This window comes from Schistocerca cancellata, chromosome 2 (assembly GCF_023864275.1).
Source record: "Schistocerca cancellata isolate TAMUIC-IGC-003103 chromosome 2, iqSchCanc2.1, whole genome shotgun sequence".
Taxonomy (NCBI): Eukaryota; Metazoa; Arthropoda; class Insecta; order Orthoptera; family Acrididae; genus Schistocerca; species Schistocerca cancellata.
The window spans coordinates 2,082,986-2,155,074 of record NC_064627.1 but is presented as its reverse complement, the minus strand read 5'-3'; positions in this window follow the sequence as shown (position 1 = coordinate 2,155,074).

Sequence of the window (72,089 nt, the reverse complement as noted above, 5' to 3'; positions counted from 1 at the left end):
GGCCCTGAACGTTACAATTCACTATCAGTTTTTCGTCCCATTCGATAATCTAGATTCACAGCAGAACGGCCATAAGGTGCCCGAGGCAGCAATAGACCCATGGAGTCAATTCGGCTGGAGGACGATGTATTGAATCGGGACGCAATTTGCGTGGTCCATCGTCATTAGGTGGCCCTGAAAGTTACAATTCACTATCAGTTTTTCGTCCGATTCGAAAATCTTTGACTCACAGCAGAACGGCCATTAGGTACCAAGGCAGCAATAGACCCATGGAGACATGTCGGCTGGAGGACGATGTATTGAATCGGGAAGCAATTTGAGTGATCCACCGTCATTAGGTGGCCCTGAACATTACAATTCACTATCAGTTTTTCGTCCGATTCGAAAATCTTTGACTCACAGCAGAACGGCCATAAGGTGAGCGAGGCAGCAATAGACCCATGGAGACAAGTCTGCTGGAGGACGATGTATTGAATCGGGACGCAATTTGAGTGTTCCATCGTCATTAGGAGGCCCTGAAAGTTACAATTCACTATCAGTTTTTCGTCCGATTCGAAAATCTTTGACTCACAGCAGAACGGCCATAAGGTGCCCGAGGCAGCAATAGACCCATGGAGACAAGTCTGCTGGAGGACGATGTATTGAATCGGGACGCAATTTGAGTGATCCATCGTCATTAGGTGGCCTTGAACGTTACAATTCACTATCAGTTTTTCATCCCATTCTATAATCTAGACTCACAGCAGAACGGCCATAAGGTGCCCGAGACAGCAATAGTCCCATGGAGTCAAGTCGGCTAGTGGACGATGTACTGAATCGGGACGCAATTTGAGTGTTCCATCGTCATTAGGAGGCCCTGAACGTTACAATTCACTATCAGTTTTTCGTCCGATTCGAAAATCTTTGACTCACAGCAGAACGGCCATAATGTGCCCGAGGCAGCAATCGACCCATGGAAACAAGTCTGCTGGAGGACGATGTATTGAATCGGGACGCAATTTGAGTGATCCATCGTTATTAGGTGGCCCTGAATGTTACAATTCACTATCAGTTTTTCGTCCCATTCGATAATCTAGACTCACAGTAGAACGGCCATAAGGTGCCCGAGGCAGCAATAGACCCATGGAGACAAGTCGGCTGGAGGACGATGTATTGAATCGGGACGCAATTTGAGTGATCCATCGTCATTAGGTGGCCCTGAACGTTACAATTCACTACCAGTTTTTCGTCCCATTCGATAATCTAGATTCACAGCAGAACGGCCATAAGGTGCCCGAGGCAGCAATAGACCCATGGAGTCAACTCTGCTGGAGGACGATGTATTGAATCGGGACGCAATTTGCGTGGTCCATCGTCATTAGGTGGCCCTGAATGTTACAATTCACTATCAGTTTTTCGTCCGATTCGAAAGTCTTTGACTCACAGCAGAACGGCCATTAGGTGCCCGAGGCAGCAATAGACCAATGGAGACAAGTCCGCTGGAGGACGATGTATTGAATCGGGACGCAATTTGAGTGTTCCATCGTCATTAGGAGGCCCTGAACGTTCCAATTTACTATCAGTTTTTCGTCCGATTCGAAAATCTTTGACTCACAGCAGAACGGCCATAAGGTGCCCGAGGCAGCAATAGACCCATGGAGACAAGTCGGCTGGAGGACGATGTATTGAATCGGGACGCAATTTGAGTGATCCATCGTCATTAGGTTGCCCTGAAAGTTACAATTCACTATCAGTTTTTCGTCCGATTCGAAAATCTTTAACTCACAGCAGAACGGCCATAAGGTGCCCGAGGCAACAATAGACCCATGGAAACAAGTCTTCTGGAGGACGATATATTGAATCGGGACGCAATTTGAGTGATCCATCGTCATTAAGTGGCCCTGAACGTTACAATTCACTATCAGTTTTTCGTCCCATTCGATAATCTAGACTCACAGCAGAACGGCCATAAGGTGCCTGAGGCAGCAATAGACCCATGGAGTCAGGTCGGCTGGAGGACGATGTACTGAATCGGGACGCAATTTGTGTGGTCCATCGTCATTAGGTGGCCGTGAATGTTACAATTCACTATCAGTTTTTCGTCCGATTCGAAAATCTTTGACTCACAGCAGAACGGCCATAAGGTGCCCGAGGCAGCAATAGACCCATGGAGACAAGTCTGCTGGAGGACGATGTATTGAATCGGGACGCAATTTGAGTGTTCCATCGTCATTAGGAGGCCCTGAACGTTACAATTCACTATCAGTTTTTCGTCCGATTCGAAAATCTTTGAGTCACAGCAGGCCTGCCATAAGGTGCCCGAGGCAGCAATAGACCCATGGAGATAAGTCTGCTGGAGGACGATGTATTGAATCGGGACGCAATTTGAGTGATCCATCGTCATTAGGTGGCCCTGAACGTTGCAATTCACTATCAGTTTTTCATCCCATTCTATAATCTAGACTCACAGCAGAACGGCCATAAGGTGCCCGAGACAGCAATAGCCCATGGAGTCAAGTCGGCTAGTGGACGATGTACTGAATCGGGACGCAATTTGTGTGGTCCATCGTCATTAGGTGGCCCTGAATGTTACAAATCACTATCAGTTTTTCGTCCGATTCGAAAATCTATGACTCACAGCAGAACGGCCATAATGTGCCCGAGGCAGCAATCGACCCATGGAGACAACTCTGCTGGAGGACGATGTATTGAATCAGGACGCAATTTGAGTGATCCATCGTAATTAGGTGGCCTTCAACGTTACAATTCACTATCAGTTTTCCGTCCCATTCGATAATCTAGACTCACAGCAGAACGGCCATAAGGTGCCCGAGGCAGCAATAGACCCATGGAGACAAGTCGGCTGGGGACGATGTATTGAATCGGGACGCAATTTGAGTGATCCATCGTCATTAGGTGGCCCTGAACGTTACAATTCACTATCAGTTTTTCGTCCCATTCGATAATCTAGATTCACAGCAGAACGGCCATAAGGTGCCCGAGGCAGCAATAGACCCATGGAGTCAATTCGGCTGGAGGACGATGTATTGAATCGGGACGCAATTTGCGTGGTCCATCGTCATTAGGTGGCCCTGAAAGTTACAATTCACTATCAGTTTTTCGTCCGATTCGAAAATCTTTGACTCACAGCAGAACGGCCATTAGGTACCAAGGCAGCAATAGACCCATGGAGACATGTCGGCTGGAGGACGATGTATTGAATCGGGAAGCAATTTGAGTGATCCACCGTCATTAGGTGGCCCTGAACATTACAATTCACTATCAGATTTTCGTCCGATTCGAAAATCTTTGACTCACAGCAGAACGGCCATAAGGTGAGCGAGGCAGCAATAGACCCATGGAGACAAGTCTGCTGGAGGACGATGTATTGAATCGGGACGCAATTTGAGTGTTCCATCGTCATTAGGAGGCCCTGAAAGTTACAATTCACTATCAGTTTTTCGTCCGATTCGAAAATCTTTGACTCACAGCAGAACGGCCATAAGGTGCCCGAGGCAGCAATAGACGCATGGAGACAAGTCTGCTGGAGGACGATGTATTGAATCGGGACGCAATTTGAGTGTTCCATCGTCATTAGGAGGCCCTGAACGTTACAATTCACTATCAGTTTTTCGTCCGATTCGAAAATCTTTGAGTCACAGCACTACTGCCATAAGGTTCCGAGGCAGCAATAGACCCATGGAGACAAGTCTGCTAGAGGACGATGTATTGAATCGGGACGCAATTTGAGTGATCCATCGTCATTAGGTGGCCCTGAACGTTACAATTCACTATCAGTTTTTCATCCCATTCGATAATCTAGACTCACAGCAGAACGGCCATAAGGTGCCCGAGGCAGCAATAGTCCCATGGAGTCAAGTCGGCTAGTGGACGATGTACTGAATCGGGACGCAATTTGTGTGGTCCATCGTCATTAGGTGGCAATGAATGTTACAAATCACTATCAGGTTTTTCGTCCGATTCGAAAATCTTTGACTCACAGCAGAACGGCCATAAGGTGCCCGAGGCAGCAATCGACCCATGGAGACAAGTCTGCTGGAGGACGATGTATTGAATCGGGACGCAATTTGAGTGATCCATGGTCATTAGGTGGCCCTGAAAGTTACAATTCACTATCAGTTTTTCGTCCCATTCGATAATCTAGACTCACAGCAGAAAGGCCATAAGGTGCCCGAGGCAGCAATAGACCCATGCAGACAAGTCGGCTGGAGGACGATGTATTGAATCGGGACGCAATTTGAGTGATCCATCGTCATTAGGTGGCCCTGAACGTTACAATTCACTACCAGTTTTTCGTCCCATTCGATAATCTAGATTCACAGCAGAACGGCCATAAGGTGCCCAAGGCAGCAATAGACCCATGGAGTCAACTCGGCTGGAGGACGATGTATTGAATCGGGACGCAATTTGCGTGGTCCATCGTCATTAGGTGGCCCTGAATGTTACAATTCACTATCAGTTTTTCGTCCGATTCGAAAGTCTTTGACTCACAGCAGAACGGCCATTAGGTGCCCGAGGCAGCAATAGACCAATGGAGACAAGTCCGCTGGAGGACGATGTATTGAATCGGGACGCAATTTGAGTGTTCCATCGTCATTAGGAGGCCCTGAACGTTCCAATTTACTATCAGTTTTTCGTCCGATTCGAAAATCTTTGACTCACAGCAGAACGGCCATAAGGTGCCCGAGACAGCAATAGTCCCATGGAGTCAAGTCGGCTAGTGGACGATGTACTGAATCGGGACGCAATTTGAGTGTTCCATCGTCATTAGGAGGCCCTGAACGTTACAATTCACTATCAGTTTTCCGTCCGATTCGAAAATCTTTGAGTCACAGCGGGACTGCCGTAAGGTGCCCGAGGCAGCAATAGACCCATGGAGACAAGTCTGCTGGAGGACGATGTATTGAATCGGGACGCAATTTGAGTGATCCATCGTCATTAGGTGGCCCTGAACGTTACATTTCACTATCAGTTTTTCATCCCATTCGATAATCTAGACTCACAGCAGAACGGCCATAAGGTGCCCCAGGCAGCAATAGTCCCATGGAGTCAAGTCGGCTAGTGGACGATGTACTGTATCGGGACGCAATTTGTGTGCTCCATCGTCATTAGGTGGCACTGAACGTTACAATTCACTACCAGTTTTTCGTCCCATTCGATAATCTAGATTCACAGCAGAACGGCCATAAGGTGCCCGAGGCAGCAATAGACCCATGGAGTCAACTCGGCTGGAAGACGATGTATTGAATCGGGACGCAATTTGCGTGGTCCATCGTCATTAGGTGGCCCTGAATGTTACAATTCACTATCAGTTTTTCGTCCGATTCGAAAGTTTTTGACTCACAGCAGAACGGCCATTAGGTGCCCGAGGCAGCAATAGACGAATGGAGACAAGTCAGCTGGAGGACGATGTATTGAATCGGGACGCAATTTGAGTGTTCCATCGTCATTAGGAGGCCCTGAACGTTCCAATTTACTATCAGTTTTTCGTCCGATTCGAAAATCTTTGACTCACAGCAGAACGGCCATAAGGTGCCCGAGGCAGCAATAGACCCATGGATACAAGTCGGCTGGAGGACGATGTACTGAATCGGGACGCAATTTGTGTGGTCCATCGTCATTAGGTGGCCCTGAATGTTACAATTCACTATCAGTTTTTCGTCCGATTCGAAAATCTTTGACTCACAGCAGAACGGCCATAATGTGCCCGAGGCAGCAATCGACTCATGGAGACAAGTCTGCTGGAGGACGATGTATTGAATCAGGACGCAATTTGAGTGATCCATCGTCATTAGGTGGCCCTCAACGTAACAATTCACTATCAGTTTTTCGTCCCATTCGATAATCTAGACTCACAGCAGAACGGCCATTAGGTGTCCGAGGCAGCAACAGACCCATGGAGACAAGTAGGCTGGTGACGATGTATTGAATCGGGACGCAATTTGAGTGATCCATCGTCATTAGGTGGCCCTGAACGTTACAATTCACTATCAGTTTTTCGTCCCATTCGATAATCTAGATTCACAGCAGAACGGCCATAAGGTGCCCGAGGCAGCAATAGACCCATGGAGTCAACTCGGCTAGAGGACGATGTATTGAATCGGGACGCAATTTGCGTGGTCCATCGTCATTAGGTGGCCCTGAATGTTACAATTCACTATCAGTTTTTCGTCCGATTCGAAAATCTTTGACTCAGCAGAAAGGCCATTAGGTGCCCGAGGCAGCAATCGACCCATGGAGACAAGTCGGCTGGAGGACGATGTATTGAATCGGGACGCAATTTGAGTGATCCATCGTCATTAGGAGGCCCTGAACGTTACAATTCACTATCAGTTTTTCGTCCCATTCGATAATCTAGACTCACAGCAGAACGGCCATAAGGTGCCCGAGGCAGCAATAGACCCATGGAGTCGAGTCGGCTGGAGGACGATGTATTGAATCGGGACGCAATTTGAGTGATCCATCGTCATTAGGTGACCCTGTACGTTACAATTCACTATCAGTTTTTCGTCCCATTCGATAATCTAGACTCACAGCAGAACGGCCATAAGGTGCCCGAGGCAGCAATAGACCCATGGAGACAAGTCTGCTGGAGGACGATGTATTGAATCGGGACGCAATTTGAGTGTTCCATCGTCATTAGGAGGCCCTGAACGTTACAATTCACTATCAGTTTTTCGTCCGATTCGAAAATCTTTGAGTCACAGCAGGACTGCCATAAGGTGCCCGAGGCAGCAATAGACCCATGGAGACAAGTCTGCTGGAGGACGATGTATTGAGTCGGGACGCAATTTGAATGATCCATCGTCATTAGGTGGCCCTGAACGTTACAATTCACTATCAGTTTTTCATCAGATTCGATAATCTAGACTCACAGCAGAACGGCCATGACGTGCCCGAGGCAGCAATCGACCCATGGAGACAAGTCTGCTGGAGGACGATGTATTGAATCGGGACGCAATTTGAGTGATCCATCGTCATTAGGTGGCCCTGAAAGTTACAATTCACTATCAGTTTTTCGTCCCATTCGATAATCTAGACTCACAGCAGAACGGCCACAATGTGCCCGAGGCAGCAATAGACCCATGGAGACAAGTCGGCTGGAGGACGATGTATTGAATCGGGACGCAATTTGAGTGTTCCATCGTCATTAGGAGGCCCTGAACGTTCCAATTTACTATCAGTTTTTCGTCCGATTCGAAAATCTTTGACTCACAGCAGAACGGCCATAAGGTGCCCGAGGCAGCAATAGACCCATGGAGACAAGTCGGCTGGAGGACGATGTACTGAATCGGGACGCAATTTGTGTGGTCCATCGTCATTAGGTGGCCCCGAATGTTACAATTCACTATCAGTTTTTCGTCCGATTCGAAAATCTTTGACTCACAGCAGAACGGCCATAAGGTGCCCGAGGCAGCAATAGACCCATGGAGACAAGTCTGCTGGAGGACGATGTATTGAATCGGGACGCAATTTGAGTGTTCCATCGTCATTAGGAGGCCCTGAACGATACAATTCACTATCAGTTTTTCGTCCGATTCGAAAATCTTTGAGTCACAGCAGGCCTGCCATAAGGTGCCCGAGGCAGCAATAGACCCATGGAGACAAGTCTGCTGGAGGACGATGTATTGAATCGGGACGCAATTTGAGTGATCCATCGTCATTAGGTGGCCCTGAACGTTACAATTCACTATCAGTTTTTCATCCCATTCTATAATCTAGACTCACAGCAGAACGGACATAAGGTGCCCGAGACAGCAATAGTCCCATGGAGTCAAGTCGGCTAGTGGACGATGTACTGAATCGGGACGCAATTTGTGTGGTCCATCGTCATTAGGTGGCACTGAATGTTACAAATCACTATCAGTTTTTCGTCCGATTCGAAAATCTTTGACTCACAGCAGAACGGCCATAAGGTGCCCGAGGCAGCAATCGACCCATGGAGACAAGTCAGCTGGAGGACGATGTATTGAATCGGGACGCAATTTGAGTGATCCATCGTCATTAGGTGGCCCTGAAAGTTACAATTCACTATCAGTTTTTCGTCTGATTCGAAAATCTTTGAATCACAACAGAACGGCCATAAGGTGCCCGAGGCAGCAATAGATCCATGAAGTCAAGTCTTCTGCAGGACGATGTATTGAATCAGGACGCAATTTGAATGATCCATCGTCATTAGGTGGCCCTGAACGTTACAATTCACTATCAGTTTTTCGTCCCATTCGATAATCTAGACTCACAGCACAACGGCCATAAGGTGCCCGAGGCAGCAATAGACCCATGGAGACAAGTCGGCTGGGGACGATGTATTGAATCGGGACGCAATTTGAGTGATCCATCGTCATTAGGTGGCCCTGAACGTTACAATTCACTGTCAGTTTTTCGTCCCATTCGCTAATCTAGATTCACAGCAGAACGGCCATAAGGTGCCCGAGGCAGCAATAGACCCATGGAGTCAACTCGGCTGGAGGACGATGTATTGAATCGGGACGCAATTTGCGCGGTCCATCGTCATTAGGTGGCCCTGAATGTTACAATTCACTATCAGTTTTTCGTCCGATTCGAAAATCTTTGACTCACAGCAGAACGGCCATTAGGTTCCCGAGGCAGCAATCGACCCATGGAGACAAGTCTGCTGGAGGACGATGTATTGAATCGGGACGCAATTTGAGTGATCCATCGTCATTAGGAGGCCCTGAGCGTTACAATTCACTATCAGTTTTTCGTCGCATTCGATAATCTAGACTCACAGCAGAACGGCCATAAGGTGCCCGAGGCAGCAATAGACCCATGGAGTCAAGTCGGCTGGAGGACTGTGTATTGAATCGGGACGCAATTTGAGTGATCCATCGTCATTAGGAGGCCCTGAACGTTACAATTCACTATCAGTTTTTTGTCCCATTCGATAATCTAGACTCACAGCAGAACGGCCATAAGGTGCCCGAGGCAGCAATAGACCCATGGAGTCAAGTCGGCTGGAGGACGATGTATTGAATCGGGACGCAATTTGAGTGATCCATCGTCATTACGTGGCCCTGAACGTTACAATTCACCATATGTTATCCGTCCGATTCGAAAATCTTTGACTCACAGCAGAACGGCCATAAGGTGCCCGAGGCAGCAATAGACGCATGGAGACATGTCTGCTGGAGGACGATGTATTGAATCGGGACGCAATTTGAGTGTTCCATCGTCATTAGGAGGCCCTGAACGTTACAATTCACTATCAGTTTTTCGTCCGATTCGAAAATCTTTGAGTCACAGTAGTCCTGCCATAAGGTGCCCGAGGCAGCAATAGACCCATGGAGACAAATCTGCTGGAGGACGATGTATTGAATCGGGACGCAATTTGAGTGATCCATCGTCATTAGGTGGCCCTGAACGTTACAATTCACTATCAGTTTTTCATCCCATTCTATAATCTAGACTCACAGCAGAACGGCCATAAGGTGCCCGAGGCAGCAATAGTCCCATGGAGTCAAGTCGGCTAGTGGACGATGTACTGAATCGGGACGCAATTTGTGTGGTCCATCGTCATTAGGTGGCCCTGAATGTTACAAATCACTATCAGTTTTTCATCCGATTCGTAAATCTTTGACTCACAGCAGAACGGCCATAAGGTGCCCGAGGCTGCAATCGACCCATGGAGACAAGTCTGCTGGAGGACGATGTATTGAATCGGAACGCAATTTGAGAGATCCATCGTCATTAGGTGGCCCTGAAAGTTACAATTCACTATCAGTTTTTCGTCCGATTCGAAAATCTTTGACTCACAGCAGTACGGCCATTAGGTGCCCGAAGCAGCAATAGACACATGAAGTCAAGTCTGCTGGAGGACGATGTATTGAATGAGGACGCAATTTGAGTGATCCATCGTCATTAGGTGGCCCTGAACGTTACAATTCACTATCAGTTTTTCGTCCCATTCGATAATCTAGACTCACAGCAGAACGGCCATAAGGTGCCCGAGGCAGCAATAGACCCATGGAGACAAGTCGGCTGGGGACGATGTATTGAATCGGGACGCAATTTAAGTGATCCATCGTCATTAGGTGGCCCTGAACGTTGCAATTCACTATCAGTTTTTCGTCCCATTCGATAATCTAGATTCACAGCAGAACGGCCATAAGGTGCCCGAGGCAGCAATAGACCCATGGAGTCAACTCGGCTGGAGGACGATGTATTGAATCGGGACGCAATTTGCGTGGTCCATCGTCATTAGGTGGCCCTGAAAGTTACAATTCACTATCAGTTTTTCGTCCGATTCGAAAATCTTTGACTCACAGCAGAACGGCCATAAGGTGCCCGAGGCAGCAATAGACCCATGGAGACAAGTCTGCTGGAGGACGATGTATTGAATCGGGACGCAATTTGAGTGTTCCATCGTCATTAGGAGGCCCTGAACGTTACAATTCACTATCAGTTTTTCATCCCATTCGATAATCTAGACTCACAGCAGAACGGCCATAAGGTGCCCGAGGCAGCAATCGACCCATGGAGACAAGTCTGCTGGAGGACGATGTATTGAATCGGGACGCAATTTGAGTGATCCATCGTCATTAGGTGGCCCTGAAAGTTACATTTCACTATCAGTTTTTCGTCCGATTCGAAAGTCTTTGACTCACAGCAGAACGGCCATTAGGTGCCCGAGGCAGCAATAGACCCTTGGAGACAAGTCCGCTGGAGGACGATGTATTGAATCGGGACGCAATTTGAGTGTTCCATCGTCATTAGGAGGCCCTGAACGTTCCAATTTACTATCAGTTTTTCGTCCGATTCGAAAATCTTTGACTCACAGCAGAACGGCCATAAGGTGCCCGAGGCAGCAATCGACCCATGGAGACAAGTCGGCTGGAGGACGATGTACTGAATCGGGACGCAATTTGTGTGGTCCATCGTCATTAGGTGGCCCTGAATGTTACAATTCACTATCAGTTTTTAGTCCGATTCGAAAATCTTTGACTCACAGCAGAACGGCCATAAGGTGCCCGAGGCAGCAATAGACCCATGGAGACAAGTCTGCTGGAGGACGATGTATTGAATCGGGACGCAATTTGAGTGTTCCATCGTCATTAGGAGGCCCTGAACGTTACAATTCACTATCAGTTTTTCGTCCGATTCGAAAATCTTTGAGTCACAGCAGGCCTGCCATAAGGTGCCCGAGGCAGCAATAGACCCATGGAGACAAGTCTGCTGGAGGACGATGTATTGAATCGGGACGCAATTTGAGTGATCCATCGTCATTAGGTGGCCCTGAAAGTTACAATTCACTATCAGTTTTTCGTCCGATTCGAAAATCTTTGAATCACAACAGAACGGCCATAAGGTGCCCGAGGCAGCAATAGATCCATGAAGTCAAGTCTGCTGGAGGACGATGTATTGAATCAGGACGCAATTTGAATGATCCATCGTCATTAGGTGGCCCTGAACGTTACAATTCACTATCAGTTTTTCGTCCCATTCGATAATCTAGACTCACAGCAGAACGGCCATAGGGTGCCCGAGGCAGCAATAGACCCATGGAGACAAGTCGGCTGGGGACGATGTATTGAATCGGGACGCAATTTGAGTGATCCATCGTCATTAGGTGGCCCTGAACGTTACAATTCACTGTCAGTTTTTCGTCCCATTCGATAATCTAGATTCACAGCAGAACGGCCATAAGGTGCCCGAGGCAGCAATAGACCCATGGAGTCAACTCGGCTGGAGGACGATGTATTGAATCGGGACGCAATTTGCGTGGTCCATCGTCATTAGGTGGCCCTGAATGTTACAATTCACTATCAGTTTTTCGTCCGATTCGAAAATCTTTGACTCACAGCAGAACGGCCATTAGGTTCCCGAGGCAGCAATCGACCCATGGAGACAAGTCTGCTGGAGGACGATGTATTGAATCGGGACGCAATTTGAGTGATCCATCGTCATTAGGAGGCCCTGAACGTTACAATTCACTATCAGTTTTTCGTCCCATTCGATAATCTAGACTCACAGCAGAACGGCCATAAGGTGCCCGAGGCAGCAATAGACCCATGGAGTCAAGTCGGCTGGAGGACGGTGTATTGAATCGGGACGCAATTTGAGTGATCCATCGTCATTAGGAGGCCCTGAACGTTACAATTCACTATCAGTTTTTTGTCCCATTCGATAATCTAGACTCACAGCAGAACGGCCATAAGGTGCCCGAGGCAGCAATAGACCCATGGAGTCAAGTCGGCTGGAGGACGATGTATTGAATCGGGACGCAATTTGAGTGATCCATCGTCATTACGTGGCCCTGAACGTTACAATTCACTATATGTTTTTCGTCCGATTCGAAAATCTTTGACTCACAGCAGAACGGCCATAAGGTGCCCGAGGCAGCAATAGACCCATGGAGTCAAGTCGGCTAGTGGACGATGTACTGAATCGGGACGCAATTTGTGTGGTCCATCGCCATTAGGTGGCACTGAATGGTACAAATCACTATCAGTTTTTCGTCCGATTCGAAAATCTTTGACTCACAGCAGAACGGCCATAAGGTGCCCGAGGCAGCAATCGACCCATGGAGACAAGTCTGCTGGAGGACGATGTATTGAATCGGGACGCAATTTGAGTGATCCATCGTCATTAGGTGGCCCTGAAAGTTACAATTCACTATCAGTTTTTCGTCCGATTCGAAAATCTTTGAATCACAACAGAACGGCCATAAGGTGCCCGAGGCAGCAATAGATCCATGAAGTCAAGTCTGCTGGAGGACGATGTATTGAATCAGGACGCAATTTGAATGATCCATCGTCATTAGGTGGCCCTGAACGTTACAATTCACTATCAGTTTTTCGTCCCATTCGATAATCTAGACTCACAGCAGAACGGCCATAGGGTGCCCGAGGCAGCAATAGACCCATGGAGACAAGTCGGCTGGGGACGATGTATTGAATCGGGACGCAATTTGAGTGATCCATCGTCATTAGGTGGCCCTGAACGTTACAATTCACTGTCAGTTTTTCGTCCCATTCGATAATCTAGATTCACAGCAGAACGGCCATAAGGTGCCCGAGGCAGCAATAGACCCATGGAGTCAACTCGGCTGGAGGACGATGTATTGAATCGGGACGCAATTTGCGTGGTCCATCGTCATTAGGTGGCCCTGAATGTTACAATTCACTATCAGTTTTTCGTCCGATTCGAAAATCTTTGACTCACAGCAGAACGGCCATTAGGTTCCCGAGGCAGCAATCGACCCATGGAGACAAGTCTGCTGGAGGACGATGTATTGAATCGGGACGCAATTTGAGTGATCCATCGTCATTAGGAGGCCCTGAACGTTACAATTCACTATCAGTTTTTCGTCCCATTCGATAATCTAGACTCACAGCAGAACGGCCATAAGGTGCCCGAGGCAGCAATAGACCCATGGAGTCAAGTCGGCTGGAGGACGGTGTATTGAATCGGGACGCAATTTGAGTGATCCATCGTCATTAGGAGGCCCTGAACGTTACAATTCACTATCAGTTTTTTGTCCCATTCGATAATCTAGACTCACAGCAGAAAGGCCATAAGGTGCCCGAGGCAGCAATAGACCCATGGAGTCAAGTCGGCTGGAGGACGATGTATTGAATCGGGACGCAATTTGAGTGATCCATCGTCATTACGTGGCCCTGAACGTTACAATTCACTATATGTTTTTCGTCCGATTCGAAAATCTTTGACTCACAGAAGAACGGCCATAAGGTGCCCGAGGCAGCAATAGACCCATGGAGTCAAGTCGGCTGGAGGACGGTGTATTGAATCGGGACGCAATTTGAGTGATCCATCGTCATTAGGAGGCCCTGAACGTTACAATTCACTATCAGTTTTTCGTCCCATTCGATAATCTAGACTCACAGCAGAACGGCCATAAGGTGCCCGAGGCAGCAATAGACCCATGGAGTCAAGTCGGCTGGAGGACGGTGTATTGAATCGGGACGCAATTTGAGTGATCCATCGTCATTAGGAGGCCCTGAACGTTACAATTCACTATCAGTTTTTTGTCCCATTCGATAATCTAGACTCACAGCAGAACGGCCATAAGGTGCCCGAGGCAGCAATAGACGCATGGAGACATGTCTGCTGGAGGACGATGTATTGAATCGGGACGCAATTTGAGTGATCCATCGTCATTAGGTGGCCCTGAACGTTACAATTCACTATCAGTTTTTCATCCCATTCTATAATCTAGACTCACAGCAGAACGGCCATAAGGTGCCCGAGGCAGCAATAGTCCCATGGAGTCAAGTCGGCTAGTGGACGATGTACTGAATCGGGACGCAATTTGTGTGGTCCATCGTCATTAGGTGGCCTGAATGTTACAAATCACTATCAGTTTTCATCCGATTCGTAAATCTTTGACTCACAGCAGAACGGCCATAAGGTGCCCGAGGCAGCAATCGACCCATGGAGACAAGTCTGCTGGAGGACGATGTATTGAATCGGAACGCAATTTGAGAGATCCATCGTCATTAGGTGGCCCTGAAAGTTACAATTCACTATCAGTTTTTCGTCCGATTCGAAAATCTTTGACTCACAGCAGAACGGCCATTAGGTGCCCGAAGCAGCAATAGACACATGAAGTCAAGTCTGCTGAAGGACGATGTATTGAATGAGGACGCAATTTGAGTGATCCATCGTCATTAGGTGGCCCTGAACGTTACAATTCACTATCAGTTTTTCGTCCCATTCGATAATCTAGACTCACAGCAGAACGGCCATAAAGTGCCCGAGGCAGCAATAGACCCATGGAGACAAGTCGGCTGGGGACGATGTATTGAATCGGGACGCAATTTAAGTGATCCATCGTCATTAGGTGGCCCTGAACGTTACAATTCACTATCAGTTTTTCGTCCCATTCGATAATCTAGATTCACAGCAGAACGGCCATAAGGTGCCCGAGGCAGCATTAGACCCATGGAGTCAACTCGGCTGGAGGACGATGTATTGAATCGGGACGCAATTTGCGTGGTCCATCGTCATTAGGTGGCCCTGAATGTTACAATTCACTATCAGTTTTTCGTCCGATTCGAAAATCTTATGACTCACAGCAGAACGGCCATAAGGTGCCTGAGTTAGCAATCGACCCATGGAGACAAGTCTGCTGGAGGACGATGTATTGAATCGGGACGCAATTTGAGTGATCCATCGTCATTAGGAGGCCCTGAACGTTACAATTCACTATCAGTTTTTCGTCCCATTCGATAATCTAGACTCACAGCAGAACGGCCATAAGGTGCCCGAGGCAGCAATAGACCCATGGAGTCAAGTCGGCTGGAGGACGGTGTATTGAATCGGGACGCAATTTGAGTGATCCATCGTCATTAGGAGGCCCTGAACGTTACAATTCACTATCAGTTTTTTGTCCCATTCGATAATCTAGACTCACAGCAGAACGGCCATAAGGTGCCCGAGGCAGCAATAGACCCATGGAGTCAAGTCGGCTGGAGGACGATGTAATGAATCGGGACGCAATTTGAGTGATCCATCGTCATTACGTGGCCCTGGACGTTACAATTCACTATATGTTTTTCGTCCGATTCGAAAATCTTTGACTCACAGCAGAACGGCCATAAGGTGCCCGAGGCAGCAATAGACGCATGGAGACATGTCTGCTGGAGGACGATGTATTGCATCGGGACGCAATTTGAGTGTTCCATCGTCATTAGGAGGCCCTGAACGTTACAATTCACTATCAGTTTTTCGTCCGATTCGAAAATCTTTGAGTCACAGTAGTCCTGCCATAAGGTGCCCGAGGCAGCAATAGACCCATGGAGACAAATCTGCTGGAGGACGATGTATTGAATCGGGACGCAATTTGAGTGATCCATCGTTATTAGGTGGCCCTGAACGTTACAATTCACTATCAGTTTTTCATCCCATTCTATAATCTAGACTCACAGCAGAACGGCCATAAGGTGCCCGAGGCAGCAATAGTCCCATGGAGTCAAGTCGGCTAGTGGACGATGTACTGAATCGGGACGCAATTTGTGTGGTCCATCGTCATTAGGTGGCCCTGAATGTTACAAATCACTATCAGTTTTTCATCCGATTCGTAAATCTTTGACTCACAGCAGAACGGCCATAAGGTGCCCGAGGCAGCAATCGACCCATGGAGACAAGTCTGCTGGAGGACGATGTATTGAATCGGAACGCAATTTGAGAGATCCATCGTCATTAGGTGGCTCTGAAAGTTACAATTCACTATCAGTTTTTCGTCCGATTCGAAAATCTTTGACTCACAGCAGAACGGCCATTAGGTGCCCGAAGCAGCAATAGACACATGAAGTCAAGTCTGCTGGAGGACGATGTATTGAATGAGGACGCAATTTGAGTGATCCATCGTCATTAGGTGGCCCTGAACGTTACAATTCAGTATCAGTTTTTCGTCCCATTCGATAATCTAGACTCACAGCAGAACGGCCATAAGGTGCCCGAGGCAGCAATAGACCCATGGAGACAAGTCGGCTGGGGACGATGTATTGAATCGGGCCGCAATTTGAGTGATCCATCGTCATTAGGAGGCCCTGAACGTTACAATTCACTATCAGTTTTTCGTCCCATTCGATAATCTAGACTCACAGCAGAACGGCCATAAGGTGCCCGAGTCAGCAATAGACCCATGGAGTCAAGTCGGCTGGAGGACGGTGTATTGAATCGGGACGCAATTTGAGTGATCCATCGTCATTAGGAGGCCCTGAACGTTACAATTCACTATAAGTTTTTTGTCCCATTCGATAATGTAGACTCACAGCAGAACGACCATAAGGTGCCCGAGGCAGCAATAGACCCATGGAGTCAAGTCGGCTGGAGGACGATGTATTGAATCGGGACGCAATTTGAGTGATTCATCGTCATTACGTGGCCCTGAACGTTACAATTCACTATCAGTTTTTTGTCCGATTCGAAAATCTTTGACTCACAGCAGAACGGCCATAAGGTGCCCGAGGCAGCAATAGACGCATGGAGACATGTCTGCTGGAGGACGATGTATTGAATCGGGACGCAATTTGAGTGTTCCATCGTCATTAGGAGGCCCTGAACGTTACAATTCACTATCAGTTTTTCGTCCGATTCGAAAATCTTTGACTCACAGCAGAACGGCCATTAGGTGCCCGAGGCAGCAATCGACCCATGGAGACAAGTCTGCTGGAGGACGATGTATTGAATCGGGACGCAATTTGAGTGATCCATCGTCATTAGGAGGCACTGAACGTTACAATTCACTATCAGTTTTTCGTCCCATTCGATAATCTAGACTCACAGCAGAACGGCCATAAGGTGCCCGAGGCAGCAATAGACCCATGGAGTCAACTCGGCTGGAGGACGATGTATTGAATCGGGACGCAATTTGCGTGGTCCATCGTCATTAGGTGGCCCTGAATGTTACAATTCACTATCAGTTTTTCGTCCGATTCGAAAATCTTTGACTCACAGCAGAACGGCCATTAGGTGCCCGAGGCAGCAATCGACCCATGGAGACAAGTCTGCTGGAGGACGATGTATTGAATCGGGACGCAATTTGAGTGATCCATCGACATTAGGAGGCCCTGAACGTTACAATTCACTATCAGTTTTTCGTCCGATTCGAAAATCTTTGACTCACAGCAGAACGGCCATAAGGTGCCAGAGGCAGCAATAGACCCATGAAGTCAAGTCTGCTGGAGGACGATGTATTGAATCGGGACGCAATTTGAGTGATCCATTGTCATTAGGTGGCCCATTCGATAATCTAGATTCACAACAGAACGGCCATAAGGTGCCCGAGGCAGTAATAGACCCATGGAGTCAACTCGGCTGGAGGAAGATGTATTGAATCGGGACGCAATTTGCGTGGTCCATCGTCATTAGGTGGCCCTGAATGTTACAATTCACTATCAGTTTTTCGTCCGATTTGAAAATCTTTGACTCACAGCAGAACGGCCATTAGGTGCCCGAAGCAGCAATAGACACATGAAGTCAAGTCTGCTGGAGGACGATGTATTGAATGAGGACGCAATTTTAGTGATCCATCGTCATTAGGTGGCCCTGAACGTTACAATTCAGTATCAGTTTTTCGTCCCATTCGATAATCTAGACTCACAGCAGAACGGCCATAAGGTGCCCGAGGCAGCAATAGACCCATGGAGACAAGTCGGCTGGGGACGATGTATTGAATCGGGACGCAATTTAAGTGATCCATCGTCATTAGGTGGCCCTGAACGTTACAATTCACTATCAGTTTTTCGTCCCATTCGATAATCTAGATTCACAGCAGAACGGCCATAAGGTGCCCGAGGCAGCAATAGACCCATGGAGTCAACTCGGCTGGAGGACGATGTATTGAATCGGGACGCAATTTGCGTGGTCCATCGTCATTAGGTGGCCCTGAATGTTACAATTCACTATCAGTTTTTCGTCCGATTCGAAAATCTTTGACCCACAGCAGAACGGCCATAAGGTGCCCGAGGCAGCAATCGACCCATGGAGACAAGTCTGCTGGAGGACGATGTATTGAATCGGGACGCAATTTGAGTGATCCATCGTCATTAGGAGGCCCTGAACGTTACAATTCACTATCAGTTTTTCGTCCCATACGATAATCTAGACTCACAGCAGAACGGCCATAAGGTGCCCGAGGCAGCAGTAGACCCATGGAGTCAAGTCGGCTGGAGGACGATGTATTGAATCGGGACGCAATTTGAGTGATCCATCGTCATTAGGAGGCCCTGAACGTTACAATTCACTATCAGTTTTTCGTCCCATTCGATAATCTAGACTCACAGCAGAACGGCCATAAGGTGCCCGAGGCAGCAATAGACCCATGGAGTTAAGTCGGCTGGAAGACGATGTATTGAATCGGGACGCAATTTGAGAGATCCATCGTCATTAGGTGGCCCTGAACGTTACAATTCACTATCAGTTTTTCGTCCCATTCGATAATCTAGACTCACAGCAGAACGGCCATAAGGTGCCCGAGGCAGCAATAGACCCATGGAGTTAAGTCGGCTGGAGGACGATGTATTGAATCGGGACGCAATTTGAGAGATCCATCATCATTAGGTGGCCCTGAACGTTACAATTCACTATCAGTTTTTCGTCCCATTCGATAATCTAGACTCACTGCAGAACGGCCATAAGGTGCCCGAGGCAGCAATAGACCCATGGAGTCAAGTCGGCTAGTGGACGATGTACTGAGTCGGGACGCAATTTGTGTGGTCCATCGTCATTAGGTGGCCCTGAATGTTACAAATCACTATCAGTTTTTCGTCCGATTCGAAAATCTTTGACTCACAGCAGAACGGCCATAAGGTGCCCGAGGCAGCAATCGACCCATGGAGACAAGTCTGCTGGAGGACGATGTATTGAATCGGGCCGCAATTTGAGTGATCCATCGTCATTAGGAGGCCCTGAACGTTACAATTCACTATCAGTTTTTCGTCCCATTCGATAATCTAGACTCACAGCAGAACGGCCATAAGGTGCCCGAGGCAGCAATAGACCCATGGAGTCAAGTCGGCTGGAGGACGGTGTATTGAATCGGGACGCAATTTGAGTGATCCATCGTCATTAGGAGGCCCTGAACGTTACAATTCACTATCAGTTTTTTGTCCCATTCGATAATGTAGACTCACAGCAGAACGGCCATAAGGTGCCCGAGGCAGCAATAGACCCATGGAGTCAAGTCGGCTGGAGGTCGATGTATTGAATCGGGACGCAATTTGAGTGATTCATCGTCATTACGTGGCCCTGAACGTTACAATTCACTATCAGTTTTTCGTCCGATTCGAAAATCTTTGACTCACAGCGTAACGGCCATAAGGTGCCCGAGGCAGCAATAGACGCATGGAGACATGTCTGCTGGAGGACGATGTATTGAATCGGGACGCAATTTGAGTGTTCCATCGTCATTAGGAGGCCCTGAACGTTACAATTCACTATCAGATTTTCGTCCGATTCGAAAATCTTTGACTCACAGCAGAACGGCCATTACGTGCCCGAGGCAGCAATCGACCCATGGAGACAAGTCTGCTGGAGGACGATGTATTGAATCGGGACGCAATTTGAGTGATCCATCGTCATTAGCAGGCCCTGAACGTTACAATTCACTATCAGTTTTTCGTCCCATTCGATAATCTAGACTCACAGCAGAACGGCCATAAGGTGCCCGAGGCAGCAATAGACCCATGGAGTCAACTCGGCTGGAGGACGATGTATTGAATCGGGACGCAATTTGCGTGGTCCATCGTCATTAGGTGGCCCTGAATGTTACAATTCACTATCAGTTTTTCGTCCGATTCGAAAATCTTTGACTCACAGCAGAACGGCCATTAGGTGCCCGAGGCAGCAATCGACCCATGGAGACAAGTCTGCTGGAGGACGATGTATTGAATCGGGACGCAATTTGAGTGATCCATCGACATTAGGAGGCCCTGAACGTTACAATTCACTATCAGTTTTTCGTCCGATTCGAAAATCTTTGACTCACAGCAGAACGGCCATAAGGTGCCAGAGGCAGCAATAGACCCATGAAGTCAAGTCTGGTGGAGGACGATGTATTGAATCGGGACGCAATTTGAGTGATCCATTGTCATTAGGTGGCCCATTCGATAATCTAGATTCACAACAGAACGGCCATAAGGTGCCCGAGGCAGTAATAGACCCATGGAGTCAACTCGGCTGGAGGATGATGTATTGAATCGGGACGCAATTTGCGTGGTCCATCGTCATTAGGTGGCCCTGAATGTTACAATTCACTATCAGTTTTTCGTCCGATTCGAAAATCTTTGACTCACAGCAGAACGGCCATTAGGTGCCCGAGGCAGCAATCGACCCATGGAGACAAGTCTGCTGGAGGACGATGTATTGAATCGGGACGCAATTTGAGTGATCCATCGTCATTAGGAGGCCCTGAACGTTACAATTCACTATCAGTTTTTCGTCCGATTCGAAAATCTTTGACTCACAGCAGAACGTCCATAAGGTGCCCGAGGCAGCAATAGACCCATTGAGTCAAGTCGGCTGGAGGACGATGTACGATGTATTGAATCGGGACGCAATTTGAGTGATCCATCGTCATTAGGTGGCCCTGAACGTTACAATTCACTATCAGTTTTTCGTCCGATTCGAAAATCTTTGAGTCACAGCAGAACGGCCATAAGGTGCCCGAGTCAGCAATAGACCCATGGAGTCAAGTCGGCTGGAGGACGGTGTATTGAATCGGGACGCAATTTGAGTGATCCATCGTCATTAGGAGGCCCCGAACGTTACAATTCACTATCAGTTTTTTGTCCCATTCGATAATGTAGACTCACAGCAGAACGGCCATAAGGTGCCCGAGGCAGCAATAGACCCATGGAGTCAAGTCGGCCGGAGGACGATGTATTGAATCGGGACGCAATTTGAGTGATTCATCGTCATTACGTGGCCCTGAACGTTACAATTCACTATCAGTTTTTCGTCCGATTCGAAAATCTTTGACTCACAGCAGAACGGCCATAAGGTGCCCGAGGCAGCAATAGACCAATGGAGTCAACTCGGCTGGAGGACGATGTATTGAATCGGGACGCAATTTGCGTGGTCCATCGTCATTAGGTGGCCCTGAATGTTACAATTCACTATCAGTTTTTCGTCCGATTCGAAAATCTTTGACTCACAGCAGAACGGCCATTAGGTGCCCGAGGCAGCAATCGACCCATGGAGACAAGTCTGCTGGAGGACGATGTATTGAATCGGGACGCAATATGAGTGATCCATCGACATTAGGAGGCCCTGAACGTTACAATTCACTATCAGTTTTTCGTCCGATTCGAAAATCTTTGACTCACAGCAGAACGGCCATAAGGTGCCAGAGGCAGCAATAGACCCATGAAGTCAAGTCTGCTGGAGGACGATGTATTGAATCGGGACGCAATTTGAGTGATCCATTGTCATTAGGTGGCCCATTCGATAATCTAGATTCACAACAGAACGGCCATAAGGTGCCCGAGGCAGTAATAGACCCATGGAGTCAACTCGGCTGGAGGATGATGTATTTGAATCGGGACGCAATTTGCGTGGTCCATCGTCATTAGGTGGCCCTGAATGTTACAATTCACTATCAGTTTTTCGTCCGATTCGAAAATCTTTGACTCACAGCAGAACGGCCATTACGTGCCCGAGGCAGCAATCGACCCATGGAGACAAGTCTGCTGGAGGACGATGTATTGAATCGGGACGCAATTTGAGTGATCCATCGTCATTAGGAGGCCCTGAACGTTACAATTCACTATCAGTTTTTCGTCCCATTCGATAATCTAGACTCACAGCAGAACGGCCATAAGGTGCCCGAGGCAGCAATAGACCCATTGAGTCAAGTCGGCTGGAGGACGATGTACGATGTATTGAATCGGGACGCAATTTGAGTGATCCATCGTCATTAGGTGGCCCTGAACGTTACAATTCACTATCAGTTTTTCGTCCGATTCGAAAATCTTTGAGTCACAGCAGGCCTGCCATAAGGTGCCCGAGGCAGCAATAGACCCATGGAGACAAGTCTGCTGGAGGACGATGTATTGAATCGGGACGCAATTTGAGTGATCCATCGTCATTAGGTGGCCCTGAACGTTACAATTCACTATCAGTTTTTCATCCCATTCTATAATCTAGACTCACAGCAGAACGGCCATAAGGTGCCCGAGGCAGCAATCGACCCATGGAGACAAGTCTGCTGGAGGACGATGTATTGAATCGGGACGCAATTTGAGTGATCCATCGTCATTAGGTGGCCCTGAACGTTACAATTCACTATCAGTTTTTCGTCCGATTCGAAAATCTTTGACTCACAGCAGAACGGCCATTAGGTGCCCGAGGCAGCAATCGACCCATGGAGACAAGTCTGCTGGAGGACGATGTATTGAATCGGGACGCAATTTGAGTGATCCATCGTCATTAGGAGGCCCTGAACGTTACAATTCACTATCAGTTTTTCGTCCGATTCGAAAATCTTTGACTCATAGCAGAACGGCCATTAGGTGCCCGAGGGAGCAATCGACCCATGGTGACAAGTCTGATGGAGGACGATGTATTGAATCGGGACGCAATTTGAGTGATCCATCGTCATTAGGAGGCCCTGAACGTTACAATTCACTATCAGTTTTTCGTCCCATTCGATAATCTAGACTCACAGCAGAACGGCCATAAGGTGCCCGAGGCAGCAATAGACCCATGGAGTCAAGTCGGCTGGAGGACGATGTATTGAATCGGGACGTAATTTGAGTGATCCATTGTCATTAGGTGGCTCTGAACGTTACAATTCACTATCAGTTTTTCGTCCCATTCGATAATCTAGATTCACAGCAGAACGACCATAAGGTGCCCGAGGCAGCAATAGACCCATGGAGTCAACTCGGCTGGAGGACGATGTATTGAATCGGGACGCAATTTGCGTGGTCCATCGTCATTAGGTGGCCCTGAATGTTACAATTCACTATCAGTTTTTCGTCCGATTCGAAAATCTTTGACTCACAGCAGAACGGCCATTAGGAGCCCGAGGCAGCAATCGACCCATGGAGAAAAGTCTGCTGGAGGACGATGTATTGAATCGGGACGCAATTTGAGTGATCCATCGTCATTAGGAGGCCCTGAACGTTACAATTCACTATCAGTTTTTCGTCCCATACGATAATCTAGACTCACAGCAGAACGGCCATAAGGTGCCCGAGGCAGCAATCGACCCATGGAGACAAGTCTGCTGGAGGACGATGTATTGAATCGGGACGCAATTTGTGTGGTCCATTGTCATTAGGTGGCGCTGAATGTTACAAATCACTATCAGTTTTTCGTCCGATTCGAAAATCTTTGACTCACAGTAGAACGGCCATAAGGTGCCCGAGGCAGCAATAGACGCATGGAGACATGTCTGCTGGAGGACGATGTATTGAATCGGGACGCAATTTGAGTGTTCCATCGTCATTAGGAGGCCCTGAACGTTACAATTCACTATCAGTTTTTCGTCCGATTCGAAAATCTTTGAGTCACAGTAGTCCTGCCATAAGGTGCCCGAGGCAGCAATAGACCCATGGAGACAAATCTGCTGGAGGACGATGTATTGAATCGGGACGCAATTTGAGTGATCCATCGTCATTAGGTGGCCCTGAACGTTACAATTCACTATCAGTTTTTCATCCCATTCTATAATCTAGACTCACAGCAGAACGGCCATAAGGTGCCCGAGGCAGCAATAGTCCCATGGAGTCAAGTCGGCTAGTGGACGATGTACTGAATCGGGACGCAATTTGTGTGGTCCATCGTCATTAGGTGGCCCTGAATGTTACAAATCACTATCAGTTTTTCATCCGATTCGTAAATCTTTGACTCACAGCAGAACGGCCATAAGGTGCCCGAGGCTGCAATCGACCCATGGAGACAAGTCTGCTGGAGGACGATGTATTGAATCGGAACGCAATTTGAGAGATCCATCGTCATTAGGTGGCCCTGAAAGTTACAATTCACTATCAGTTTTTCGTCCGATTCGAAAATCTTTGACTCACAGCAGAACGGCCATTAGGTGCCCGAAGCAGCAATAGACACATGAAGTCAAGTCTGCTGGAGGACGATGTATTGAATGAGGACGCAATTTGAGTGATCCATCGTCATTAGGTGTACTTGAACGTTACAATTCACTATCAGTTTTTCGTCCCATTCGATAATCTAGATTCACAGCAGAACGGCCATAAGGTGCCCGAGGCAGCAATAGACCCATGGAGACAAGTCGGCTGGGGACGATGTATTGAATCGGGACGCAATTTAAGTGATCCATCGTCATTAGGTGGCCCTGAACGTTACAATTCACTATCAGTTTTTCGTCCCATTCGATAATCTAGATTCACAGCAGAACGGCCATAAGGTGCCCGAGGCAGCAATAGACCCATGGAGTCAACTCGGCTGGAGGACGATGTATTGAATCGGGACGCAATTTGCGTGGTCCATCGTCATTAGGTGGCCCTGAAAGTTACAATTCACTATCAGTTTTTCGTCCGATTCGAAAATCTTTGACTCACAGCAGAACGGCCATAAGGTGCCCGAGGCAGCAATAGACCCATGGAGACAAGTCTGCTGGAGGACGATGTATTGAATCGGGACTCAATTTGAGTGTTCCATCGTCATTAGGAGGCCCTGAACGTTACAATTCACTATCAGTTTTTCGTCCGATTCGAAAATCTTTGGGTCACAGCAGGACTGCCATAAGGTGCCCGAGGCAGCAATAGACCCATGGAGACAAGTCTGCTGGAGGACGATGTATTGAATCGGGACGCAATTTGAGTGATCCATCGTCATTAGGTGGCCCTGAACGTTACAATTCACTATCAGTTTTTCATCCCATTCGATAATCTAGACTCACAGCAGAACGGCCATAAGGTGCCCGAGGCAGCAATAGACCCATGGAGACAAGTCTGCTGGGGGACGATGTATTGAATCGGGACGCAATTTGAGTGATCCATCGTCATTAGGTGGCCCTGAAAGTTACAATTCACTATCAGTTTTTCGTCCGATTCGAAAGTCTTTGACTCACAGCAGAACGGCCATTAGGTGCCCGAGGCAGCAATAGACCCTTGGAGACAAGTCCGCTGGAGGACGATGTATTGAATCGGGACGCAATTTGAGTGTTCCATCGTCATTAGGAGGCCCTGAACGTTCCAATTTACTATCAGTTTTTCGTCCGATTCGAAAATCTTTGACTCACAGCAGAACGGCCATAAGGTGCCCGAGGCAGCAATCGACCCATGGAGACAAGTCGCCTGGAGGACGATGTACTGAATCGGGACGCAATTTGTGTGGTCCATCGTCATTAGGTGGCCCTGAATGTTACAATTCACTATCAGTTTTTAGTCCGATTCGAAAATCTTTGACTCACAGCAGAACGGCCATAAGGTGCCCGAGGCAGCAATAGACCCATGGAGACAAGTCTGCTGGAGGACGATGTATTGAATCGGGACGCAATTTGAGTGATCCATCGTCATTAGGTGGCCCTGAACGTTACAATTCACTATCAGTTTTTCATCCCATTCTATAATCTAGACTCACAGCAGAACGGACATAAGGTGCCCGAGACAGCAATAGTCCCATGGAGTCAAGTCGGCTAGTGGACGATGTACTGAATCGGGACGCAATTTGTGTGGTCCATCGCCATTAGGTGGCACTGAATGGTACAAATCACTATCAGTTTTTCGTCCGATTCGAAAATCTTTGACTCACAGCAGAACGGCCATAAGGTGCCCGAGGCAGCAATCGACCCATGGAGACAAGTCTGCTGGAGGACGATGTATTGAATCGGGACGCAATTTGAGTGATCCATCGTCATTAGGTGGCCCTGAAAGTTACAATTCACTATCAGTTTTTCGTCCGATTCGAAAATCTTTGAATCACAACAGAACGGCCATAAGGTGCCCGAGGCAGCAATAGATCCATGAAGTCAAGTCTGCTGGAGGACGGTGTATTGAATCGGGACGCAATTTGAGTGATCCATCGTCATTAGGAGGCCCTGAACGTTACAATTCACTATCAGTTTTTTGTCCCATTCGATAATCTAGACTCACAGCAGAACGGCCATAAGGTGCCCGAGGCAGCAATAGACCCATGGAGTCAAGTCGGCTGGAGGACGATGTATTGAATCGGGACGCAATTTGAGTGATCCATCGTCATTACGTGGCCCTGAACGTTACAATTCACTATATGTTTTTCGTCCGATTCGAAAATCTTTGACTCACAGCAGAACGGCCATAAGGTGCCCGAGGCAGCAATAGACGCATGGAGACATGTCTGCTGGAGGACGATGTATTGAATCAGGACGCAATTTGAGTGTTCCATCGTCATTAGGAGGCCCTGAACGTTACAATTCACTATCAGTTTTTCGTCCGATTCGAAAATCTTTGAGTCACAGTAGTCCTGCCATAAGGTGCCCGAGGCAGCAATAGACCCATGGAGACAAATCTGCTGGAGGACGATGTATTGAATCGGGACGCAATTTGAGTGATCCATCGTCATTAGGTGGCCCTGAACGTTACAATTCACTATCAGTTTTTCATCCCATTCTATAATCTAGACTCACAGCAGAACGGCCATAAGGTGCCCGAGGCAGCAATAGTCCCATGGAGTCAAGTCGGCTAGTGGACGATGTACTGAATCGGGACGCAATTTGTGTGGTCCATCGTCATTAGGTGGCCCTGAATGTTACAAATCACTATCAGTTTTTCATCCGATTCGTAAATCTTTGACTCACAGCAGAACGGCCATAAGGTGCCCGAGGCAGCAATCGACCCATGGAGACAAGTCTGCTGGAGGACGATGTATTGAATCGGAACGCAATTTGAGAGATCCATCGTCATTAGGTGGCCCTGAAAGTTACAATTCACTATCAGTTTTTCGTCCGATTCGAAAATCTTTGACTCACAGCAGAACGGCCATTAGGTGCCCGAAGCAGCAATAGACACATGAAGTCAAGTCTGCTGAAGGACGATGTATTGAATGAGGACGAAATTTGAGTGATCCATCGTCATTAGGTGGCCCTGAACGTTACAATTCACTATCAGTTTTTCGTCCCATTCGATAATCTAGACTCACAGCAGAACGGCCATAAAGTGCCCGAGGCAGCAATAGACCCATGGAGACAAGTCGGCTGGGGACGATGTATTGAATCGGGACGCAATGTAAGTGATCCGTCGTCATTAGGTGGCCCTGAACGTTACAATTCACTATCAGTTTTTCGTCCCATTCGATAATCTAGATTCACAGCAGAACGGCCATAAGGTGCCCGAGGCAGCATTAGACCCATGGAGTCAACTCGGCTGGAGGACGATGTATTGAATCGGGACGCAATTTGCGTGGTCCATCGTCATTAGGTGGCCCTGAATGTTACAATTCACTATCAGTTTTTCATCCCATTCTATAATCTAGACTCACAGCAGAACGGACATAAGGTGCCCGAGACAGCAATAGTCCCATGGAGTCAAGTCGGCTAGTGGACGATGTACTGAATCGGGACGCAATTTGTGTGGTCCATCGCCATTAGGTGGCACTGAATGGTACAAATCACTATCAGTTTTTCGTCCGATTCGAAAATCTTTGACTCACAGCAGAACGGCCATAAGGTGCCCGAGGCAGCAATCGACCCATGGAGACAAGTCTGCTGGAGGACGATGTATTGAATCGGGACGCAATTTGAGTGATCCATCGTCATTAGGTGGCCCTGAAAGTTACAATTCACTATCAGTTTTTCGTCCGATTCGAAAATCTTTGAATCACAACAGAACGGCCATAAGGTGCCCGAGGCAGCAATAGATCTATGAAGTCAAGTCTGCTGGAGGACGGTGTATTGAATCGGGACGCAATTTGAGTGATCCATCGTCATTAGGAGGCCCTGAACGTTACAATTCACTATCAGTTTTTTGTCCCATTCGATAATCTAGACTCACAGCAGAACGGCCATAAGGTGCCCGAGGCAGCAATAGACCCATGGAGTCAAGTCGGCTGGAGGACGATGTATTGAATCGGGACGCAATTTGAGTGATCCATCGTCATTACGTGGCCCTGAACGTTACAATTCACTATTTGTTTTTCGTCCGATTCGAAAATCTTTGACTCACAGCAGAACGGCCATAAGGTGCCCGAGGCAGCAATAGACCCATGGAGACAAATCTGCTGGAGGACGATGTATTGAATCGGGACGCAATTTGAGTGATCCATCGTCATTAGGTGGCCCTGAACGTTACAATTCACTATCAGTTTTTCATCCCATTCTATAATCTAGACTCACAGCAGAACGGCCATAAGGTGCCCGAGGCAGCAATAGTCCCATGGAGTCAAGTCGGCTAGTGGACGATGTACTGAATCGGGACGCAATTTGTGTGGTCCATCGTCATTAGGTGGCCCTGAATGTTACAAATCACTATCAGTTTTTCATCCGATTCGTAAATCTTTGACTCACAGCAGAACGGCCATAAGGTGCCCGAGGCAGCAATCGACCCATGGAGACAAGTCTGCTGGAGGACGATGTATTGAATCGGAACGCAATTTGAGAGATCCATCGTCATTAGGTGGCCCTGAAAGTTACAATTCACTATCAGTTTTTCGTCCGATTCGAAAATCTTTGACTCACAGCAGAACGGCCATTAGGTGCCCGAAGCAGCAATAGACACATGAAGTCAAGTCTGCTGAAGGACGATGTATTGAATGAGGACGCAATTTGAGTGATCCATCGTCATTAGGTGGCCCTGAACGTTACAATTCACTATCAGTTTTTCGTCCCATTCGATAATCTAGACTCACAGCAGAACGGCCATAAAGTGCCCGAGGCAGCAATAGACCCATGGAGACAAGTCGGCTGGGGACGATGTATTGAATCGGGACGCAATTTAAGTGATCCATCGTCATTAGGTGGCCCTGAACGTTACAATTCACTATCAGTTTTTCGTCCCATTCGATAATCTAGATTCACAGCAGAACGGCCATAAGGTGCCCGAGGCAGCATTAGACCCATGGAGTCAACTCGGCTGGAGGACGATGTATTGAATCGGGACGCAATTTGCGTGGTCCATCGTCATTAGGTGGCCCTGAATGTTACAATTCACTATCAGTTTTTCGTCCGATTCGAAAATCTTTGACTCACAGCAGAACGGCCATAAGGTGCCCGAGTTAGCAATCGACCCATGGAGACAAGTCTGCTGGAGGACGATGTATTGAATCGGGACGCAATTTGAGTGATCCATCGTCATTAGGAGGCCCTGAACGTTACAATTCACTATCAGTTTTTCGTCCCATTCGATAACCTAGACTCACAGCAGAACTGCCATAAGGTGCCCGAGGCAGCAATAGACCCATGGAGTCAAGTCGGCTGGAGGACGGTGTATTGAATCGGGACGCAATTTGAGTGATCCATCGTCATTAGGAGGCCCTGAACGTTACAATTCACTATCAGTTTTTTGTCCCATTCGATAATCTAGACTCACAGCAGAACGGCCATAAGGTGCCCGAGGCAGCAATAGACCCATGGAGTCAAGTCGGCTGGAGGACGATGTAATGAATCGGGACGCAATTTGAGTGATCCATCGTCATTACGTGGCCCTGGACGTTACAATTCACTATATGTTTTTCGTCCGATTCGAAAATCTTTGACTCACAGCAGAACGGCCATAAGGTGCCCGAGGCAGCAATCGACCCATGGAGACAAGTCTGCTGGAGGACGATGTATTGAATCGGAACGCAATTTGAGAGATCCATCGACATTAGGTGGCCCTGAAAGTTACAATTCACTATCAGTTTTTCATCCCATTCTATAATCTAGACTCACAGCAGAACGGCCATAAGGTGCCCGAGGCAGCAATAGTCCCATGGAGTCAAGTCGGCTAGTGGACGATGTACTGAATCGGGACGCAATTTGTGTGGTCCATCGTCATTAGGTGGCCCTGAATGTTACAAATCACTATCAGTTTTTCATCCGATTCGTAAATCTTTGACTCACAGCAGAACGGCCATAAGGTGCCCGAGGCAGCAATCGACCCATGGAGACAAGTCTGCTGGAGGACGATGTATTGAATCGGAACGCAATTTGAGAGATCCATCGACATTAGGTGGCCCTGAAAGTTACAATTCACTATCAGTTTTTCGTCAGATTCGAAAATCTTTGACTCACAGCAGAACGGCCATTAGGTGCCCGAAGCAGCAATAGACACATGAAGTCAAGTCTGCTGGAGGACGATGTATTGAATGAGGACGCAATTTGAGTGATCCATCGTCATTAGGTGGCCCTGAACGTTACAATTCAGTATCAGTTTTTCGTCCCATTCGATAATCTAGACTCACAGCAGAACGGCCATAAGGTGCCCGAGGCAGCAATAGACCCATGGAGACAAGTCGGCTGGGGACGATGTATTGAATCGGGACGCAATTTAAGTGATCCATCGTCATTAGGTGGCCCTGAACGTTACAATTCACTATCAGTTTTTCGTCCCATTCGATAATCTAGATTCACAGCAGAACGGCCATAAGGTGCCCGAGGCAGCAATAGACCCATGGAGTCAACTCGGCTGGAGGACGATGTATTGAATCGGGACGCAATTTGCGTGGTCCATCGTCATTAGGTGGCCCTGAATGTTACAATTCACTATCAGTTTTTCGTCCGATTCGAAAATCTTTGACCCACAGCAGAACGGCCATAAGGTGCCCGAGGCAGCAATCGACACATGGAGACAAGTCTGCTGGAGGACGATGTATTGAATCGGGCCGCAATTTGAGTGATCCATCGTCATTAGGAGGCCCTGAACGTTACAATTCACTATCAGTTTTTCGTCCCATTCGATAATCTAGACTCACAGCAGAACGGCCATAAGGTGCCCGAGGCAGCAATAGACCCATGGAGTCAAGTCGGCTGGAGGACGATGTAATGAATCGGGACGCAATTTGAGTGATCCATCGTCATTACGTGGCCCTGGACGTTACAATTCACTATATGTTTTTCGTCCGATTCGAAAATCTTTGACTCACAGCAGAACGGCCATAAGGTGCCCGAGGCAGCAATCGACCCATGGAGACAAGTCTGCTGGAGGACGATGTATTGAATCGGAACGCAATTTGAGAGATCCATCGACATTAGGTGGCCCTGAAAGTTACAATTCACTATCAGTTTTTCGTCAGATTCGAAAATCTTTGACTCACAGCAGAACGGCCATTAGGTGCCCGAAGCAGCAATAGACACATGAAGTCAAGTCTGCTGGAGGACGATGTATTGAATGAGGACGCAATTTGAGTGATCCATCGTCATTAGGTGGCCCTGAACGTTACAATTCAGTATCAGTTTTTCGTCCCATTCGATAATCTAGACTCACAGCAGAACGGCCATAAGGTGCCCGAGGCAGCAATAGACCCATGGAGACAAGTCGGCTGGGGACGATGTATTGAATCGGGACGCAATTTAAGTGATCCATCGTCATTAGGTGGCCCTGAACGTTACAATTCACTATCAGTTTTTCGTCCCATTCGATAATCTAGATTCACAGCAGAACGGCCATAAGGTGCCCGAGGCAGCAATAGACCCATGGAGTCAACTCGGCTGGAGGACGATGTATTGAATCGGGACGCAATTTGCGTGGTCCATCGTCATTAGGTGGCCCTGAATGTTACAATTCACTATCAGTTTTTCGTCCGATTCGAAAATCTTTGACCCACAGCAGAACGGCCATAAGGTGCCCGAGGCAGCAATCGACACATGGAGACAAGTCTGCTGGAGGACGATGTATTGAATCGGGCCGCAATTTGAGTGATCCATCGTCATTAGGAGGCCCTGAACGTTACAATTCACTATCAGTTTTTCGTCCCATTCGATAATCTAGACTCACAGCAGAACGGCCATAAGGTGCCCGAGTCAGCAATAGACCCATGGAGTCAAGTCGGCTGGAGGACGGTGTATTGAATCGGGACGCAATTTGAGTGATCCATCGTCATTAGGAGGCCCTGAACGTTACAATTCACTATCAGTTTTTTGTCCCATTCGATAATGTAGACTCACAGCAGAACGGCCATAAGGTGCCCGAGGCAGCAATAGACCCATGGAGTCAAGTCGGCTGGAGGACGATGTATTGAATCGGGACGCAATTTGAGTGATTCATCGTCATTACGTGGCCCTGAACGTTACAATTCACTATCAGTTTTTTGTCCGATTCGAAAATCTTTGACTCACAGCAGAACGGCCATAAGGTGCCCGAGGCAGCAATAGACGCATGGAGACATGTCTGCTGGAGGACGATGTATTGAATCGGGACGCAATTTGAATGTTCCATCGTCATTAGGAGGACCTGAACGTTACAATTCACTATCAGTTTTTCGTCCGATTCGAAAATCTTTGACTCACAGCAGAACGGCCATTAGGTGCCCGAGACAGCAATCGACCCATGGAGACAAGTCTGCTGGAGGACGATGTATTGAATCGGGACGCAATTTGAGTGATCCATCGTCATTGGGAGGCCCTGAACGTTACAATTCACTATCAGTTTTTCGTCCCATTAGATAATCTAGACTCACAGCAGAACGGCCATAAGGTGCCCGAGGCAGCAATAGACCCATGGAGTCAACTCGGCTGGAGGACGATGTATTGAATCGGGACGCAATTTGCGTGGTCCATCGTCATTAGGTGGCCCTGAATGTTACAATTCACTATCAGTTTTTCGTCCGATTCGAAAATCTTTGACTCACAGCAGAACGGCCATTAGGTGCCCGAGGCAGCAATCGACCCATGGAGACAAGTCTGCTGGAGGACGATGTATTGAATCGGGACGCAATTTGAGTGATCCATCGACATTAGGAGGCCCTGAACGTTACAATTCACTATCAGTTTTTCGTCCGATTCGAAAATCTTTGACTCACAGCAGAACGGCCATAAGGTGCCAGAGGCAGCAATAGACCCATGAAGTCAAGTCTGCTGGAGGACGATGTATTGAATCGGGACGCAATTTGAGTGATCCATTGTCATTAGGTGGCCCATTCGATAATCTAGATTCACAACAGAACGGCCATAAGGTGCCCGAGGCAGTAATAGACCCATGGAGTCAACTCGGCTGGAGGAAGATGTATTGAATCGGGACGCAATTTGCGTGGTCCATCGTCATTAGGTGGCCCTGAATGTTACAATTCACTATCAGTTTTTCGTCCGATTCGAAAATCTTTGACTCACAGCAGAACGGCCATTAGGTGCCCGAAGCAGCAATAGACACATGAAGTCAAGTCTGCTGGAGGACGATGTATTGAATGAGGACGCAATTTGAGTGATCCATCGTCATTAGGTGGCCCTGAACGTTACAATTCAGTATCAGTTTTTCGTCCCATTCGATAATCTAGACTCACAGCAGAACGGCCATAAGGTGCCCGAGGCAGCAATAGACCCATGGAGACAAGTCGGCTGGGGACGATGTATTGAATCGGGACGCAATTTAAGTGATCCATCGTCATTAGGTGGCCCTGAACGTTACAATTCACTATCAGTTTTTCGTCCGATTCGAAAATCTTTGACTCATAGCAGAACGGCCATTAGGTGCCCGAGGGAGCAATCGACCCATGGTGACAAGTCTGATGGAGGACGATGTATTGAATCGGGACGCAATTTGAGTGATCCATCGTCATTAGGAGGCCCTGAACGTTACAATTCACTATCAGTTTTTCGTCCCATTCGATAATCTAGACTCACAGCAGAACGGCCATAAGGTGCCCGAGGCAGCAATAGACCCATGGAGTCAAGTCGGCTGGAGGACGATGTATTGAATCGGGACGTAATTTGAGTGATCCATTGTCATTAGGTGGCTCTGAACGTTACAATTCACTATCAGTTTTTCGTCCCATTCGATAATCTAGATTCACAGCAGAACGACCATAAGGTGCCCGAGGCAGCAATAGACCCATGGAGTCAACTCGGCTGGAGGACGATGTATTGAATCGGGACGCAATTTGCGTGGTCCATCGTCATTAGGTGGCCCTGAATGTTACAATTCACTATCAGTTTTTCGTCCGATTCGAAAATCTTTGACTCACAGCAGAACGGCCATTAGGAGCCCGAGGCAGCAATCGACCCATGGAGAAAAGTCTGCTGGAGGACGATGTATTGAATCGGGACGCAATTTGAGTGATCCATCGTCATTAGGAGGCCCTGAACGTTACAATTCACTATCAGTTTTTCGTCCCATTCGATAATCTAGACTCACAGCAGAACGGCCATAAGGTGCCCGAGGCAGCAATCGACCCATGGAGACAAGTCTGCTGGAGGACGATGTATTGAATCGGGACGCAATTTGTGTGGTCCATTGTCATTAGGTGGCCCTGAATGTTACAAATCACTATCAGTTTTTCGTCCGATTCGAAAATCTTTGACTCACAGCAGAACGGCCATAAGGTGCCCGAGGCAGCAATAGTCCCATGGAGTCAAGTCGGCTAGTGGACGATGTACTGAATCGGGACGCAATTTGTGTGGTCCATTGTCATTAGGTGGCGCTGAATGTTACAAATCACTATCAGTTTTTCGTCCGATTCGAAAATCTTTGACTCACAGTAGAACGGCCATAAGGTGCCCGAGGCAGCAATAGACGCATGGAGACATGTCTGCTGGAGGACGATGTATTGAATCGGGACGCAATTTGAGTGTTCCATCGTCATTAGGAGGCCCTGAACGTTACAATTCACTATCAGTTTTTCGTCCGATTCGAAAATCTTTGAGTCACAGTAGTCCTGCCATAAGGTGCCCGAGGCAGCAATAGACCCATGGAGACAAATCTGCTGGAGGACGATGTATTGAATCGGGACGCAATTTGAGTGATCCATCGTCATTAGGTGGCCCTGAACGTTACAATTCACTATCAGTTTTTCATCCCATTCTATAATCTAGACTCACAGCAGAACGGCCATAAGGTGCCCGAGGCAGCAATAGTCCCATGGAGTCAAGTCGGCTAGTGGACGATGTACTGAATCGGGACGCAATTTGTGTGGTCCATCGTCATTAGGTGGCCCTGAATGTTACAAATCACTATCAGTTTTTCATCCGATTCGTAAATCTTTGACTCACAGCAGAACGGCCATAAGGTGCCCGAGGCTGCAATCGACCCATGGAGACAAGTCTGCTGGAGGACGATGTATTGAATCGGAACGCAATTTGAGAGATCCATCGTCATTAGGTGGCCCTGAAAGTTACAATTCACTATCAGTTTTTCGTCCGATTCGAAAATCTTTGACTCACAGCAGAACGGCCATTAGGTGCCCGAAGCAGCAATAGACACATGAAGTCAAGTCTGCTGGAGGACGATGTATTGAATGAGGACGCAATTTGAGTGATCCATCGTCATTAGGTGTACTTGAACGTTACAATTCACTATCAGTTTTTCGTCCCATTCGATAATCTAGACTCACAGCAGAACGGCCATAAGGTGCCCGAGGCAGCAATAGACCCATGGAGACAAGTCGGCTGGGGACGATGTATTGAATCGGGACGCAATTTAAGTGATCCATCGTCATTAGGTGGCCCTGAACGTTACAATTCACTATCAGTTTTTCGTCCCATTCGATAATCTAGATTCACAGCAGAACGGCCATAAGGTGCCCGAGGCAGCAATAGACCCATGGAGTCAACTCGGCTGGAGGACGATGTATTGAATCGGGACGCAATTTGCGTGGTCCATCGTCATTAGGTGGCCCTGAAAGTTACAATTCACTATCAGTTTTTCGTCCGATTCGAAAATCTTTGACTCACAGCAGAACGGCCATAAGGTGCCCGAGGCAGCAATAGACCCATGGAGACAAGTCTGCTGGAGGACGATGTATTGAATCGGGACGCAATTTGAGTGTTCCATCGTCATTAGGAGGCCCTGAACGTTACAATTCACTATCAGTTTTTCGTCCGATTCGAAAATCTTTGGGTCACAGCAGGACTGCCATAAGGTGCCCGAGGCAGCAATAGACCCATGGAGACAAGTCTGCTGGAGGACGATGTATTGAATCGGGACGCAATTTGAGTGATCCATCGTCATTAGGTGGCCCTGAACGTTACAATTCACTATCAGTTTTTCATCCCATTCGATAATCTAGACTCACAGCAGAACGGCCATAAGGTGCCCGAGGCAGCAATAGACCCATGGAGACAAGTCTGCTGGAGGACGATGTATTGAATCGGGACGCAATTTGAGTGATCCATCGTCATTAGGTGGCCCTGAAAGTTACAATTCACTATCAGTTTTTCGTCCGATTCGAAAGTCTTTGACTCACAGCAGAACGGCCATTAGGTGCCCGAGGCAGCAATAGACCCTTGGAGACAAGTCCGCTGGAGGACGATGTATTGAATCGGGACGCAATTTGAGTGTTCCATCGTCATTAGGAGGCCCTGAACGTTCCAATTTACTATCAGTTTTTCGTCCGATTCGAAAATCTTTGACTCACAGCAGAACGGCCATAAGGTGCCCGAGGCAGCAATCGACCCATGGAGACAAGTCGCCTGGAGGACGATGTACTGAATCGGGACGCAATTTGTGTGGTCCATCGTCATTAGGTGGCCCTGAATGTTACAATTCACTATCAGTTTTTAGTCCGATTCGAAAATCTTTGACTCACAGCAGAACGGCCATAAGGTGCCCGAGGCAGCAATAGACCCATGGAGACAAGTCTGCTGGAGGACGATGTATTGAATCGGGACGCAATTTGAGTGTTCCATCGTCATTAGGAGGCCCTGAACGTTACAATTCACTATCAGTTTTTCGTCCGATTCGAAAATCTTTGAGTCACAGCAGGCCTGCCATAAGGTGCCCGAGGCAGCAATAGACCCATGGAGACAAGTCTGCTGGAGGACGATGTATTGAATCGGGACGCAATTTGAGTGATCCATCGTCATTAGGTGGCCCTGAACGTTACAATTCACTATCAGTTTTTCATCCCATTCTATAATCTAGACTCACAGCAGAACGGACATAAGGTGCCCGAGACAGCAATAGTCCCATGGAGTCAAGTCGGCTAGTGGACGATGTACTGAATCGGGACGCAATTTGTGTGGTCCATCGCCATTAGGTGGCACTGAATGGTACAAATCACTATCAGTTTTTCGTCCGATTCGAAAATCTTTGACTCACAGCAGAACGGCCATAAGGTGCCCGAGGCAGCAATCGACCCATGGAGACAAGTCTGCTGGAGGACGATGTATTGAATCGGGACGCAATTTGAGTGATCCATCGTCATTAGGTGGCCCTGAAAGTTACAATTCACTATCAGTTTTTCGTCCGATTCGAAAATCTTTGAATCACAACAGAACGGCCATAAGGTGCCCGAGGCAGCAATAGATCCATGAAGTCAAGTCTGCTGGAGGACGGTGTATTGAATCGGGACGCAATTTGAGTGATCCATCGTCATTAGGAGGCCCTGAACGTTACAATTCACTATCAGTTTTTTGTCCCATTCGATAATCTAGACTCACAGCAGAACGGCCATAAGGTGCCCGAGGCAGCAATAGACCCATGGAGTCAAGTCGGCTGGAGGACGATGTATTGAATCGGGACGCAATTTGAGTGATCCATCGTCATTAGGTGGCCCTGAACGTTACAATTCACTATATGTTTTTCGTCCGATTCGAAAATCTTTGACTCACAGCAGAACGGCCATAAGGTGCCCGAGGCAGCAATAGACGCATGGAGACATGTCTGCTGGAGGACGATGTATTGAATCGGGACGCAATTTGAGTGTTCCATCGTCATTAGGAGGCCCTGAACGTTACAATTCACTATCAGTTTTTCGTCCGATTCGAAAATCTTTGAGTCACAGTAGTCCTGCCATAAGGTGCCCGAGGCAGCAATAGACCCATGGAGACAAATCTGCTGGAGGACGATGTATTGAATCGGGACGCAATTTGAGTGATCCATCGTCATTAGGTGGCCCTGAACGTTACAATTCACTATCAGTTTTTCATCCCATTCTATAATCTAGACTCACAGCAGAACGGCCATAAGGTGCCCGAGGCAGCAATAGTCCCATGGAGTCAAGTCGGCTAGTGGACGATGTACTGAATCGGGACGCAATTTGTGTGGTCCATCGTCATTAGGTGGCCCTGAATGTTACAAATCACTATCAGTTTTTCATCCGATTCGTAAATCTTTGACTCACAGCAGAACGGCCATAAGGTGCCCGAGGCAGCAATCGACCCATGGAGACAAGTCTGCTGGAGGACGATGTATTGAATCGGAACGCAATTTGAGAGATCCATCGTCATTAGGTGGCCCTGAAAGTTACAATTCACTATCAGTTTTTCGTCCGATTCGAAAATCTTTGACTCACAGCAGAACGGCCATTAGGTGCCCGAAGCAGCAATAGACACATGAAGTCAAGTCTGCTGAAGGACGATGTATTGAATGAGGACGAAATTTGAGTGATCCATCGTCATTAGGTGGCCCTGAACGTTACAATTCACTATCAGTTTTTCGTCCCATTCGATAATCTAGACTCACAGCAGAACGGCCATAAAGTGCCCGAGGCAGCAATAGACCCATGGAGACAAGTCGGCTGGGGACGATGTATTGAATCGGGACGCAATTTAAGTGATCCATCGTCATTAGGTGGCCCTGAACGTTACAATTCACTATCAGTTTTTCGTCCCATTCGATAATCTAGATTCACAGCAGAACGGCCATAAGGTGCCCGAGGCAGCATTAGACCCATGGAGTCAACTCGGCTGGAGGACGATGTATTGAATCGGGACGCAATTTGCGTGGTCCATCGTCATTAGGTGGCCCTGAATGTTACAATTCACTATCAGTTTTTCGTCCGATTCGAAAATCTTTGACTCACAGCAGAACGGCCATAAGGTGCCCGAGTTAGCAATCGACCCATGGAGACAAGTCTGCTGGAGGACGATGTATTGAATCGGGACGCAATTTGAGTGATCCATCGTCATTAGGAGGCCCTGAACGTTACAATTCACTATCAGTTTTTCGTCCCATTCGATAATCTAGACTCACAGCAGAACTGCCATAAGGTGCCCGAGGCAGCAATAGACCCATGGAGACAAGTCTGCTGGAGGACGATGTATTGAATCGGGACGCAATTTGAGTGATCCATCGTCATTAGGTGGCCCTGAACGTTACAATTCACTATCAGTTTTTCATCCCATTCTATAATCTAGACTCACAGCAGAACGGACATAAGGTGCCCGAGACAGCAATAGTCCCATGGAGTCAAGTCGGCTAGTGGACGATGTACTGAATCGGGACGCAATTTGTGTGGTCCATCGCCATTAGGTGGCACTGAATGGTACAAATCACTATCAGTTTTTCGTCCGATTCGAAAATCTTTGACTCACAGCAGAACGGCCATAAGGTGCCCGAGGCAGCAATCGACCCATGGAGACAAGTCTGCTGGAGGACGATGTATTGAATCGGGACGCAATTTGAGTGATCCATCGTCATTAGGTGGCCCTGAAAGTTACAATTCACTATCAGTTTTTCGTCCGATTCGAAAATCTTTGAATCACAACAGAACGGCCATAAGGTGCCCGAGGCAGCAATAGATCTATGAAGTCAAGTCTGCTGGAGGACGGTGTATTGAATCGGGACGCAATTTGAGTGATCCATCGTCATTAGGAGGCCCTGAACGTTACAATTCACTATCAGTTTTTTGTCCCATTCGATAATCTAGACTCACAGCAGAACGGCCATAAGGTGCCCGAGGCAGCAATAGACCCATGGAGTCAAGTCGGCTGGAGGACGATGTATTGAATCGGGACGCAATTTGAGTGATCCATCGTCATTACGTGGCCCTGAACGTTACAATTCACTATTTGTTTTTCGTCCGATTCGAAAATCTTTGACTCACAGCAGAACGGCCATAAGGTGCCCGAGGCAGCAATAGACCCATGGAGACAAATCTGCTGGAGGACGATGTATTGAATCGGGACGCAATTTGAGTGATCCATCGTCATTAGGTGGCCCTGAACGTTACAATTCACTATCAGTTTTTCGTCCCATTCGATAATCTAGACTCACAGCAGAACGGCCATAAAGTGCCCGAGGCAGCAATAGACCCATGGAGACAAGTCGGCTGGGGACGATGTATTGAATCGGGACGCAATTTAAGTGATCCATCGTCATTAGGTGGCCCTGAACGTTACAATTCACTATCAGTTTTTCGTCCCATTCGATAATCTAGATTCACAGCAGAACGGCCATAAGGTGCCCGAGGCAGCATTAGACCCATGGAGTCAACTCGGCTGGAGGACGATGTATTGAATCGGGACGCAATTTGCGTGGTCCATCGTCATTAGGTGGCCCTGAATGTTACAATTCACTATCAGTTTTTCGTCCGATTCGAAAATCTTTGACTCACAGCAGAACGGCCATAAGGTGCCCGAGTTAGCAATCGACCCATGGAGACAAGTCTGCTGGAGGACGATGTATTGAATCGGGACGCAATTTGAGTGATCCATCGTCATTAGGAGGCCCTGAACGTTACAATTCACTATCAGTTTTTCGTCCCATTCGATAACCTAGACTCACAGCAGAACTGCCATAAGGTGCCCGAGGCAGCAATAGACCCATGGAGTCAAGTCGGCTGGAGGACGGTGTATTGAATCGGGACGCAATTTGAGTGATCCATCGTCATTAGGAGGCCCTGAACGTTACAATTCACTATCAGTTTTTTGTCCCATTCGATAATCTAGACTCACAGCAGAACGGCCATAAGGTGCCCGAGGCAGCAATAGACCCATGGAGTCAAGTCGGCTGGAGGACGATGTAATGAATCGGGACGCAATTTGAGTGATCCATCGTCATTACGTGGCCCTGGACGTTACAATTCACTATATGTTTTTCGTCCGATTCGAAAATCTTTGACTCACAGCAGAACGGCCATAAGGTGCCCGAGGCAGCAATCGACCCATGGAGACAAGTCTGCTGGAGGACGATGTATTGAATCGGAACGCAATTTGAGAGATCCATCGACATTAGGTGGCCCTGAAAGTTACAATTCACTATCAGTTTTTCATCCCATTCTATAATCTAGACTCACAGCAGAACGGCCATAAGGTGCCCGAGGCAGCAATAGTCCCATGGAGTCAAGTCGGCTAGTGGACGATGTACTGAATCGGGACGCAATTTGTGTGGTCCATCGTCATTAGGTGGCCCTGAATGTTACAAATCACTATCAGTTTTTCATCCGATTCGTAAATCTTTGACTCACAGCAGAACGGCCATAAGGTGCCCGAGGCAGCAATCGACCCATGGAGACAAGTCTGCTGGAGGACGATGTATTGAATCGGAACGCAATTTGAGAGATCCATCGACATTAGGTGGCCCTGAAAGTTACAATTCACTATCAGTTTTTCGTCAGATTCGAAAATCTTTGACTCACAGCAGAACGGCCATTAGGTGCCCGAAGCAGCAATAGACACATGAAGTCAAGTCTGCTGGAGGACGATGTATTGAATGAGGACGCAATTTGAGTGATCCATCGTCATTAGGTGGCCCTGAACGTTACAATTCAGTATCAGTTTTTCGTCCCATTCGATAATCTAGACTCACAGCAGAACGGCCATAAGGTGCCCGAGGCAGCAATAGACCCATGGAGACAAGTCGGCTGGGGACGATGTATTGAATCGGGACGCAATTTAAGTGATCCATCGTCATTAGGTGGCCCTGAACGTTACAATTCACTATCAGTTTTTCGTCCCATTCGATAATCTAGATTCACAGCAGAACGGCCATAAGGTGCCCGAGGCAGCAATAGACCCATGGAGTCAACTCGGCTGGAGGACGATGTATTGAATCGGGACGCAATTTGCGTGGTCCATCGTCATTAGGTGGCCCTGAATGTTACAATTCACTATCAGTTTTTCGTCCGATTCGAAAATCTTTGACCCACAGCAGAACGGCCATAAGGTGCCCGAGGCAGCAATCGACACATGGAGACAAGTCTGCTGGAGGACGATGTATTGAATCGGGCCGCAATTTGAGTGATCCATCGTCATTAGGAGGCCCTGAACGTTACAATTCACTATCAGTTTTTCGTCCCATTCGATAATCTAGACTCACAGCAGAACGGCCATAAGGTGCCCGAGTCAGCAATAGACCCATGGAGTCAAGTCGGCTGGAGGACGGTGTATTGAATCGGGACGCAATTTGAGTGATCCATCGTCATTAGGAGGCCCTGAACGTTACAATTCACTATCAGTTTTTTGTCCCATTCGATAATGTAGACTCACAGCAGAACGGCCATAAGGTGCCCGAGGCAGCAATAGACCCATGGAGTCAAGTCGGCTGGAGGACGATGTATTGAATCGGGACGCAATTTGAGTGATTCATCGTCATTACGTGGCCCTGAACGTTACAATTCACTATCAGTTTTTTGTCCGATTCGAAAATCTTTGACTCACAGCAGAACGGCCATAAGGTGCCCGAGGCAGCAATAGACGCATGGAGACATGTCTGCTGGAGGACGATGTATTGAATCGGGACGCAATTTGAATGTTCCATCGTCATTAGGAGGACCTGAACGTTACAATTCACTATCAGTTTTTCGTCCGATTCGAAAATCTTTGACTCACAGCAGAACGGCCATTAGGTGCCCGAGACAGCAATCGACCCATGGAGACAAGTCTGCTGGAGGACGATGTATTGAATCGGGACGCAATTTGAGTGATCCATCGTCATTGGGAGGCCCTGAACGTTACAATTCACTATCAGTTTTTCGTCCCATTAGATAATCTAGACTCACAGCAGAACGGCCATAAGGTGCCCGAGGCAGCAATAGACCCATGGAGTCAACTCGGCTGGAGGACGATGTATTGAATCGGGACGCAATTTGCGTGGTCCATCGTCATTAGGTGGCCCTGAATGTTACAATTCACTATCAGTTTTTCGTCCGATTCGAAAATCTTTGACTCACAGCAGAACGGCCATTAGGTGCCCGAGGCAGCAATCGACCCATGGAGACAAGTCTGCTGGAGGACGATGTATTGAATCGGGACGCAATTTGAGTGATCCATCGACATTAGGAGGCCCTGAACGTTACAATTCACTATCAGTTTTTCGTCCGATTCGAAAATCTTTGACTCACAGCAGAACGGCCATAAGGTGCCAGAGGCAGCAATAGACCCATGAAGTCAAGTCTGCTGGAGGACGATGTATTGAATCGGGACGCAATTTGAGTGATCCATTGTCATTAGGTGGCCCATTCGATAATCTAGATTCACAACAGAACGGCCATAAGGTGCCCGAGGCAGTAATAGACCCATGGAGTCAACTCGGCTGGAGGAAGATGTATTGAATCGGGACGCAATTTGCGTGGTCCATCGTCATTAGGTGGCCCTGAATGTTACAATTCACTATCAGTTTTTCGTCCGATTCGAAAATCTTTGACTCACAGCAGAACGGCCATTAGGTGCCCGAAGCAGCAATAGACACATGAAGTCAAGTCTGCTGGAGGACGATGTATTGAATGAGGACGCAATTTGAGTGATCCATCGTCATTAGGTGGCCCTGAACGTTACAATTCACTATCAGTTTTTCGTCCCATTCGATAATCTAGACTCACAGCAGAACGGCCATAAAGTGCCCGAGGCAGCAATAGACCCATGGAGACAAGTCGGCTGGGGACGATGTATTGAATCGGGACGCAATTTAAGTGATCCATCGTCATTAGGTGGCCCTGAACGTTACAATTCACTATCAGTTTTTCGTCCCATTCGATAATCTAGATTCACAGCAGAACGGCCATAAGGTGCCCGAGGCAGCATTAGACCCATGGAGTCAACTCGGCTGGAGGACGATGTATTGAATCGGGACGCAATTTGCGTGGTCCATCGTCATTAGGTGGCCCTGAATAATACAATTCACTATCAGTTTTTCGTCCGATTCGAAAATCTTTGACTCACAGCAGAACGGCCATAAGGTGCCCGAGTTAGCAATCGACCCATGGAGACAAGTCTGCTGGAGGACGATGTATTGAATCGGGACGCAATTTGAGTGATCCATCGTCATTAGGAGGCCCTGAACGTTACAATTCACTATCAGTTTTTCGTCCCATTCGATAACCTAGACTCACAGCAGAACTGCCATAAGGTGCCCGAGGCAGCAATAGACCCATGGAGTCAAGTCGGCTGGAGGACGGTGTATTGAATCGGGACGCAATTTGAGTGATCCATCGTCATTAGGAGGCCCTGAACGTTACAATTCACTATCAGTTTTTTGTCCCATTCGATAATCTAGACTCACAGCAGAACGGCCATAAGGTGCCCGAGGCAGCAATAGACCCATGGAGTCAAGTCGGCTGGAGGACGATGTAATGAATCGGGACGCATTTTGAGAGATCCATCGTCATTAGGTGGCCCTGAAAGTTACAATTCACTATCAGTTTTTCGTCCGATTCGAAAATCTTTGACTCACAGCAGAACGGCCATTAGGTGCCCGAAGCAGCAATAGACACATGAAGTCAAGTCTGCTGAAGGACGATGTATTGAATGAGGACGCAATTTGAGTGATCCATCGTCATTAGGTGGCCCTGAACGTTACAATTCACTATCAGTTTTTCGTCCCATTCGATAATCTAGACTCACAGCAGAACGGCCATAAAGTGCCCGAGGCAGCAATAGACCCATGGAGACAAGTCGGCTGGGGACGATGTATTGAATCGGGACGCAATTTAAGTGATCCATCGTCATTAGGTGGCCCTGAACGTTACAATTCACTATCAGTTTTTCGTCCCATTCGATAATCTAGATTCACAGCAGAACGGCCATAAGGTGCCCGAGGCAGCATTAGACCCATGGAGTCAACTCGGCTGGAGGACGATGTATTGAATCGGGACGCAATTTGCGTGGTCCATCGTCATTAGGTGGCCCTGAATGTTACAATTCACTATCAGTTTTTCGTCCGATTCGAAAATCTTTGACTCACAGCAGAACGGCCATAAGGTGCCCGAGTTAGCAATCGACCCATGGAGACAAGTCTGCTGGAGGACGATGTATTGAATCGGGACGCAATTTGAGTGATCCATCGTCATTAGGAGGCCCTGAACGTTACAATTCACTATCAGTTTTTCGTCCCATTCGATAACCTAGACTCACAGCAGAACTGCCATAAGGTGCCCGAGGCAGCAATAGACCCATGGAGTCAAGTCGGCTGGAGGACGGTGTATTGAATCGGGACGCAATTTGAGTGATCCATCGTCATTAGGAGGCCCTGAACGTTACAATTCACTATCAGTTTTTTGTCCCATTCGATAATCTAGACTCACAGCAGAACGGCCATAAGGTGCCCGAGGCAGCAATAGACCCATGGAGTCAAGTCGGCTGGAGGACGATGTAATGAATCGGGACGCAATTTGAGTGATCCATCGTCATTACGTGGCCCTGGACGTTACAATTCACTATCAGTTTTTTGTCCGATTCGAAAATCTTTGACTCACAGCAGAACGGCCATAAGGTGCCCGAGGCAGCAATCGACCCATGGAGACAAGTCTGCTGGAGGACGATGTATTGAATCGGAACGCAATTTGAGAGATCCATCGACATTAGGTGGCCCTGAAAGTTACAATTCACTATCAGTTTTTCATCCCATTCTATAATCTAGACTCACAGCAGAACGGCCATAAGGTGCCCGAGGCAGCAATAGTCCCATGGAGTCAAGTCGGCTAGTGGACGATGTACTGAATCGGGACGCAATTTGTGTGGTCCATCGTCATTAGGTGGCCCTGAATGTTACAAATCACTATCAGTTTTTCATCCGATTCGTAAATCTTTGACTCACAGCAGAACGGCCATAAGGTGCCCGAGGCAGCAATCGACCCATGGAGACAAGTCTGCTGGAGGACGATGTATTGAATCGGAACGCAATTTGAGAGATCCATCGACATTAGGTGGCCCTGAAAGTTACAATTCACTATCAGTTTTTCGTCAGATTCGAAAATCTTTGACTCACAGCAGAACGGCCATTAGGTGCCCGAAGCAGCAATAGACACATGAAGTCAAGTCTGCTGGAGGACGATGTATTGAATGAGGACGCAATTTGAGTGATCCATCGTCATTAGGTGGCCCTGAACGTTACAATTCAGTATCAGTTTTTCGTCCCATTCGATAATCTAGACTCACAGCAGAACGGCCATAAGGTGCCCGAGGCAGCAATAGACCCATGGAGACAAGTCGGCTGGAGGACGGTGTATTGAATCGGGACGCAATTTGAGTGATCCATCGTCATTAGGAGGCCCTGAACGTTACAATTCACTATCAGTTTTTTGTCCCATTCGATAATGTAGACTCACAGCAGAACGGCCATAAGGTGCCCGAGGCAGCAATAGACCCATGGAGTCAAGTCGGCTGGAGGACGATGTATTGAATCGGGACGCAATTTGAGTGATTCATCGTCATTACGTGGCCCTGAACGTTACAATTCACTATCAGTTTTTTGTCCGATTCGAAAATCTTTGACTCACAGCAGAACGGCCATAAGGTGCCCGAGGCAGCAATAGACGCATGGAGACATGTCTGCTGGAGGACGATGTATTGAATCGGGACGCAATTTGAATGTTCCATCGTCATTAGGAGGACCTGAACGTTACAATTCACTATCAGTTTTTCGTCCGATTCGAAAATCTTTGACTCACAGCAGAACGGCCATTAGGTGCCCGAGACAGCAATCGACCCATGGAGACAAGTCTGCTGGAGGACGATGTATTGAATCGGGACGCAATTTGAGTGATCCATCGTCATTGGGAGGCCCTGAACGTTACAATTCACTATCAGTTTTTCGTCCCATTAGATAATCTAGACTCACAGCAGAACGGCCATAAGGTGCCCGAGGCAGCAATAGACCCATGGAGTCAACTCGGCTGGAGGACGATGTATTGAATCGGGACGCAATTTGCGTGGTCCATCGTCATTAGGTGGCCCTGAATGTTACAATTCACTATCAGTTTTTCGTCCGATTCGAAAATCTTTGACTCACAGCAGAACGGCCATTAGGTGCCCGAGGCAGCAATCGACCCATGGAGACAAGTCTGCTGGAGGACGATGTATTGAATCGGGACGCAATTTGAGTGATCCATCGACATTAGGAGGCCCTGAACGTTACAATTCACTATCAGTTTTTCGTCCGATTCGAAAATCTTTGACTCACAGCAGAACGGCCATAAGGTGCCAGAGGCAGCAATAGACCCATGAAGTCAAGTCTGCTGGAGGACGATGTATTGAATCGGGACGCAATTTGAGTGATCCATTGTCATTAGGTGGCCCATTCGATAATCTAGATTCACAACAGAACGGCCATAAGGTGCCCGAGGCAGTAATAGACCCATGGAGTCAACTCGGCTGGAGGAAGATGTATTGAATCGGGACGCAATTTGCGTGGTCCATCGTCATTAGGTGGCCCTGAATGTTACAATTCACTATCAGTTTTTCGTCCGATTCGAAAATCTTTGACTCACAGCAGAACGGCCATTAGGTGCCCGAAGCAGCAATAGACACATGAAGTCAAGTCTGCTGGAGGACGATGTATTGAATGAGGACGCAATTTGAGTGATCCATCGTCATTAGGTGGCCCTGAACGTTACAATTCACTATCAGTTTTTCGTCCCATTCGATAATCTAGACTCACAGCAGAACGGCCATAAAGTGCCCGAGGCAGCAATAGACCCATGGAGACAAGTCGGCTGGGGACGATGTATTGAATCGGGACGCAATTTAAGTGATCCATCGTCATTAGGTGGCCCTGAACGTTACAATTCACTATCAGTTTTTCGTCCCATTCGATAATCTAGATTCACAGCAGAACGGCCATAAGGTGCCCGAGGCAGCATTAGACCCATGGAGTCAACTCGGCTGGAGGACGATGTATTGAATCGGGACGCAATTTGCGTGGTCCATCGTCATTAGGTGGCCCTGAATAATACAATTCACTATCAGTTTTTCGTCCGATTCGAAAATCTTTGACTCACAGCAGAACGGCCATAAGGTGCCCGAGTTAGCAATCGACCCATGGAGACAAGTCTGCTGGAGGACGATGTATTGAATCGGGACGCAATTTGAGTGATCCATCGTCATTAGGAGGCCCTGAACGTTACAATTCACTATCAGTTTTTCGTCCCATTCGATAACCTAGACTCACAGCAGAACTGCCATAAGGTGCCCGAGGCAGCAATAGACCCATGGAGTCAAGTCGGCTGGAGGACGGTGTATTGAATCGGGACGCAATTTGAGTGATCCATCGTCATTAGGAGGCCCTGAACGTTACAATTCACTATCAGTTTTTTGTCCCATTCGATAATCTAGACTCACAGCAGAACGGCCATAAGGTGCCCGAGGCAGCAATAGACCCATGGAGTCAAGTCGGCTGGAGGACGATGTAATGAATCGGGACGCATTTTGAGAGATCCATCGTCATTAGGTGGCCCTGAAAGTTACAATTCACTATCAGTTTTTCGTCCGATTCGAAAATCTTTGACTCACAGCAGAACGGCCATTAGGTGCCCGAAGCAGCAATAGACACATGAAGTCAAGTCTGCTGAAGGACGATGTATTGAATGAGGACGCAATTTGAGTGATCCATCGTCATTAGGTGGCCCTGAACGTTACAATTCACTATCAGTTTTTCGTCCCATTCGATAATCTAGACTCACAGCAGAACGGCCATAAAGTGCCCGAGGCAGCAATAGACCCATGGAGACAAGTCGGCTGGGGACGATGTATTGAATCGGGACGCAATTTAAGTGATCCATCGTCATTAGGTGGCCCTGAACGTTACAATTCACTATCAGTTTTTCGTCCCATTCGATAATCTAGATTCACAGCAGAACGGCCATAAGGTGCCCGAGGCAGCATTAGACCCATGGAGTCAACTCGGCTGGAGGACGATGTATTGAATCGGGACGCAATTTGCGTGGTCCATCGTCATTAGGTGGCCCTGAATGTTACAATTCACTATCAGTTTTTCGTCCGATTCGAAAATCTTTGACTCACAGCAGAACGGCCATAAGGTGCCCGAGTTAGCAATCGACCCATGGAGACAAGTCTGCTGGAGGACGATGTATTGAATCGGGACGCAATTTGAGTGATCCATCGTCATTAGGAGGCCCTGAACGTTACAATTCACTATCAGTTTTTCGTCCCATTCGATAACCTAGACTCACAGCAGAACTGCCATAAGGTGCCCGAGGCAGCAATAGACCCATGGAGTCAAGTCGGCTGGAGGACGGTGTATTGAATCGGGACGCAATTTGAGTGATCCATCGTCATTAGGAGGCCCTGAACGTTACAATTCACTATCAGTTTTTTGTCCCATTCGATAATCTAGACTCACAGCAGAACGGCCATAAGGTGCCCGAGGCAGCAATAGACCCATGGAGTCAAGTCGGCTGGAGGACGATGTAATGAATCGGGACGCAATTTGAGTGATCCATCGTCATTACGTGGCCCTGGACGTTACAATTCACTATATGTTTTTCGTCCGATTCGAAAATCTTTGACTCACAGCAGAACGGCCATAAGGTGCCCGAGGCAGCAATCGACCCATGGAGACAAGTCTGCTGGAGGACGATGTATTGAATCGGAACGCAATTTGAGAGATCCATCGACATTAGGTGGCCCTGAAAGTTACAATTCACTATCAGTTTTTCATCCCATTCTATAATCTAGACTCACAGCAGAACGGCCATAAGGTGCCCGAGGCAGCAATAGTCCCATGGAGTCAAGTCGGCTAGTGGACGATGTACTGAATCGGGACGCAATTTGTGTGGTCCATCGTCATTAGGTGGCCCTGAATGTTACAAATCACTATCAGTTTTTCATCCGATTCGTAAATCTTTGACTCACAGCAGAACGGCCATAAGGTGCCCGAGGCAGCAATCGACCCATGGAGACAAGTCTGCTGGAGGACGATGTATTGAATCGGAACGCAATTTGAGAGATCCATCGACATTAGGTGGCCCTGAAAGTTACAATTCACTATCAGTTTTTCGTCAGATTCGAAAATCTTTGACTCACAGCAGAACGGCCATTAGGTGCCCGAAGCAGCAATAGACACATGAAGTCAAGTCTGCTGGAGGACGATGTATTGAATGAGGACGCAATTTGAGTGATCCATCGTCATTAGGTGGCCCTGAACGTTACAATTCAGTATCAGTTTTTCGTCCCATTCGATAATCTAGACTCACAGCAGAACGGCCATAAGGTGCCCGAGGCAGCAATAGACCCATGGAGACAAGTCGGCTGGGGACGATGTATTGAATCGGGACGCAATTTAAGTGATCCATCGTCATTAGGTGGCCCTGAACGTTACAATTCACTATCAGTTTTTCGTCCCATTCGATAATCTAGATTCACAGCAGAACGGCCATAAGGTGCCCGAGGCAGCAATAGACCCATGGAGTCAACTCGGCTGGAGGACGATGTATTGAATCGGGACGCAATTTGCGTGGTCCATCGTCATTAGGTGGCCCTGAATGTTACAATTCACTATCAGTTTTTCGTCCGATTCGAAAATCTTTGACCCACAGCAGAACGGCCATAAGGTGCCCGAGGCAGCAATCGACACATGGAGACAAGTCTGCTGGAGGACGATGTATTGAATCGGGCCGCAATTTGAGTGATCCATCGTCATTAGGAGGCCCTGAACGTTACAATTCACTATCAGTTTTTCGTCCCATTCGATAATCTAGACTCACAGCAGAACGGCCATAAGGTGCCCGAGGCAGCAATAGACCCATGGAGTCAAGTCGGCTGGAGGACGATGTAATGAATCGGGACGCAATTTGAGTGATCCATCGTCATTACGTGGCCCTGGACGTTACAATTCACTATATGTTTTTCGTCCGATTCGAAAATCTTTGACTCACAGCAGAACGGCCATAAGGTGCCCGAGGCAGCAATCGACCCATGGAGACAAGTCTGCTGGAGGACGATGTATTGAATCGGAACGCAATTTGAGAGATCCATCGACATTAGGTGGCCCTGAAAGTTACAATTCACTATCAGTTTTTCGTCAGATTCGAAAATCTTTGACTCACAGCAGAACGGCCATTAGGTGCCCGAAGCAGCAATAGACACATGAAGTCAAGTCTGCTGGAGGACGATGTATTGAATGAGGACGCAATTTGAGTGATCCATCGTCATTAGGTGGCCCTGAACGTTACAATTCAGTATCAGTTTTTCGTCCCATTCGATAATCTAGACTCACAGCAGAACGGCCATAAGGTGCCCGAGGCAGCAATAGACCCATGGAGACAAGTCGGCTGGGGACGATGTATTGAATCGGGACGCAATTTAAGTGATCCATCGTCATTAGGTGGCCCTGAACGTTACAATTCACTATCAGTTTTTCGTCCCATTCGATAATCTAGATTCACAGCAGAACGGCCATAAGGTGCCCGAGGCAGCAATAGACCCATGGAGTCAACTCGGCTGGAGGACGATGTATTGAATCGGGACGCAATTTGCGTGGTCCATCGTCATTAGGTGGCCCTGAATGTTACAATTCACTATCAGTTTTTCGTCCGATTCGAAAATCTTTGACCCACAGCAGAACGGCCATAAGGTGCCCGAGGCAGCAATCGACACATGGAGACAAGTCTGCTGGAGGACGATGTATTGAATCGGGCCGCAATTTGAGTGATCCATCGTCATTAGGAGGCCCTGAACGTTACAATTCACTATCAGTTTTTCGTCCCATTCGATAATCTAGACTCACAGCAGAACGGCCATAAGGTGCCCGAGTCAGCAATAGACCCATGGAGTCAAGTCGGCTGGAGGACGGTGTATTGAATCGGGACGCAATTTGAGTGATCCATCGTCATTAGGAGGCCCTGAACGTTACAATTCACTATCAGTTTTTTGTCCCATTCGATAATGTAGACTCACAGCAGAACGGCCATAAGGTGCCCGAGGCAGCAATAGACCCATGGAGTCAAGTCGGCTGGAGGACGATGTATTGAATCGGGACGCAATTTGAGTGATTCATCGTCATTACGTGGCCCTGAACGTTACAATTCACTATCAGTTTTTTGTCCGATTCGAAAATCTTTGACTCACAGCAGAACGGCCATAAGGTGCCCGAGGCAGCAATAGACGCATGGAGACATGTCTGCTGGAGGACGATGTATTGAATCGGGACGCAATTTGAATGTTCCATCGTCATTAGGAGGACCTGAACGTTACAATTCACTATCAGTTTTTCGTCCGATTCGAAAATCTTTGACTCACAGCAGAACGGCCATTAGGTGCCCGAGACAGCAATCGACCCATGGAGACAAGTCTGCTGGAGGACGATGTATTGAATCGGGACGCAATTTGAGTGATCCATCGTCATTGGGAGGCCCTGAACGTTACAATTCACTATCAGTTTTTCGTCCCATTAGATAATCTAGACTCACAGCAGAACGGCCATAAGGTGCCCGAGGCAGCAATAGACCCATGGAGTCAACTCGGCTGGAGGACGATGTATTGAATCGGGACGCAATTTGCGTGGTCCATCGTCATTAGGTGGCCCTGAATGTTACAATTCACTATCAGTTTTTCGTCCGATTCGAAAATCTTTGACTCACAGCAGAACGGCCATTAGGTGCCCGAGGCAGCAATCGACCCATGGAGACAAGTATGCTGGAGGACGATGTATTGAATCGGGACGCAATTTGAGTGATCCATCGACATTAGGAGGCCCTGAACGTTACAATTCACTATCAGTTTTTCGTCCGATTCGAAAATCTTTGACTCACAGCAGAACGGCCATAAGGTGCCAGAGGCAGCAATAGACCCATGAAGTCAAGTCTGCTGGAGGACGATGTATTGAATCGGGACGCAATTTGAGTGATCCATTGTCATTAGGTGGCCCATTCGATAATCTAGATTCACAACAGAACGGCCATAAGGTGCCCGAGGCAGTAATAGACCCATGGAGTCAACTCGGCTGGAGGAAGATGTATTGAATCGGGACGCAATTTGCGTGGTCCATCGTCATTAGGTGGCCCTGAATGTTACAATTCACTATCAGTTTTTCGTCCGATTCGAAAATCTTTGACTCACAGCAGAACGGCCATTAGGTGCCCGAAGCAGCAATAGACACATGAAGTCAAGTCTGCTGGAGGACGATGTATTGAATGAGGACGCAATTTGAGTGATCCATCGTCATTAGGTGGCCCTGAACGTTACAATTCAGTATCAGTTTTTCGTCCCATTCGATAATCTAGACTCACAGCAGAACGGCCATAAGGTGCCCGAGGCAGCAATAGACCCATGGAGACAAGTCGGCTGGGGACGATGTATTGAATCGGGACGCAATTTAAGTGATCCATCGTCATTAGGTGGCCCTGAACGTTACAATTCACTATCAGTTTTTCGTCCCATTCGATAATCTAGATTCACAGCAGAACGGCCATAAGGTGCCCGAGGCAGCAATAGACCCATGGAGTCAACTCGGCTGGAGGACGATGTATTGAATCGGGACGCAATTTGCGTGGTCCATCGTCATTAGGTGGCCCTGAATGTTACAATTCACTATCAGTTTTTCGTCCGATTCGAAAATCTTTGACCCACAGCAGAACGGCCATAAGGTGCCCGAGGCAGCAATCGACCCATGGAGACAAGTCTGCTGGAGGACGATGTATTGAATCGGGACGCAATTTGAGTGATCCATCGTCATTAGGAGGCCCTGAACGTTACAATTCACTATCAGTTTTTCGTCCCATTCGATAATCTAGATTCACAGCAGAACGGCCATAAGGTGCCCGAGGCAGCAGTAGACCCATGGAGTCAAGTCGGCTGGAGGACGATGTATTGAATCGGGACGCAATTTGAGTGATCCATCGTCATTAGGAGGCCCTGAACGTTACAATTCACTATCAGTTTTTCGTCCCATTCGATAATCTAGACTCACAGCAGAACGGCCATAAGGTGCCCGAGGCAGCAATAGACCCATGGAGTTAAGTCGGCTGGAAGACGATGTATAGAATCGGGACGCAATTTGAGAGATCCATCGTCATTAGGTGGCCCTGAACGTTACAATTCACTATCAGTTTTTCGTCCCATTCGATAATCTAGACTCACAGCAGAACGGCCATAAGGTGCCCGAGGCAGCAATAGACCCATGGAGTTAAGTCGGCTGGAGGACGATGTATTGAATCGGGACGCAATTTGAGAGATCCATCGTCATTAGGTGGCCCTGAACGTTACAATTCACTATCAGTTTTTCGTCCCATTCGATAATCTAGACTCACTGCAGAACGGCCATAAGGTGCCCGAGGCAGCAATAGACCCATGGAGTCAATTCGGCTAGTGGACGATGTACTGAATCGGGACGCAATTTGTGTGGTCCATCGTCATTAGGTGGCCCTGAATGTTACAAATCACTATCAGTTTTTCGTCCGATTCGAAAATCTTTGACTCACAGCAGAACGGCCATAAGGTGCCCGAGGCAGCAATCGACCCATGGAGACAAGTCTGCTGGAGGACGATGTATTGAATCGGGCCGCAATTTGAGTGATCCATCGTCATTAGGAGGCCCTGAACGTTACAATTCACTATCAGTTTTTCGTCCCATTCGATAATCTAGACTCACAGCAGAACGGCCATAAGGTGCCCGAGTCAGCAATAGACCCATGGAGTCAAGTCGGCTGGAGGACGGTGTATTGAATCGGGACGCAATTTGAGTGATCCATCGTCATTAGGAGGCCCTGAACGTTACAATTCACTATCAGTTTTTTGTCCCATTCGATAATGTAGACTCACAGCAGAACGGCCATAAGGTGCCCGAGGCAGCAATAGACGCATGGAGACATGTCTGCTGGAGGACGATGTATTGAATAGGGACGCAATTTGAGTGTTCCATCGTCATTAGGAGGCCCTGAACGTTACAATTCACTATCAGTTTTTCGTCCGATTCGAAAATCTTTGACTCACAGCAGAACGGCCATTAGGTGCCCGAGGCAGCAATCGACCCATGGAGACAAGTCTGCTGGAGGACGATGTATTGAATCGGGACGCAATTTGAGTGATCCATCGTCATTAGCAGGCCCTGAACGTTACAATTCACTATCAGTTTTTCGTCCCATTCGATAATCTAGACTCACAGCAGAACGGCCATAAGGTGCCCGAGGCAGCAATAGACCCATGGAGTCAACTCGGCTGGAGGACGATGTATTGAATCGGGACGCAATTTGCGTGGTCCATCGTCATTAGGTGGCCCTGAATGTTACAATTCACTATCAGTTTTTCGTCCGATTCGAAAATCTTTGACTCACAGCAGAACGGCCATTAGGTGCCCGAGGCAGCAATCGACCCATGGAGACAAGTCTGCTGGAGGACGATGTATTGAATCGGGACGCAATTTGAGTGATCCATCGACATTAGGAGGCCCTGAACGTTACAATTCACTATCAGTTTTTCGTCCGATTCGAAAATCTTTGACTCACAGCAGAACGGCCATAAGGTGCCAGAGGCAGCAATAGACCCATGAAGTCAAGTCTGCTGGAGGACGATGTATTGAATCGGGACGCAATTTGAGTGATCCATTGTCATTAGGTGGCCCATTCGATAATCTAGATTCACAACAGAACGGCCATAAGGTGCCCGAGGCAGTAATAGACCCATGGAGTCAACTCGGCTGGAGGATGATGTATTGAATCGGGACGCAATTTGCGTGGTCCATCGTCATTAGGTGGCCCTGAATGTTACAATTCACTATCAGTTTTTCGTCCGATTCGAAAATCTTTGACTCACAGCAGAACGGCCATTAGGTGCCCGAGGCAGCAATCGACCCATGGAGACAAGTCTGCTGGAGGACGATGTATTGAATCGGGACGCAATTTGAGTGATCCATCGTCATTTGGAGGCCCTGAACGTTACAATTCACTATCAGTTTTTCGTCCGATTCGAAAATCTTTGACTCACAGCAGAACGGCCATAAGGTGCCCGAGGCAGCAATAGACCCATTGAGTCAAGTCGGCTGGAGGACGATGTACGATGTATTGAATCGGGACGCAATTTGAGTGATCCATCGTCATTAGGTGGCCCTGAACGTTACAATTCACTATCAGTTTTTCGTCCGATTCGAAAATCTTTGAGTCACAGCAGAACGGCCATAAGGTGCCCGAGTCAGCAATAGACCCATGGAGTCAAGTCGGCTGGAGGACGGTGTATTGAATCGGGACGCAATTTGAGTGATCCATCGTCATTAGGAGGCCCTGAACGTTACAATTCACTATCAGTTTTTTGTCCCATTCGATAATGTAGACTCACAGCAGAACGGCCATAAGGTGCCCGAGGCAGCAATAGACCCATGGAGTCAAGTCGGCGGGAGGACGATGTATTGAATCGGGACGCAATTTGAGTGATTCATCGTCATTACGTGGCCCTGAACGTTACAATTCACTATCAGTTTGTCGTCCGATTCGAAAATCTTTGACTCACAGCAGAACGGCCATAAGATGCCCGAGGCAGCAATAGACGCATGGAGACATGTCTGCTGGAGGACGATGTATTGAATCGGGACGCAATTTGAGTGTTCCATCGTCATTAGGAGGCCCTGAACGTTACAATTCACTATCAGTTTTTCGTCCGATTCGAAAATCTTTGACTCACAGCAGAACGGCCATTAGGTGCCCGAGGCAGCAATCGACCCATGGAGACAAGTCTGCTGGAGGACGATGTATTGAATCGGGACGCAATTTGAGTGATCCATCGTCATTAGGAGGCCCTGAACGTTACAATTCACTATCAGTTTTTCGTCCCATTCGATAATCTAGACTCACACCAGAACGGCCATAAGGTGCCCGAGGCAGCAATAGACCCATTGAGTCAAGTCGGCTGGAGGACGATGTACGATGTATTGAATCGGGACGCAATTTGAGTGATCCATCGTCATTAGGTGGCCCTGAACGTTACAATTCACTATCAGTTTTTCGTCCGATTCGAAAATCTTTGAGTCACAGCAGGCCTGCCATAAGGTGCCCGAGGCAGCAATAGACCCATGGAGACAAGTCTGCTGGAGGACGATGTATTGAATCGGGACGCAATTTGAGTGATCCATCGTCATTAGGTGGCCCTGAACGTTACAATTCACTATCAGTTTTTCATCCCATTCTATAATCTAGACTCACAGCAGAACGGCCATAAGGTGCCCGAGGCAGCAATCGACACATGGAGACAAGTCTGCTGGAGGACGATGTATTGAATCGGGACGCAATTTGAGTGATCCATCGTCATTAGGTGGCCCTGAACGTTACAATTCACTATCAGTTTTTCGTCCGATTCGAAAATCTTTGACTCACAGCAGAACGGCCATTAGGTGCCCGAGGCAGCAATCGACCCATGGAGACAAGTCTGCTGGAGGACGATGTATTGAATCGGGACGCAATTTGAGTGATCCATCGTCATTAGGAGGCCCTGAACGTTACAATTCACTATCAGTTTTTCGTCCGATTCGAAAATCTTTGACTCATAGCAGAACGGCCATTAGGTGCCCGAGGGAGCAATCGACCCATGGAGACAAGTCTGATGGAGGACGATGTATTGAATCGGGACGCAATTTGAGTGATCCATCGTCATTAGGAGGCCCTGAACGTTACAATTCACTATCAGTTTTTCGTCCCATTCGATAATCTAGACTCACAGCAGAACGGCCATAAGGTGCCCGAGGCAGCAATAGACCCATGGAGTCAAGTCGGCTGGAGGACGATGTATTGAATCGGGACGTAATTTGAGTGATCCATTGTCATTAGGTGGCTCTGAACGTTACAATTCACTATCAGTTTTTCGTCCCATTCGATAATCTAGATTCACAGCAGAACGACCATAAGGTGCCCGAGGCAGCAATAGACCCATGGAGTCAACTCGGCTGGAGGACGATGTATTGAATCGGGACGCAATTTGCGTGGTCCATCGTCATTAGGTGGCCCTGAATGTTACAATTCACTATCAGTTTTTCGTCCGATTCGAAAATCTTTGACTCACAGCAGAACGGCCATTAGGAGCCCGAGGCAGCAATCGACCCATGGAGACAAGTCTGCTGGAGGACGATGTATTGAATCGGGACGCAATTTGAGTGATCCATCGTCATTAGGAGGCCCTGAACGTTACAATTCACTATCAGCTTTTCGTCCCATTCGATAATCTAGACTCACAGCAGAACGGCCATAAGGTGCCCGAGGCAGCAATCGACCCATGGAGACAAGTCTGCTGGAGGACGATGTATTGAATCGGGACGCAATTTGAGTGATCCGTCGTCATTAGGAGGCCCTGAACGTTACAATTCACTATCAGTTTTTCGTCCGATTCGAAAATCTTTGACTCACAGCAGAACGGCCATAAGGTGCCAGAGGCAGCAATAGACCCATGAAGTCAAGTCTGCTGGAGGACGATGTATTGAATCGGGACGCAATTTGAGTGATCCATTGCCATTAGGTGGCCCTGAACGTTACAATTCACTATCAGTTTTTCGTCCCATTCGATAATCTAGATTCACAACAGAACGGCCATAAGGTGCCCGAGGCAGTAATAGACCCATGGAGTCAACTCGGCTGGAGGATGATGTATTGAATCGGGACGCAATTTGCGTGGTCCATCGTCATTAGGTGGCCCTGAATGTTACAATTCACTATCAGTTTTTCGTCCGATTCGAAAATCTTTGACTCACAGCAGAACGGCCATTAGGTGCCCGAGGCAGCAATCGACCCATCGAGACAAGTCTGCTGGAGGACGATGTATTGAATCGGGACGCAATTTGAGTGATCCATCGTCATTAGGAGGCCCTGAACGTTACAATTCACTATCAGTTTTTCATCCCATTCTATAATCTAGACTCACAGCAGAACGGCCATAAGGTGCCCGACGCAGCAATAGACCCATGGAGACAAGTCTGCTGGAGGACGATGTATTGAATCGGGACGCAATTTGGGTGATCCATCGTCATTAGGTGGCCCTGAAAGTTACAATTCACTATCAGTTTTTCGTCCGATTCGAAAATCTTTGACTCACAGCAGAACGGCCATAAGGTGCCAGAAGCAGCAATAGACCCATGAAGTCAAGTCGGCTAGTGGACGATGTACTGAATCGGGACGCAATTTGTGTGGTCCATTGTCATTAGGTGGCCCCGAATGTTACAAATCACTATCAGTTTTTCGTCCGATTCGAAAATCTTTGACTCACAGCAGAACGGCCATAAGGTGCCCGAGGCAGCAATAGTCCCATGGAGTCAAGTCGGCTAGTGGACGATGTACTGAATCGGGACGCAATTTGTGTGGTCCATTGTCATTAGGTGGCCCTGAATGTTACAAATCACTATCAGTTTTTCGTCCGATTCGAAAATCTTTGACTCACAGTAGAACGGCCATAAGGTGCCCGAGGCACCAATAGACCCATGAAGACAAGTCTGCTGGAGGACGATGTATTGAATCGGGACGCAATTTGAGTGATCCATCGTCATTAGGTGGCCCTGAACGTTACAATTCACTATCAGTTTTTCGTCCCATTCGCTAATCTAGACTCAAAGCAGAACGGCCATATGGTGCCCGAGGCAGCAATAGACCCATGGAGATAAGTCGGCTGGGGACGATGTATTGAATCGGGACGGAATTTGAGTGATCCACCGTCATTAGATGGCTCTGAACGTTACAATTCACTATCAGTTTTTCGTCCCATTCGATAATCTAGATTCACAGCAGAACGGCCATAAGGTGCCCGAGGCAGCAATAGACCCATGGAGTCAACTCAGCTGGAGGACGATGTATTGATTCGGGACGCAATTTGCGTGGTCCATCGTCATTAGGTGGCCCTGAATGTTACAATTCACTATCAGTTTTTCGTCCGATTCGAAAATCTTTGACTCACAGCAGAACGGCCATAAGGTGCCCGAGGCAGCAATAGACCCATGGAGACAAGTCTGCTGGAGGACGATGTATTGAATCAGGACGCAATTTGAGAGGTCCATCGTCATTAGGAGGCCCTGAACGTTACAATTCACTATCAGTTTTTCGTCTCTTTCGATAATCTAGACTCACAGCAGAACGGCCATAAGGTGCCCGAGGCAGCAATTGACCCATGGAGTCAAGTCGGCTGGAGGACGATGTATTGTATAGGGACGCAATTTGAGTGATCCATCGTCATTAGGAGGCCCTGAACGTTACAATTCACTATCAGTTTTTCGTCCCATTCGATAATCTAGACTCACAGCAGAACGGCCATAAGGTGCCCGAGGCAGCAATAGACCCATGGAGACAAGTCTGCTGGAGGACGATGTATTGAATCGGGACGCAATTTGAGTGATCCATCGTCATTAGGAGGCCCTGAACGTTACAATTCACTATCAGTTTTTTGTCCCATTCGGTAATCTAGACTCACAGCAGAACGGCCATAAGGTGCCCGAGGCAGCAATAGACCCATGGAGTCAAATCGGCTGGAGGACGATGTATTGAATCGGGACGCAATTTGAGTGATCCATCGTCATTAGGTGGCCCTGAACGTTACAATTCAATATCAGTTTTTCGTCCGATTCGAAAATCTTTGACTCACAGCAGAACGGCCATAAGGTGCCCGAGGCAGCAATAGACGCATGGAGACATGTCTGCTGGAGGACGATGTATTGAATCGGGACGCAATTTGAGTGTTCTATCGTCATTAGGAGGCCCTGAACGTTACAATTCACTATCAGTTTTTCGTCCGATTCGAAAATCTTTGAGTCACAGCAGGCCTGCCATTAGGTTGCCGAGGCTGCAATAGACCCATGGAGACAAGTCTGCTGGAGGACGATGTATTGAATCGGGACGCAATTTGAGTGATCCATCGTCATTAGGTGGCCCTGAACGTTACAATTCACTATCAGTTTTTCATCCCATTCTATAATCTAGACTCACAGCAGAATGGCCATAAGGTGCCCGAGGCAGCAATAGTCCCATGGAGTCAAGTCGGCTAGTGGACGATGTACTGAATCGGGACGCGATTTGTGTGGTCCATCGTCATTAGGTGGCCCTGAATGTTACAAATCACTATCAGTTTTTCGTCCGATTCGAAAATCTTTGACTCACAGCAGAACGGCCATAAGGTGCCCGAGGCAGCAATCGACCCATGGAGACAAGTCTGCTGGAGGACGATGTATTGAATCGGGACGCAATTTGAGTGATCCATCGTCATTAGGTGGCCCTGAACGTTACAATTCACTATCAGTTTTTCATCCCATTCTATAATCTAGACTCACAGCAGAACGGCCATAAGGTGCCCGAGGCAGCAATAGTCCCATGGAGTCAAGTCGGCTAGTGGACGATGTACTGAATCGGGACGCAATTTGTGTGGTCCATCGTCATTAGGTGGCCCTGAATGTTACAAATCACTATCAGTTTTTCGTCCGATTCGAAAATCTTTGACTCACAGCAGAACGGCCATAAGGTGCCCGAGGCAGCAATCGACCCATGGAGACAAGTCTGCTGGAGGACGATGTATTGAATCGGGACGCAATTTGAGTGTTCCATCGTCATTAGGTGGCCCTGAACGTTACAATTCAATATCAGTTTTTCGTCCGATTCGAAAATCTTTGACTCACAGCAGAACGGCCATAAGGTGCCCGAGGCAGCAATAGACGCATGGAGACATGTCTGCTGGAGGACGATGTATTGAATCGGGACGCAATTTGAGTGTTCTATCGTCATTAGGAGGCCCTGAACGTTACAATTCACTATCAGTTTTTCGTCCGATTCGAAAATCTTTGAGTCACAGCAGGCCTGCCATTAGGTTGCCGAGGCTTCAATAGACCCATGGAGACAAGTCTGCTGGAGGACGATGTATTGAATCGGGACGCAATTTGAGTGATCCATCGTCATTAGGTGGCCCTGAACGTTACAATTCACTATCAGTTTTTCATCCCATTCTATAATCTAGACTCACAGCAGAATGGCCATAAGGTGCCCGAGGCAGCAATAGTCCCATGGAGTCAAGTCGGCTAGTGGACGATGTACTGAATCGGGACGCGATTTGTGTGGTCCATCGTCATTAGGTGGCCCTGAATGTTACAAATCACTATCAGTTTTTCGTCCGATTCGAAAATCTTTGACTCACAGCAGAACGGCCATAAGGTGCCCGAGGCAGCAATCGACCCATGGAGACAAGTCTGCTGGAGGACGATGTATTGAATCGGGACGCAATTTGAGTGATCCATCGTCATTAGGTGGCCCTGAACGTTACAATTCACTATCAGTTTTTCATCCCATTCTATAATCTAGACTCACAGCAGAACGGCCATAAGGTGCCCGAGGCAGCAATAGTCCCATGGAGTCAAGTCGGCTAGTGGACGATGTACTGAATCGGGACGCAATTTGTGTGGTCCATCGTCATTAGGTGGCCCTGAATGTTACAAATCACTATCAGTTTTTCGTCCGATTCGAAAATCTTTGACTCACAGCAGAACGGCCATAAGGTGCCCGAGGCAGCAATCGACCCATGGAGACAAGTCTGCTGGAGGACGATGTATTGAATCGGGACGCAATTTGAGTGTTCCATCGTCATTAGGTGGCCCTGAACGTTACAATTCACTATCAGTTTTTCGTCCCATTCGATAATCTAGACTAACAGCAGAACGGCCATAAGGTGCCTGAGGCAGCAATAGACCCATGGAGTCAGGTCGGCTGGAGGACGATGTACTGAATCGGGACGCAATTTGTGTGGTCCATCGTCATTAGGTGGCCCTGAATGTTACAATTCACTATCAGTTTTTCGTCCGATTCGAAAATCTTTGACTCACAGCAGAACGGCCATATGGTGCCCGAGGCAGCAATAGACCCATGGAGACAAGTCTGCTGGAGGACGATGTATTGAATCAGGACGCAATTTGAGAGGTCCATCGTCATTAGGAGGCCCTGAACGTTACAATTCACTATCAGTTTTTCGTCTCTTTCGATAATCTAGACTCACAGCAGAACGGCCATAAGGTGCCCGAGGCAGCAATTGACCCATGGAGTCAAGTCGGCTGGAGGACGATGTATTGTATAGGGACGCAATTTGAGTGATCCATCGTCATTAGGAGGCCCTGAACGTTACAATTCACTATCAGTTTTTCGTCCCATTCGATAATCTAGACTCACAGCAGAACGGCCATAAGGTGCCCGAGGCAGCAATAGACCCATGGAGACAAGTCTGCTGGAGGACGATGTATTGAATCGGGACGCAATTTGAGTGATCCATCGTCATTAGGAGGCCCTGAACGTTACAATTCACTATCAGTTTTTTGTCCCATTCGGTAATCTAGACTCACAGCAGAACGGCCATAAGGTGCCCGAGGCAGCAATAGACCCATGGAGTCAAATCGGCTGGAGGACGATGTATTGAATCGGGACGCAATTTGAGTGATCCATCGTCATTAGGTGGCCCTGAACGTTACAATTCAATATCAGTTTTTCGTCCGATTCGAAAATCTTTGACTCACAGCAGAACGGCCATAAGGTGCCCGAGGCAGCAATAGACGCATGGAGACATGTCTGCTGGAGGACGATGTATTGAATCGGGACGCAATTTGAGTGTTCTATCGTCATTAGGAGGCCCTGAACGTTACAATTCACTATCAGTTTTTCGTCCGATTCGAAAATCTTTGAGTCACAGCAGGCCTGCCATTAGGTTGCCGAGGCTGCAATAGACCCATGGAGACAAGTCTGCTGGAGGACGATGTATTGAATCGGGACGCAATTTGAGTGATCCATCGTCATTAGGTGGCCCTGAACGTTACAATTCACTATCAGTTTTTCATCCCATTCTATAATCTAGACTCACAGCAGAATGGCCATAAGGTGCCCGAGGCAGCAATAGTCCCATGGAGTCAAGTCGGCTAGTGGACGATGTACTGAATCGGGACGCGATTTGTGTGGTCCATCGTCATTAGGTGGCCCTGAATGTTACAAATCACTATCAGTTTTTCGTCCGATTCGAAAATCTTTGACTCACAGCAGAACGGCCATAAGGTGCCCGAGGCAGCAATCGACCCATGGAGACAAGTCTGCTGGAGGACGATGTATTGAATCGGGACGCAATTTGAGTGATCCATCGTCATTAGGTGGCCCTGAACGTTACAATTCACTATCAGTTTTTCATCCCATTCTATAATCTAGACTCACAGCAGAACGGCCATAAGGTGCCCGAGGCAGCAATAGTCCCATGGAGTCAAGTCGGCTAGTGGACGATGTACTGAATCGGGACGCAATTTGTGTGGTCCATCGTCATTAGGTGGCCCTGAATGTTACAAATCACTATCAGTTTTTCGTCCGATTCGAAAATCTTTGACTCACAGCAGAACGGCCATAAGGTGCCCGAGGCAGCAATCGACCCATGGAGACAAGTCTGCTGGAGGACGATGTATTGAATCGGGACGCAATTTGAGTGATCCATCGTCATTAGGTGGCCCTGAAAGTTACAATTCACTATCAGTTTTTCGTCCGATTCGAAAATCTTTGACTCACAGCAGAACGGCCATAAGGTGCCAGAAGCAGCAATAGACCCATGAAGTCAAGTCTGCTGGAGGACGATGTATTGAATCGGGACGCAATTTGAGTGATCCATCGTCATTAGGAGGCCCTGAACGTTACAATTCACTATCAGTTTTTCGTCCCATTCGATAATCTAGACTCACAGCAGAACGGCCATAAGGTGCCCGAGGCAGCAATAGACCCATGGAGTCAAGTCGGCTGGAGGACGATGTATTGTATAGGGACGCAATTTGAGTGATCCATCGACATTAGGAGGCCTTGAACGTTACAATTCACTATCAGTTTTTCGTCCGATTCGAAAATCTTTGACTCACAGCAGAACGGCCATAAGGTGCCAGAGGCAGCAATAGACCCATGAAGTCAAGTCTGCTGGAGGACGATGTATTGAATCGGGACGCAATTTGAGTGATCCATTGTCATTAGGTGGCCCTGAACGTTACAATTCACTATCAGTTTTTCGTCCCATTCGATAATCTAGATTCACAACAGAACGGCCATAAGGTGCCCGAGGCAGTAATAGACCCATGGAGTAAACTCGGCTGGAGGATGATGTATTGAATCGGGACGCAATTTGCGTGGTCCATCGTTATTAGGTGGCCCTGAATGTTACAATTCACTATCAGTTTTTCGTCCGATTCGAAAATCTTTGACTCACAGCAGAACGGCCATTAGGTGCCCGAGGCAGCAATCGACCCATGGAGACAAGTCTGCTGGAGGACGATGCATTGAATCGGGACGCAATTTGAGTGATCCATCGTCATTAGGAGGCCCTGAACGTTACAATTCACTATCAGTTTTTCGTCCCATTCGATAATCTAGACTCACAGCAGAACGGCCATAAGGTGCCCGAGGCAGCAATAGACCCATGGAGACAAGTCGGCTGGAGGACGATGTATTGAATCGGGACGCAATTTGAGTGATCAATCGTCATTAGGTGGCCCTGAACGTTACAATACACAACCAGTTTTTCGTCCCATTCGATAATCTAGATTCACAGCAGAACGGCCATAAGGTGCCCAAGGCAGCAATAGACCAATGGAAACAAGTCCGCTGGAGGACGATGTATTGAATCGGGACGCAATTTGAGTGTTCCATCGTCATTAGGAGGCCCTGAACGTTCCAATTTACTATCAGTTTTTGGTCCGTTTCGAAAATCTTTGACTCACAGCAGAACGGCCATAAGGTGCCCGAGACAACAATAGACCCATGGAAACAAGTCTGCTGGAGGACGATATATTGAATCGGGACGTAATTTGAGTGATCCATCGTCATTAGGTGGCCCTGAACGTTACAATTCACTATCAGTTTTTCGTCCCATTTGATAATCTAGACTCACAGCAGAACGGCCATAAGGTGCCTGAGGCAGCAATAGACCCATGGAGTCAGGTCGGCTGCAGGACGATGTATTGAATCGGGACGCAATTTGCGTGGTCCATCGTCATTAGGTGGCCCTGAATGTTACAATTCACTATCAGTTTTTCGTTCGATTCGAAAATCTTTGACTCACAGCTGAACGGCCATAAGGTGCCCGAGGCAGCAATCGACCCATGGAGACAAATCTGCTGGAGGACGATGTATTGAATCGGGACGCAATTTGAGTGATCCATCGTCATTAGGAGGCCCTGAACGTTACAATTCACTATCAGTTTTTCGTCCCATTCGATAATCTAGACTCACAGCAGAACGGCCATAAGGTGCCCGAGGCAGCAGAAGACCCATGGAGTCAAGTCGGCTGGAGGACGATGTATTGAATCGGGACGCAATTTGAGTGATCCATAGTCATTAGGAGGCCGTGAACGTTACAATTCACTATCAGTTTTTCGTCCCATTCGATAATCTAGACTCACTGCAGAACGGCCATAAGGTGCCTGAGGCAGCAATAGACCCATGTAGTCAAGTCGGCTGGAGGACGATGTATTGAATCGGGACGCAATTTGAGTGATCCATCGTCATTAGGTGGCCCTGAACGTTACAATTCACTATCAGTTTTTCGTCCGATTCGAAAATCTTTGACTCAAAGCAGAACAGCCATAAGGTGCCCGAGGCAGCAATAGACGCATGGAGACAAGTCTGCTGGAGGACGATGTATTGAAACGGGACGCAATTTGAGTGTTCCATCGTCATTAGGAGGCCCTGAACGTTACAATTCACTATCAGTTTTTCGTCCGATTCGAAAATCTTTGAGTCACAGCAGGCCTGCCGTAAGGTGCCCGAGGCAGCAATAGACCCATGGAGACAAGTCTGCTGGAGGACGATGTATTGAATCGGGACGCAATTTCAGTGATCCATCGTCATTAGGAGGCCCTGAACGTTACAATTCACTATCAGTTTTTCGTCCCATTCGATAATCTAGACTCACAACAGAACGGCCATAAGGTGCCCGAGGCAGCAATAGACCCATGGAGACAAGTCGGCTGGTGGACGATGTATTGAATCGGGACGCAATTTGAGTGATCCATCGTCATTAGGTGGCCCTGAAAGTTACAATTCACTATCAGTTTTTCGTCCGGATCGAAAATCTTTGACTCACAGCCATAAGGCCATAAGGTGCCCGAGGCAGCAATAGACCCATGGAGTCAACTCGGCTGGAGGACGATGTATTGAATCGGGACGCAATTTGAGTGATCCATCGTCATTAGGTGGTCCTGAAAGTTACAATTCACTATCAGTTTTTCGTCCGATTCGAAAATATTTGACTCACAGCAGAACGGCCATTAGGAGACCGAGGCAGCAATAGACCCATGAAGTCAAGTCTGCTGGAGGACGATGTATTGAATCAGGACGCAATTTGAGTGATCCATCGTCATTAGGTGGCCCTGAACGTTACAATTCACTTTCAGTTTTTCGTCCCATTCGAGAAACTAGACTCACAGCAGAACGGCCATAAGGTGCCCGAGGCAGCAATAGACCCATGGAGACAAGTCGGCTGGGGACGATGTATTGAATCGGGACGCAATTTGAGTGGTCCATCGTCATTAGGTGGCCCTGAACGTTACAATTCACTATCAGTTTTTCGTCCGATTCGAAAATCTTTGACTCACAGCAGAACGGCCATAAGGTGCCCGAGGCAGCAATAGACCCATGGAGACAAGTCTGCTGGAGGACGATGTATTTAATCGGGACGCAATTTGAGTGATCCATCGTCATTAGGTGGCCCTGAACGTTACAATTCACTATCAGTTTTTCATCCCATTCGATAATCTAGACTCACAGCAGAACGGCCATAAGGTTCCCGAGGCAGCAATAGTCCCATGGAGTCAAGTCGGCTAGTGGACGATGTACTGAATCGGGACGCAATTTGTGTGGTCCATCGTCATTAGGTGGCACTGAATGTTACAAATCACTATCAGGTTTTTCGTCCGATTCGAAAATCTTTGACTCACAGCAGAACGGTCATAAGGTGCCCGAGGCAGCAATCGACCCATGGAGACAAGTCTGCTGGAGGACGATGTATTGAATCAGGACGCAATTTGAGAGGTCCATCGTCATTAGGAGGCCCTGAACGTTACAATTCACTATCAGTTTTTCGTCTCTTTCGATAATCTAGACTCACAGCAGAACGGCCATAAGGTGCCCGAGGCAGCAATTGACCCATGGAGTCAAGTCGGCTGGAGGACGATGTATTGTATAGGGACGCAATTTGAGTGATCCATCGTCATTAGGAGGCCCTGAACGTTACAATTCACTATCAGTTTTTCGTCCCATTCGATAATCTAGACTCACAGCAGAACGGCCATAAGGTGCCCGAGGCAGCAATAGACCCATGGAGACAAGTCTGCTGGAGGACGATGTATTGAATCGGGACGCAATTTGAGTGATCCATCGTCATTAGGAGGCCCTGAACGTTACAATTCACTATCAGTTTTTTGTCCCATTCGGTAATCTAGACTCACAGCAGAACGGCCATAAGGTGCCCGAGGCAGCAATAGACCCATGGAGTCAAATCGGCTGGAGGACGATGTATTGAATCGGGACGCAATTTGAGTGATCCATCGTCATTAGGTGGCCCTGAACGTTACAATTCAATATCAGTTTTTCGTCCGATTCGAAAATCTTTGACTCACAGCAGAACGGCCATAAGGTGCCCGAGGCAGCAATAGACGCATGGAGACATGTCTGCTGGAGGACGATGTATTGAATCGGGACGCAATTTGAGTGTTCTATCGTCATTAGGAGGCCCTGAACGTTACAATTCACTATCAGTTTTTCGTCCGATTCGAAAATCTTTGAGTCACAGCAGGCCTGCCATTAGGTTGCCGAGGCTGCAATAGACCCATGGAGACAAGTCTGCTGGAGGACGATGTATTGAATCGGGACGCAATTTGAGTGATCCATCGTCATTAGGTGGCCCTGAACGTTACAATTCACTATCAGTTTTTCATCCCATTCTATAATCTAGACTCACAGCAGAATGGCCATAAGGTGCCCGAGGCAGCAATAGTCCCATGGAGTCAAGTCGGCTAGTGGACGATGTACTGAATCGGGACGCGATTTGTGTGGTCCATCGTCATTAGGTGGCCCTGAATGTTACAAATCACTATCAGTTTTTCGTCCGATTCGAAAATCTTTGACTCACAGCAGAACGGCCATAAGGTGCCCGAGGCAGCAATCGACCCATGGAGACAAGTCTGCTGGAGGACGATGTATTGAATCGGGACGCAATTTGAGTGATCCATCGTCATTAGGTGGCCCTGAACGTTACAATTCACTATCAGTTTTTCATCCCATTCTATAATCTAGACTCACAGCAGAACGGCCATAAGGTGCCCGAGGCAGCAATAGTCCCATGGAGTCAAGTCGGCTAGTGGACGATGTACTGAATCGGGACGCAATTTGTGTGGCCCATCGTCATTAGGTGGCCCTGAATGTTACAAATCACTATCAGTTTTTCGTCCGATTCGAAAATCTTTGACTCACAGCAGAACGGCCATAAGGTGCCCGAGGCAGCAATCGACCCATGGAGACAAGTCTGCTGGAGGACGATGTATTGAATCGGGACGCAATTTGAGTGATCCATCGTCATTAGGTGGCCCTGAAAGTTACAATTCACTATCAGTTTTTCGTCCGATTCGAAAATCTTTGACTCACAGCAGAACGGCCATAAGGTGCCAGAAGCAGCAATAGACCCATGAAGTCAAGTCTGCTGGAGGACGATGTATTGAATCGGGACGCAATTTGAGTGATCCATCGTCATTAGGTGGCCCTGAAAGTTACAATTGACTATCAGTTTTTCGTCCGATTCGAAAATCTTTGACTCACAGCAGAACGGCCATTAGGTGCCCGAGGCAGCAATCGACCCATGGAGACAAGTCTGCTGGAGGACGATGTATTGAATCGGGACGCAATTTGAGTGATCCATCGTCATTAGGAGGCCCTCAACGTTACAATTCACTATCAGTTTTTCGTCCCATTCGATAATCTAGACTCACAGCAGAACGGCCATAAGGTGCCCGAGGCAGCAATAGACCCATGGAGTCAAGTCGGCTGGAGGACGATGTATTGTATAGGGACGCAATTTGAGTGATCCATCGACATTAGGAGGCCCTGAACGTTACAATTCACTATCAGTTTTTCGTCCGATTCGAAAATCTTTGACTCACAGCAGAACGGCCATAAGGTGCCAGAGGCAGCAATAGACCCATGAAGTCAAGTCTGCTGGAGGACGATGTATTGAATCGGGACGCAATTTGAGTGATCCATTGTCATTAGGTGGCCCTGAACGTTACAATTCACTATCAGTTTTTCGTCCCATTCGATAATCTAGATTCACAACAGAACGGCCATAAGGTGCCCGAGGCAGTAATAGACCCATGGAGTAAACTCGGCTGGAGGATGATGTATTGAATCGGGACGCAATTTGCGTGGTCCATCGTTATTAGGTGGCCCTGAATGTTACAATTCACTATCAGTTTTTCGTCCGATTCGAAAATCTTTGACTCACAGCAGAACGGCCATTAGGTGCCCGAGGCAGCAATCGACCCATGGAGACAAGTATGCTGGAGGACGATGCATTGAATCGGGACGCAATTTGAGTGATCCATCGTCATTAGGAGGCCCTGAACGTTACAATTCACTATCAGTTTTTCGTCCCATTCGATAATCTAGACTCACAGCAGAACGGCCATAAGGTGCCCGAGGCAGCAATAGACCCATGGAGACAAGTCGGCTGGAGGACGATGTATTGAATCGGGACGCAATTTGAGTGATCAATCGTCATTAGGTGGCCCTGAACGTTACAATACACAACCAGTTTTTCGTCCCATTCGATAATCTAGATTCACAGCAGAACGGCCATAAGGTGCCCAAGGCAGCAATAGACCAATGGAAACAAGTCACTGGAGGACGATGTATTGAATCGGGACGCAATTTGAGTGTTCCATCGTCATTAGGAGGCCCTGAACGTTCCAATTTACTATCAGTTTTTGGTCCGTTTCGAAAATCTTTGACTCACAGCAGAACGGCCATAAGGTGCCCGAGACAACAATAGACCCATGGAAACAAGTCTGCTGGAGGACGATATATTGAATCGGGACGTAATTTGAGTGATCCATCGTCATTAGGTGGCCCTGAACGTTACAATTCACTATCAGTTTTTCGTCCCATTTGATAATCTAGACTCACAGCAGAACGGCCATAAGGTGCCTGAGGCAGCAATAGACCCATGGAGTCAGGTCGGCTGCAGGACGATGTATTGAATCGGGACGCAATTTGCGTGGTCCATCGTCATTAGGTGGCCCTGAATGTTACAATTCACTATCAGTTTTTCGTTCGATTCGAAAATCTTTGACTCACAGCTGAACGGCCATAAGGTGCCCGAGGCAGCAATCGACCCATGGAGACAAATCTGCTGGAGGACGATGTATTGAATCGGGACGCAATTTGAGTGATCCATCGTCATTAGGAGGCCCTGAACGTTACAATTCACTATCAGTTTTTCGTCCCATTCGATAATCTAGACTCAAGGCAGAACGGCCATAAGGTGCCTGAGGCAGCAATAGACCCATGTAGTCAAGTCGGCTGGAGGACGATGTATTGAATCGGGACGCAATTTGAGTGATCCATCGTCATTAGGTGGCCCTGAACGTTACAATTCACTATCAGTTTTTCGTCCGATTCGAAAATCTTTGACTCAAAGCAGA